This window comes from Heterocephalus glaber, unplaced genomic scaffold (assembly GCF_053883595.1).
Source record: "Heterocephalus glaber isolate CG9 unplaced genomic scaffold, H.glaber_assembly_v1.0 deba00001429, whole genome shotgun sequence".
Classification (NCBI taxonomy): Eukaryota; Metazoa; Chordata; class Mammalia; order Rodentia; family Bathyergidae; genus Heterocephalus; species Heterocephalus glaber.
In genome coordinates, this window is record NW_028258294.1 from 25,796,202 (window position 1) to 25,855,289 (window position 59,088).

At 37.6% G+C, this 59,088-nt stretch overlaps 1 long non-coding RNA gene and 1 pseudogene across 2 annotated transcripts; both read right to left on the reverse strand.

The window, feature by feature from the left end:
* Positions 1–5,898: 5,898 nt before the first annotated feature.
* Positions 5,899–51,264, reverse strand: LOC101712654 (uncharacterized). Of its 2 annotated transcripts, none has more exons than XR_015451653.1 (5): positions 51,033–51,264; positions 50,550–50,797; positions 50,390–50,468; positions 25,903–26,025; positions 5,899–6,098 (listed from the first exon to the last, which is right to left on the reverse strand). It is a non-coding gene; the product is annotated as an uncharacterized LOC101712654 (long non-coding RNA). The 2 variants fall into 2 exon arrangements; XR_015451654.1 differs by lacking the exon at positions 5,899–6,098 and adding an exon at positions 22,838–24,943.
* Positions 51,265–53,959: 2,695 nt separating this feature from the next.
* On the reverse strand, positions 53,960–55,190 carry LOC101720708 (uncharacterized; annotated as a pseudogene).
* Between the last annotated feature and the right edge of the window lie 3,898 nt (positions 55,191–59,088).

Consider the following 59,088-nt stretch of genomic DNA (forward strand, 5'->3'; position numbering starts at 1 on the left):
TGTCTTCAAGGGTTCTACCTAACCTCTGTTCCAACTGGTTCAGAGTTTCTATTTTAATATTTAGATCTTTAATCCATTTTGATTTTAGTTTAGTGCATGGTGAGAGATACAGGTCTAGTTTTAATCTTTGGCAAGATGAAGCCCAATTTTTCCAGCACCATTTATTAAAGAGGCTGTCGTTCCTCCAGTGAGGGTGTTTGGCTCCTTTGTCGAAGGTGAGATGGCTGAGTGTGTCTTGAGTTGTTTCTGCATCTTGTAATCTGTTCCACTGGTCCTCATGTCTGTTTCTTTGCCAGTACCATGCTGTTTTTATCACAATAGCTTTGTAGTATAGTTGCAGGTTGGGGGTTGTGATACCCCCTGCCATGTCTCTGTTACCTAGAATTGCTTTTGCTATTCTGGGTCTCTTCTTGCTCCAAATGAATTTTTGGATTGTTTTCTTGAGGTCCATGAAGTATGCTGCTGGGATCTCAATTGGAATTGCATTAAATCTATATAGCAGTTTTGAAAGTATGGCCATTTTCACTATGTTAATCCTTCCTACCCAGGAGCAGGGGATGTCTGTCCATTTTCTGATATCATCTTCAATCTCTCCTTTCAGAGTGCCATAGTTTTCAGAGAAGAGGTCTTGGATTTCTTTGGTTAGGATGATTCCTAGGTATTTCAGTTTTTTGGATGCTATTGTGAAAGGAATTATTTGCCCTATTTCTCTCTCAGTGAGTCTGTCATTGGTGTAGAGGAAAGCCATTGATTTTTGTGTGTTGACCTTGTAACCAGCTACTTGACTGAATTTGGTTATTAAGTCTAGAAGACTTTTGGTGGAGTTCTTGGGGTCTTCTATATAGAGTATCATGTCATCTGCAAATAAGGACAATTTGACTTCTTCATTACCTATCTTTATTCCTTTTATTTCTTTCTCTTGTCTAATTGCCGTGGCTAATGTTTCCAGAACTATATTGAACAAGAGTGGTGATAGTGGACATCCTTGTCTTGTTCCTGATTTTAGTGTGAAGGATTTCAGTTTTTGACCATTTAGTATGATATTGGCTGTTGGTTTTTCATAGATGGCTTCTATCAGTTTGAGGTAGAGACCATCTATTCCAATTTTTTGTAGGGTTTTTTTTATCCTAAATGCATGTTGGATTTTGTCAAATGCTTTTTCTGCATCTATGGAGATAATCATATGGTTTTTGTCCTTGGCTCTATTGATATAGTGGATTACATTGATTGATTTGCATATATTGAACCATCCGTGCATCCCTGAGATGAATCCCAATTGATCAGGGTGTATGATCTTCTTGATGATCTTCTGCATTCTGTTTGCCAGTATCTTATTAAGGATTTTTGCATCTATGTTCATTAGTGAGATTGGCCTATAGTTCTCTTTTTCAGTTGGGTTTTTCTCTGCTTTGTGGATCAAGGTGATGCTTGCTTCCAGGAATGAATTTGGGAGTATTGCTTCCCTTTCCATTTCATTGAAGAATTTAAACAGTAGTGGCAGTAGTTCCTCTCTAAATGTCTTGTAGAATTCAGTAGTGAAGCCATCAGGGCCCGGACTTTTCTTACTTGATAAGTTTTTAATTACATTTTCAATTTCATTGGTTGATATTGGGTTGTTCAGAATTTTTAGGTCTTCTTTGTTCAACTTTGGTAATTCATATGTATCTAGGAATCTGTCCATTTCTTCTGTGTTTTCCATCTTATTGGCCTATAGGTTCTGGAAGTAGGTATTGATGATCCTGTGGATTTCTGCTGGGTCTGTTGTCATTTCACCCTTTTCATTCCTAATTACATGGATTTGGGCCTTTTCTTTCCTTTTTCTGACAAGGTTGGCTAAAGGTTTGTCAATTTTGTTGATTGTTTTGAAGAACCAACTCTTGGCTTCATTGATTTTTTGTATCATTCTCTTAGTCTCCATTGCATTGATTTCTCCTCTGATCTTTATAATTTCCTCCCTTGTATGAGCTTTGGGGTTGTCCTGTTCTTCTTTTTCTAGAAGCTTGAGGTTCAGCATCAGGTTGTTTAATTGGGCTCATTCTGTTTTCCTAATATGTGTATTCACTGCTATGAATTTCCCTCGTAAGACTGCTTTCATCCTGTCCCATAGATTCTGATATGTTGTATTGTCATTGTCATTTAATTGAAGGAACTGTCTGATTTCTTATTTAATTTTCTCTGTGACCCATTGGTTATTCAGAAGTGTGTTGCTCAATTTCCACATGTTTATGAAATTTTTTGAGTTTCTTTTGCTATGGATCTCCAATTTCATTGCACTATGGTCTGATAATGTACAGGGGACAACTTCAATTCCTTTGCCCTTACTTAAACATGTTCTATGTGTGAGTATGTGGTCTATTTTGGAGAATGACCCATGTGCAGCTGAGAAGAATGTGTATTCTGATTTTGTGGGGTGGAAGACTCTGTAAACATCTGTTAAGTTCATTTGTTCAAGAGTTCAATTAAGTTCTAGTATTTCATTACTTATTTTTAGTCTAGTTGATCTATCTATTTGTGACAATGGGGTGTTGAGATCCCCCACTACAATTGTATTAGGGTATATATGACTTTTCATGTCTGTTAGTATTTGTTTTATATAGTTGGGTGCACTAGTGTTTGGTGCATAGATATTTATGATTGTCATCTCTTCCTCTTGGATTATTCACTTTACAAGGATGTAGTGTCCTTCTTCGTCTCTCTTAATCAGTGTTGGTTTGAAATCTACTTGATCTGCCAAGAGGATAGCTACTCCTGCTTTTATTCAGGTTCCCGTCACATGGAGCATTGTTTTCCACCCTTGAACTTTCAGTCTATGAGTTTCCTTTTGAATGAAGTGTGTTTCTTGTATGCAGCATATTGTTGGATTTTGCTTCTTAACCCATTCTGCCAGTCAATTTCTTTTGATTGGTGAATTGAGACCATTAATGTTGATGGTTATAACTGAAGCGTATTGACTTGTCATTGCCATGACTTTTTCTTTTTGTTGGGTTCTCCCCCTTTCCATTTAATTTCTTGTCATGCCAGATGGGTTTATTCTGCTTTTCTTCCTGGGGTTGTGATCCTCAATCTCCATTCCCAGGCTATTGTGTAAAATTCTTTGGAGTGCTGGTTTGGTATTCACGAAGTTCCTAAGGTGCTCTTTGTCATGAAAGTATCTTATTTCTCCATCCATTTTGAAAGATAGTTTTGCAGGGTCCATCAATCTGGGTTGGAGGCTGTTTTCTTTTAGGGTTTGGAATATGTCACTCCAAGCTCTTCTTGCCTTGATGGTTTGTGTTGAGAAGTCTGCTGTGATTCTGATGGGCTTTCCTTTGTATGTGATTTGTTTCTTTTCTCTGACTGCTTGGAGAACTTTGTTCTTCTGTTGTGTTTCTGGAATCTTAACAATTATATGCCTATGTGTATATTTTTTTGATCAAGGCTATTTGGAGTCCTATATGCCTCACTTATCTGTATGTCAAGCTCTTTTCCCCTGCTTGGGAAGTTTTCTGCCATTATTTCTGTGAAGAGGTGTTTTATGTCATCTGCACTCTCTCCTGTTTCTTCATTGAGCCCAATCAGTCTTATGTTATTCTTGTTTGCATCATCTAGCAGCTGCTGGATTGATTTCTCATGTTCCCTTATAATTTTGAAGCAATTTTTCTTTTCCTGGTCACTAATTGCAATCTTATCTTCTATATCTGAAATTCTGTCCTCACACTGGCTCATTCTGCTGTGTAGACTTTCAATGGAGTTTTTTCATGTCTTGGAAATCTATTTGCATCTGTTTTATGGATTCCATTTGTTTCTTATGTTGGGATTCCATCATGTTCCTGAGCTCCTCTCTAGATTTATTAATCATGTCTTGCACTAGGGGCACAATTTCTCCTGTTATCTGAGAAATTATTTCTGATTTCATTTTTTCCAGATCCCCCTTTGTTGCCAGTTCATTGGGTCCAGGTGGTTGAGTATGAGAGTGTTCCATTTCATTTCCCTTTGGGGTTGCTGTAGGTGATCTGGAAGTCTGGTTTTGAGACTTATTTACATGTTTTCTCATTTCGATTGGGGCGGGGGGCTATTAGCGCCTACCCAGATTACCTCCTCTAAGCTGGGTGAGGTGGGACAGGGGCCGGGAGCAGCTGTAGGGATGGTGACCCAAAAGCCCTTTCCTGTGTGCTGGGAGCAGCCAGAGGTATGGTGGCTGGGAAACCCCTTCTTCTGGACCAGGAGCAGTGGGATGGTGGCTCAGAAGCCCCTTCCTCTGGGCCAGGAGCAGCGGGACAGAAGGTGGCCCAAAAGCCCTTTCCTCTGGGCTGGGAGCAGCACGAGGGATGATGACCAGGAAGCCCCTTCCTCTGGACCAGGAGCAGTGAGACAATGGCTCAGAATCCCCTACCTCTGTGCCGGGAACAGTGGGACTCAGTACCTTGGTCTGGTGGTCTGGTGTCCTCTGCATCTTTGTAGTGTGGAATCAGGTGGCTGCCTGTCTGCAGCGGGGTGATTCGGTGTCTTCCATGTGACTCAGGACCTCAGTAGGACATGCACAGACCTGCCTGTCTGCAGCGGGCTAGTATTTCAATGTTAATTGCATTGAATCTATATGTTGCTTTGGGTAGTATGGCCTATTTAACAAATTTATTTTTCCAATCTATGTACATGGGTTACCTTTCCAGTTTTGTACATGTGTGTGTCCTGTATAATTTCTTTCATCAGTACTTTATTTTTTTTTTAACGAGCGTTATCTCTCAGAGGAAGGGAATATGGTCAGTTGAACTTTTCTTTTGGGTGCACTGAGTCACAATGCCGCTAAGGTTTTAAACAGCTGAGAGCTGCTGGGTTGGAGTGCTTTTGGGAGATACCACAGCTAGAGAAAATACCTTTACCATCCCTGGGCCACAGATCTGATCTACAAATTCCTGTCTGGAGCTGCCCCCCAACCCCGAGGCACCAATGATCTCAACTATGATCTAGACTGAAAATTTGTCAGAAGTTCAAGATCATCCTTCAGACCCTCCAGCTTCCCTGTCCCACCTCTGCTCTGGAGGTGGGTTGGCTTTGTCAAAGCCTGGCCCAGACAACAGCCCAGAGCTTCCCACTGAAATCTGGGCCACACTTTTCAGTTCCAGTGTCTCTGCATTCAGATGGTAATCCATGACAGTGATTCTGGATTGAGCAAGGACTGAATCTAGACATTTCCCAAGTTGTATCTCACTTGACCATCACGGCAATCCTATGAGGAATAGGTTCTATTATTCACCTTAATTTACAGAGCAGGGAATGAGGTAAGGGTGGTTGAAATCTCTTGGCTGTGTGTGTCAGCAATCTTAGCAATCCTTTGGTTGCAAGTGACAGAAACCCAATAGAATGCATTAATTCATGTAACTAAAAAGACCTGGGACATCTGGCTTCAGGCACTGTTGGATTAAGGAGCTCAAATGAAACAAGAAATCTGTTTCTGTTGCTTAGTGCTGCTTTCCTGGCTGGAGGTTTCATTCTCAAACAGGGTCTCCCCTGTGCTGGCCACAGTCCTAGGCACCTGGGGCTGGTATCTCAGAAATCTTCATACCTCTTTTGTCTTTTTCTTTTTGAGACAACATCCTACTGTGGAGTCCAGGTTGCCCTTGAACTTGTGATCTTCCTGCCTCTCCCTGCCAGGATTACAGGTGTGTGCCACCACACCCGGCTCTAGTACCTCTCCTTTTTTTTTTTTTTCTTTGGTACCAGGGATTCCAGTACCTCTTTTTTGATAGTAGTAATCAAAGTCTTTTCACTGTAATGGGCCAGGCAGGATTATATTTCAGGGGTGAGGGACATCCCTGACCCACGTGGGTTGATAGAATCATTCTTTCTCTCAGATTAGCCTTGCCACATAAAAACCACCCCAATGTTTAGAAACTTAGTAAGCATTTATTTAGCCCATGATTCTTCAAGTTGGGAATTTTGGCTGGGTGTGGGTAGAAAGTTCTGGTGTCTGCTGGGCCCTGGTGTGCATTCCAGGGTTCCCTGTAGCCTGCCTTTTCTCAGGGTTGGTGGCTATAGGCAGAGGAACTTCTGCTCTGCTCTGTGTGGGCTTTTTCTCTTCCAGCAAGCTGGCCTGGGCTTGCTCATGGTGCTCACAGGCCCTGGAGTGGGAGCAGAAGAACAGAGACCCGTAAGAATAAGGGGTCACTTGTGGCCAGTCCCAGGCAGCCCAGGTTCAGGGGGCAGGAATGGACAGTCCACTTCCTATTGAGAGGAGCTCCAAAGTCACACTGAAGAGGAACACAGATACAGGGAAGCTTGAAGGTGTGGGGCCATTTTCATAATTAATCAACCAGATCACAAGGCACTCGACCTGCAGCCTCCAGGCAGCATGCATCTTGGGAGGGATCTTTCTCAGGTGGCAGCTTGCTTCCCCAAGGATGAGCACTAGGAGAAGCAGGCGGAAGCTGCAACCCTGTCATGGCTTCATGCAGCACCTTTCATCAGTACTTTATAATTTTCATTGCAGAAATCTTTCACCTTCCTCCAAGCCTTCTCTGCAGAGATTCAGTTTTACATTTTTGAAGTCATATTGTTTGTCTCCATTTTTTAACTGACATCACACATGAATATGGTGCAGCAGATTGAATAATAGGTCACAATGCTTCACTCTCCTCTATTAGAATTATATACTCATATTCCTATCATTCTGGTGAAGAGTATCTCACTCCTCCTTCCTAGTGGAAATGCACCCTGTCTCTAAACAAACTAGTAAGGAGAGAATAATTCTCCACATCTAGACTTTTGGTTTTACCAAGTGACTTAAATTGGTCAAAGGGATATTAGTGAACAAATGTTTTATAATTTAGGTTTTATTACTTCATACATCAAGGCCAGTAGGAGACCACTGCCATTGCAAAGATAGTTTGTTACTACAGATCTCAAGAGAGAAAAGCATGTCATGCCATGGGACATGTGCAGAAGGGCACATAGGGAAGTACAGAGGTCAATCAGGAGATAGGAGCAAGGAGAAAATGGGCACAAGAGCCTTTATTGTGGTTTCAATGGGGAAGAATGGGTGAGGCAAGGCAAATAGGTTTAGGATTAGTTTCTTTGAATAATTTCACATGGGCTCTGTGGTGTAAGGGCTATTCCAAGTTTTCTGGACTTAATCTTAGGGATGGTTAAGGCAGGAAAATACTGGCCTCCCAGAATGTAAGCGCTTGGTAAGGAAAGTGGTTAAGGGTGGCTACAACTGGCTGGGTTGCATATGAAAGGTACACTCACAAGCTGTTTGTTTTGTTTCTCTAGGAATTTACTAACCTGGTATGAGCAGTTTCTCTGGCATTAGCAAAGCCCCAAGATGTCAATGCATCAAAAATACAAAATAAAATTTATGATTAATACAATAAAATCCAAGCAAAGTCTCAGAGTGAGCTGATGGGCCAGGCTGTTCTCTTGCAATGTGATTGTCCATACTGACAAGAGCTTATGTAGGAAGCAGTGCAGAATAACCACACATGGAGCAGACCTGAACCCAACTCAAAGCCAGTCCCTAAGTCTAGCTGATGTTCAGCAAAAGCTGAGCCAAACCCTAGCCAACGAATAAGAAACTAATGCTTACTACTGCACGTCTCTGAGATTTCATGTTCATTGAGACCTTTTGGTCATTTTGTTACATATCATTATTGTAATAGCTAACTATGATGAAAATTGGTACTAGACGTGAGGTACTGCCATAACAAGTCCCAATATATGTGTTATTAGTTTAGTGATTAGGGGGCAGGCAGTAAGGATGTTAATATAAAAGACTGGAAAAGGCTGGTCCATTTGTTATAAATGCTACTTTCAATAAACTAAAAGACAAAAAATGAGCAAGTTTCAAGGTGCAGTGTTAATGGATTCATAGAAAACCATGGCCTATTTGCAAACAATATTAAGAAATAATAAAAATAAGCCCTGGAATTGTAGAATTTGCAAAGATAAAAAGTTGACCAGTATTGCAAAAAGTTTTGTCAGCTCAAACTAAGAGTGATTTTGACACTTTGAGACATAAATTCACCTCTGGACTCCTCCCCTGCCTTTCTCAGGAGGCACACTGGTCCACCAACAAATAGGGCATATTCTCAAGCCCTCTTTAGAAGCACTCAAGGGAGATTGGTCAAAGAAGAACTCCTCAAAGAGCGGTACCAAAGTCATAGAGAAAACATGGGCTCAGATCTGGGGAGCAACACCTACAGAACAGGAATGGAGTCTGATTCAAGTACAGTCTCTTCCCCAAGGTAGGAGAACCTGGCAACATTTGCCTATCAAGATTTCCCAATGACTGTAACCCTGTGCCTGCTGTATGCATCTCACTCTTCCCCTATTACAATGAAGATGTTTGCTGTGGTTCTCTTGTTCCTGTTCCATCATTATATGTCAGGTATTAGAGAGTGGAAATTTTGTTTTATTTGTTTAAGGGTTTCCAGACTGAGAGGGAGTGTATCTGGAGTTGACATGGATTCTAAGATGCTGTCTTTTCTAGCCTGATGTTATCTGGGAATAAGATTTTTGAGAATCTTGGAATACAGGTGAACATCTGAAGGTTGGAGGGATATGAATAATAAAAATGGGAGCAGGCCATGGTACATTGAATCATTTGTTCTAGTTCTTTATTCCTGTTGAGTAATACACAAAACATTCTTGCCATGTTCTTATGGCAGGTATAGGGTATTTTTCCCACCACTAGAGTTAGGCTGGACCATGTGACTTGCTTTGGCCAGTGAGAACAAAGCAGACATGAGCTAAGCAGCTTACACAGTGCTGTGCAGTTTTACTTGCCTTTCTGCACACCAAGAGTCTGCCATGAAAGAACCTTACTCTTGTAGCAGATGTCCCTTAAACCTGGGCTGCAAAATGAATACAGTCTGCAACTTAAGATGGTTCACCTTAATGATTGTTTTAAAACTTTAGATGGTGCGGAAGCAATACACACTCAGGTGAAATACACCTTAAATTTTGAACATTGCTCTTCTCCTGGGCTTGAGATATGTGGTGAGACACTCTCACAAAAGGTTGAGCAATACCAGCAAGCTTCAGCTCCCAGTTAGCCACATGGTTGCAAGGGGAAATGACCAATTCTGTAATTAATGTACAATATTGGAAATGACTAATACTGTACATTAAGCCATGACATTAGATAGACGAGGTGTATTAAATACATTTTCAACTTATGATGAATTTATTGGGATATAACCCCGTCTTAAATCAAGGAGCGTCTATACATACAGCATACCTGATCCCAGACCTGCAACCAAAGCCAACATTCCTGAAAGTGAAAGCAGAGCTATATGCCAGCTAACCAGCAAACATATGCATGAAAAACAAACTTTTTAAAATCATATACCACCCAGATTTTGTGTGTGTTTATGTAGCTTTATTGAGGCAACAGCAGATTAAGACATGTGTTTTCTCTTGTCATTATATGTTCTTTAAAAAGCACTTTAGTAAACACCTCAATTCTGTTGATGTATTTTCATTTTAATTTGGGTTTTGTCTAAGTTTGAGGGTGATTCTATTTCTCACTTCTTTTAACAATAATATTAATAATATTGACACAAAATTTTTCCAAATTTTGGATTATCTTTGTAGTGTTAAAACTTGATTGTTATTCTTGCTTCTTGTGATAGAATCTTAGAAGTTGGAAAACAATTCAAAGCTCTTGACGTAGAATATGAAGTTGTTTTCCAAAAGAGTTATGCCAGTTTACACTGCCAACAGCACCTTGTGAGTTTTAGCATACTTTAAGCAACTAGAGAGCAGGATAACCTTACCTATTTTGACACATAAGTAGTATCTTAGTGATATTTTAATTTTTGTAGCTTTGATCACAGGTGAAATGGAAATTTTTTATTGAACTGTTTCAGATTTTCTGTTCTCAGAATTGAATTCTCAGTTAACAGTGATTTTATCCCATCATGATGTCGGTCTTCCTCTGATCTGATAAACTTAGCCAGTGCCAAGGCCTGGCTGATTTCTGTGCCATCCAGTATGGTAGCAACGTGTGGCTGCTACATAGTTGACATGCACATAATGCCACAGGTTGGTATAATGTTTTAGATATATATTCGATTCAATACAATATAAAATTATTAGGATTTATTATACTTGTTTCTTTTTTGTTTTACAAGTAGCTACTAGAAAATTTTAAACTATAGGTTTCTACTAGACAGCACTGCTTAGATCCTTCAGTTTCACTTGCTCCAAAATTCTCCGGTGTCAAGACTCTCCCTGCCCTCGTCCTCATGTTGGGCTCTCTTGCTATTGCACTGTCCATCACTTTTGGTCTGTGGTCAAAATGTCTAGATAATATGCTAAGTATAAGTCCACCTTTTCCAAGTCTCTACTTTATTTCACTCTCCAACTTTCATCTCCTAACTCATTTCCATTTTCCTGTGATTAATCCAGATTAAGGTCTGTCAACACGTGTCTTAGTTACTTTCTCATCAGTGAGACACACAATACCTGACATCTGTAAGTATAAGGAAGAAAGGTTTATTTTGCCTCACAGTTTGTAGAGGTTTCAGTCCAAAGTCTCAGCTGGCTCCAAAGCAGGGCAGCATGACAAAAGAGAGATAGCTTATGGCATGGCATCAGGAAGCAGAAAGAATATGAAGGGAGAAAGGGGTAAGATAGACCCTTCTAGGCCAGTGACCCACCTCCTTCTACTAGGCTTCACCTCCCAAGATCATATTTAGCTATCACACCCTCATCCAATCACCTTTAAAAAGCCCCACCTATGAGCACAGGAGGTTTTGAGGGGACATTCAGATATAAACCATAACATGTTCCGTTACACATTTCTGAATGAAATGGCAAACTTAATAAGGATTGTAAAGCTACATATGTTTCAAAAAGATTATATTCAGTATTAGCTATATGTTTATATTCTATGTATATATTCTATTTATATATTTATTATAATAGAGATTATATATTTGTTTATATTCTATTTATCATGTTATTGAAACATACGATTTTTACAATGCTGAGTTCTTTTTCTATTGTACTACTGAAAGGTCACAAACACAGAAGACTAATAAACAATTTTGTGTTCGGCAAATTCCCCTGCCTTTGCCTACACCTTCCAACACAACTCTGAATCCTCTCAAACCACTTTAGTTAAAACAGTCAAAGGTTATGTTTGTAGTCACCAGTGCTCAAAAGTTTCCCCAATAACTCCGATTACCCAAAATGTCACAGACATTTACTCATAATTCCTGGGGGGTTTTTGGGTTTGATGGTTTGTTGTTTGGTTTTTGTGTTTTTTTTTTTCAGCCTATTTGGTAGGATGGATATGGATTAACTTACCTGGCTAGAATAGAATTTTTGAAAGACATTTATAAATGATTCCAAAAAAAGCAGTCTGAATGCTAATACCAGATAGAATTCTTAATATATTAAAAGGATTAACATATATGACTTAGAAATACAGCCTCATTTTTTAGATTCACAGCTCTTTCCTTGTTGTCTGAATTCATGATTGTGGGACTAATTTGCCTTAGGGAAATATATATAGCATATCTTTAATGACAGACCCAGCTTCTTCTAGTGTTCCTGCCCCACTCGTATCCAGCATGCTTCTTGTCCACCTCCCCCAACATTCAGGGTGCCTAGGGAATTCAAGCCAATTTGAATATGTCAGCATGTATAATAATAAGCTCAAGTGAACTCTCAAGTGTACTCTCTGGCTGCTACTCAACTGCCTGTAACTGGTTTCCTAAGTAATGTTGAGAGATTCTGAGAACATCATGTTGGCTGTTAACCTGTTAACAGTTTAACCATTTTCTATTCACACTGGCTACAAGCCCAGCTCTGAAGGAAGTATAGGAAGAGGGTGAAGGAAGAATTTTCTTCCTTTAGGACTCAATGGGGATACACTCTGCATAGCTTGAGGGAGAACACTGGGCAAGCTTTGAATCGGGGTATTATCAAAACATTCATTATTCTGACAATAGAGTTCCATGAAACTAGCTTTTATTCCTTTTATACAAGGCAAATAGAGATTTCTTAAAACACATTATAGTGCAGGGAAGTAAATAACTATTGCCTTGTTTTATGCATATGAGAAATTTCTATGAAGATGCCTAAATATTTTGATTAATTTAAAAGTAGATGAGCTGATATGTAGGTATTTACAACATCAAAGTACTTTTCTGATTGAATTGGTTTAAAAATGCAACATAAAAGGTAAGACATTTGTGTTAAACTGCAATCTGAAAATGGATGCTTTAGTATTTTGAGGCTTTCAGAATCTGATTTAAATATCAGCATGATCAATTTAGTGGGTGTTGGGAAAGGGCCTCACTCTGAATTTAATAGTCATACCAAATATAAAAGCATTTGCTGTACCTCAAGTACATAATTATAATGAGTAATACCAGTAAATATCTAAATGGCAGTCAATGTTCTTTCACCTATATAGTCTCACTTAATCTTTCGTGCATGTCTAGGAGATAAATATCATTCATATTAATTGCTCTTCTTGTTAAGGATGAGACTTCCTTCATAGCTGCTTATAAAAGCCTAAGAAGAACTCACATTTCTTAAACTCAATCGTCTCCACTCAGGTCAGAATTTCTAAAATCTGAGCTTGAGCTATTTTTAGGTGGAGTTCTAAAAAGCAGCTGCAATTCAAGTGTCACAAGTATATACTTTTTAAACTCGGCAGCTGATAGTTCTGCTTCCTGGTATTCTCCATCTCCAAACTCCTAGGGCAATAGCATAGAGGTGCATTGCTTGGTACTTGGTACAGTATGGTAAAAATGTGGTCCCCAGGTCCTGTCAAGTCAAAGATTCTAAAATTCTGCCATTGATAGATGAAGCTAGTAGGTTTGTGCTGCAAACAAAGATGAAAAAAGCCATGTGGGCAGCTTTTGAAGCAGGTAGTAACGTGGTCAGACATAGAGATAAAGGAGCCCTGGTCTTCTAGCTTTGAGAATGGGAAGGAATCTTTAGAAATAATAGTGACCACAATTGAAAACTATTATCTGATGCCAAATAACTATATTTCTTCTCTTAAAACCTTGAGGCTTTCACCTCACTGCCTAGCTAGGCCTGACTGACCAATTCTCAACTCTCTGTTAATGGCTCAACAGGATATTTCAGTCATTAATGACACTCAGTCTCTTCCCTTTGTGTGAGAAGTGTAAGGTATCATGGGTGGTCTCTGAAATTTTACAGAACCCCATTATGAATAAATATTTATTATTGATAGTAGCTATTCTGAGACTTACAGTCACATATTATAAAACTCAAGGGACTTACAATCATGTTGGAAAGAAGGGTACGTACAAAATCCAGCATGGCATGTCTGTGTTGGTCAGCTTTCCATTACTATAGCAAATACGTGAGATAATCAACTTCTAGAGAGAAATGGTTTATTTTACTTTATAGTTTTGGAGTTTTAGCCCATGCTTGGTTGGCCCCATTGTTTGGGGGCTTTGAGAAAAGCAGCACATCATGGCAACAGCATGTGACTAGGGAAAACTTTTCACCTCCTGGCCAGACAGCAAAAGACAGAGACTATCCCTTAAAGGGCACATTCTCGATGATCTAATAACTCCCACTATGTCTTACCTCTAGTTTGAAATGACACTTCAATCTAAATATCTAAGCCAATAACTAATTTTCTAATTTTGTTGCCACAAGAATAAAGAATTTCATGTGGGTGTTGTAGAATAGTTATTTTAGCACATTTTTCTCCTGATCTTTCCCCTTTTCTAAGCTTATAGGCAATGCTTACTTAACTTGCTGCCTCAGGAAATCAATATAGCTGGTCAGAAAGCAGAATTACCCCATAAGTGCTTTTGTCTCATTGTTTTAAAAGAGTGAGGGGGTGGCATATAGACAAAATGTGTAGGAGAAACAGAAGTCAAAGAGCATTCATTCTCTCCACTCCCTGCCTAAAATAGGATTCTCTGAGGTTAGAGGAAAGGAGAATGAAGAGGAGACAATGAGAACAACTGTGGGTCCAGGAGCCATGGTTCCTTCTTTCTGGGTACTTCCCCTGGGGAGGTACCCGTTCCCCCAAAGGAAAGATGGCTTTATGCAGAGTCTAAGCAGGTTGACTCATTACCTTTTAAAGATTCCCTTCCCTAAGTGATGCAGCAAAACATGGGAGATCCTCCAGTCCTCAAGGGCCATGGTGCAGGGATAGACCTACACCACACAGAAAGCATTTGTAATTCACACATTTAAAAGTGCTAAAAATGTCAGCTATATTGATAATATTTTTAGTAAATTCAAAGCCAACTATAAAATCTGAAAGTTATTTTTTCATGCATGAATGTTATTTGACTTTCATGTGGTTATTTTATGTCCAGATGGAAAAATACTGGTACAGCGGTTTGCTCTTTAAAAAACAATCTGCTTGGAAAAAAAGTACAGTGTTAAATATTTATTGTCACTTTAGAAGAAAGAGAAAAAAAAAAGAGATACTTGGAGTATAAGTCTAGGTTCATTCCACAAGAATTACTCTTTGTCTCTATTTCACTCAGCACTTGGACAATTTCTTGGTGAAGTATACAAGTGTCCATGAATCCCCATTAAATTTTTCATTTTGCTATATATTATATTTACAACTATTCTACTTTGGAGTCTCAAGACAACCAAAATTGGGTTGCCCACCCAACATCATATTGTCTTATATTTAATCACTTTATAGATTTACTACTTTAGCAAATTTATTTTATTTTTATTTTCCTTGTTCTTCTCTTTTGCCGTGTCTGTAAACCTCTCATTTTTAGACCATCTGGTCTATCTCCCTTTTCCTCTTCTATATCTTGATAGCTGAGGACTGCTAAGAAAAATCATGCATCGGTGCTAATAGATGTCCCAATCAGAGCCTAGCTTCCAAATGCAACTGAAACCTCCCCTATGCAGCTGTTTCCTCCTAGGAGGTACCACATTCTTCTGATTTTCTCCTGCTTTCCTGACTTTTCTTTCTCAGTCTTTTTTGTAAGCTCCTTCTTTTTGCTCCCTGCATTATAGTCTTTGTTCCCATTAAACACACTACCCCTGAGAAATGTTAACATCTATGGTAATTTTTAACAACCGTGTAAGCTAATGATTCCCAGAGCCATGTCTCCAGCCCAGGAACTTCTGAGTCCCATGTCCATACATTAAGAGATATCCTCAACTATATCATTAACACATTTTAAGCACAAGTCCAAAAGTTAGCTCATTTCCTTTACCCTATCCAGCAAATCCTGTATTTCCAATTTTGATAAAGACTATCACTGTTCTGTTTTGTTCCTGGACAGATATCTGCTGCATTCTTTTTTTAAATGTTTGATTCTATCTCATGTCCTATCTTATCTACTTATCTATCTCATGTTGACCAGAATTACTTATACTGCTGCATTTTCAAGCTCCCCCCATATGCAAATCCACAACCCTATCTCTGTTCTCAATTTTTATAAAACCTCAAAGTTTTTGTCAGCTCCACAAAGACAGATCTTGAACTGTTCTGTGCTTCTCAGCACCACCATGTGGATTAAAGCTTCTTTTCTGCCCTTCACCACTGCTCATCACTTTGATGTATCGTGGGATGGGTGGCCTACACCTAGCCTATTGGGACCTCTGGAGCCAGGCCTTTGGCCTTAGAACTCCAGTAACATTATCAATAATCACATTGATTTAAAAAGTTATTAAGCATTTATAGTGTATTAAGGATATCACATTCAGTATTTTAATTCTATAATAACCCAATGGGATAAGTATCATCCCTTTGTTATAGATGAGGAATGAGACTTGAGGTTCAAAAGTCTCCTAGTGTCACAGAGCTGTTAAACAGCAGAGCCAGGGGCTGAAACCCAGGTCTGAATGCCTGAAAGTTAAAGCCCTATTGCCTGATTTTATTCTTTGTCTATGTGAAAAATACCACAGAACTGTGCTCCAGATTCAAAAATCTCCAGAAGCCATGTAGGAAGTGTACATAAGTGAAGAAGGCCAAATATTTCGATAATAAATATGTTGAAATATTCCTTGTTTTCTGGGGGTTTTTTTCCTTACTTTCAGGAGAGGTACGGAGGGGAAAATATTTCCCCATATATACCAAAAGTAACACTATAAGCATGGTAATAAATTGCACTGGATACCCAGACCAGAAGAATCCAAAGGGAAAGGAATAAATATGAGAATAGGAAAAAATGGAATCAAAGTCTTTGTAAATAGGGAGGGCTGGAATGGTTGAAGGGAGGGCAGGGGAATGGGGAAAATATAGCCAAGATATATCATGTAAAGGTACAAATTCCCAATGATGAATGTCATCATACTGTACACCTAAAATGTACCAATAAACTTAATGAATAGAAGAAGAAGAAGAAGAAGAAGAAGAAGAACAACAACAACAACAACAACAACAACAACTGTGGTGAGCTGGAAAGCACATTTCCAAACTTGGTGGTACTGAAAGTCTCAGGTATGGATTCTTGGGGAGCAGCATCAGCCTCACCCTGGGAACTTGATAAAAATGCAGATTTGCTGAATGAGAAACTTCCTGGGGGGGCAGCAATCTGTAGTTTAACAAGTCAAGAACAAACTCTAGTCCCCATTCAGCCTCAGCTGATTATTAACAAGTGGAGAATATGAATCTCAGGTTATCAGCACCTCCCAAGTATTAGGAAAATCCAAAAGTCCCAATTATTTTCATTCTCTCAATTTTTAAATATTGCCTCAAGTTGCTTTTAATACTGTATGGGTTAAACAAAACATCTATAGACTAGTTCTGGCCTACAGAATACCATTAGTGGCCTCTCAATAGAATCTAAATCATATTAGAGTAATTTTATTACTGTTTATTGAAATGTCAGTTAGTTGGCCAAATAAATTAGAGTCTCCTTTTCATTATAACAATTTGTTGGGGAGAGTGACCTGCCCATAATATTTCATGGAGTTTAAATATACTGACCAGTTTCTTTGCCCTGCTAAGAGTTATCAAGATATAATTCATATGTGAATTATAATTTGAACACAGGAAATAAAACATTAGCTCTAAGGATTAGACAATAGCTCACAAACATTTGCAAAATAACATTTTATGAAACTTTGTGTTGTTGTTAAATAATGGGTGTGTGTGTGTGTGTGTGTGTGTGTGTGTGTGTGTGTGTGTTTAGGACATGCTAAAGACTGTCAGGTCAAATAAATCTAGTTCTGTATTTTAATCAGCCTGTTAAAGGCCTTTATACAGCTATTGTATGATTTTGAGCTTTAATCATGATGCTCTGAGGACCTGCCAGGCAGAGTTGAGGGAAAAGTGTTCGGGAAAAGGAAACAACATGCATGAATGCTCCAACACACCTGGTAAGCAAGAATAGAAGTGAGGCAGGAGATTAGGGCATGGCAGAGTGACTGAGGAAGTAGGTGTGACCTGTTAATTACAAAATCCCAGGACAGATGCGCAGAACAGTTCCCAAAACCCTGAACATGGACATCTCCCCAGAACTTGAGCAGGTTTTCGACAGGACAGCCTAAATCTGACACCAGCCTGAGGAGTGGAAAATACAAGAGCAGTCCCCATTGAGCTGGCAGCTATTGTATTCTCTCACAGTAGCCCACCCCTGTCCTATAGAGTATATTTCCTTTCCTACTTTTTCTTGGCCCAAACTTGCTCTGCAGAACATATGTGTTTTCCTGCCTTTTATAAATATAAAACCCTGCTAGTGTTTGCATTTGTCTTGATGAATTATTTGTTCAGGATAGAAAGAATCTAGAAAACACTTCTAGAAAGAGACCCGGGTAACAGAAGTAAAACTGATATGCAGAATTGCCCAACATGAGGTTAGAAAAATGGAGACAGACAATATTATAGAGACCTTGGAGATCTCATTATGGATTTAGGATTATTGTAAGGATAATAAGAAATTATTGGCGGATTTCAATGTAGCTATGATTTCCTAAAAAAAAAAAAGGTTTCTTTAAAAGACCAAAGACTACTATAATATTAAGTGAAATAAATCAGACTCTCAAGTTTAAATATCACATGGTTTCTCTTATATAAAAAATATAAGGTTCTCTTATATAAAAAACACAAAATATAAACAAAGAGCAAAATAAAAGATAATATGAAATAAAGAGCTAGATCTTTTGCAAAAAGAAAAGGGACCAAGATATGGAGAGAAGGAGGAGGGAAGGAAGAGAAAGGGGATCAAAAATGAAAAAAAAGAATTAAGATGTGTTATGTATATGTACCAACTCCCTGAGAGAAATGTAATTATTAAGTACTGCAAACATATACCAATAAAAATAAAAATTGAAAAAAAATAAAAGACCAGAGTGATTATATTTTGGAAACACAATAGGAAAGAGTAGATGAAAAGCAGATCCATTACAAAGTTACCAGGAGTTGTAGCAGGGTGTGGTGCTGTAGTGGTAGTGGTGAAAATGAAAAGAATCACACAGATTTAACAAGTACACAGGAAGCCTGATGAACACGGCTTTGTGGTTGCTGATCAGACACCAATGAACTGAGAGGCCTCGGAGCCAGGGCCATTGCTGGAACAGCCTTACAGGGTTCATGTTCCAGGCTGCTCTTACTATACAGACTGGTGCCACATAAAGACTCAGTTTTCTCCCAGCTTCCTCAATCCTCTCCTGGACCAACCTCTGGATTCACAGACCTTGTACTCCATAATTGCATATGCATGTACTAGCCTGAGAATGCAGCACTTTTTTAGCATCAACCTTATGTGAAAATGTGCTGACTTCTAAACCAATCAACTTCTCTGGAAAAAGACCTATTTCAATGTTAAATATTCCCTTGCCCTTTGTTTACTATGATACTTCCAGATTTATAACTCCTGAAATGTAGCCTCAGTTGTCAGTTCTAAAATAAGATCCAAAGCCTTAAAATTATTTTTAAATATTTCTTTCCCTTATAAAAGCAATATTTATTCACATGATTCAGTCACATTGATCTGGTAAAGGTCTTTTTGCCTATCAGTCAAAATGTAAGATATACTGTTAACAGTATAACTCACACTGAAACACTGACTTTTCAGTTTAAAGTATATTTATTATTTAGGTCATTGTGTTTTCCTAGGGCAAAATTGAATTAAATCAGCATCTAATATTCTTGTACTTCATTACCATCTTAATGAAAACATAGTAGAAAAACTTCTATCATCTGCTCATTTCATTTACAAATGGGGAATTCAGGATCAAAAATACCTATCAAAGGAAGACAGCAGTACATCCAAATAAATACTAGGATCAGAAATATGGGCAAAATATATCCAAAACAATGCATAGGTGTCTTTTGAAATATGATAATCACTTGGAAATTCTTCATCAGTGAAAAAATACTTTTCAAGCCTAGGTGACTCTATTAGTTGGGTCAATACAATATATACTTATACAATTAAATTAACAGATGAAATGTAAATCAAAATTAAGAATTGTATAGCTGCATGGTCCTATATAATGATACATACTTTCCACTTATGCACTTATGCCCAGGCTCTTTCTCTTTGTCCTAGCTTCCTCTGATAGGTGAGGCTCAGATACACAATTTGGACGAATAGAAATAGAGACACCATGTAACTCAGCAGGAAATAGACACATCAGATTTAGGACAGGAAAACTGGTCCCATCAACATTTCTGAAGTACAAGCCCTCTCCCCTCCCAAAGAACTAGGAACTGAGGGAGACAGAAAGCCTGCACACTCAAGAAATATGAACAAAAAAAATTCAGGTGGACACTTCTGATTACATGGGATATTCATCATCATTGGCACTTCTGACTCAGGATTTAGTGTGAGGGAGTCCTGCCAAAGCATTCTGATGATGGCTACCTAGTGAGAAGAAATGTTGAGACATAAGAGAGGGACTTCTTATTTTCAAAAAGGATTTAAGATTTCATCTCTTCTTTGTTTGTAGGCTGCTTTTTGCTGTAACTCTAAGTGGAGTTATACCTGGTTTAGTGGGGTTGGAAGTGAAGTGAATGACAGTAGCAGCCACCAATTATTTCAAGGCAAAAAAAAAAGTGAGCAAACATTCTATTACTATTATATTTCTCGGGATTATTAAAACAAACAGAGGTAATATTTAGAATTAATGTTGGGAAGGTGTTATTCTTATGGTAGATATAGAAATTATGTAGTAATAAAGAAAACTATAGGTAAAAATCATTACTTCTCTGGAAACTGGTCTTTAAATAGACCATTCTTGGTTAATAATCAGTAACCATAGAAGCATATGGATTTGAATATATGCTGTTAAATTTTATATTACTGGAAAATTGTGGCGTGGAATTAGTGTTACTTTACGTGATTTCTTTTTCTGCTCAAGAGGGATAAGTTGGTCTGAAGTTGGACTAGCCTCCAAAGCAGAAATGGATATTTTTCTCATGCAAAGTTGCAGAGAAGCAAATTATGGCCATTGAATTTTAAATCTGAAAGAGATAGGTCTAATATGTATCAAGCATCTCTGTGACAGGTACTGTACCTAGGTTAAAATATTTAATCCTTGGGCCAGGGATTTAGCTCAGTGGTTCCGCCACCTGCCTCACAAGTGCAAGATCCCAAGTTCGATTCCCAGTACCAAAAAACAAAAAAACAAAAAAAAAAATTTAATCCTCCCCAAACTATCTGACGCATAGGTATTATTATTACTATTTTATAGATAAAGTAAGGATTAGAAATTTAATTGGCTACTATGTTGTACAACTAGTGAGTGGTGGATGCAGAATGCAAACAGGTATAGTTCATATGAGTAGTTCAGATTCCAAATCCTGCATTCCTTCCCAGGGCATCTTAGATATAATATGAGTCATTTTCCACATAAAAGAACCAATAATTAGTTTCCTCCAACCTTTAACATATAGGGAAACTGTTACTCAGCGTAGTTAACTATCTTCCCCCAAGTCACAGAATGATTTAATGCCACACAACTGAAACCCAAAACTTCTAAATCTTTTTCCTGTACTCTTTCCACTGTTCAGGTGACCGTGACATTCTATCAAGTCCAGTATATCATTTTTAGTAAGTTATTTGTAACTTTTGTTGACAGTTTATTGTTTAAACTCGGTAACGTCCAGGATCAAACTACCTCTAAAAACCTAGACAAGACTATTTCTCATCTCTGACACTACTGATGTTGAAAGTTCAATTCCTTCTCCAAGATTTTTTTAATGTTTCTTCAGGGCTTATGTTTTCCTGACACCTCTTCCTTCAGCTGACTCTTGTTCTCCGTGTGGCATTGTGCAACTTTTTCTTTATTGCCAACTATGTTCTTGAGCTGGTATTCAACCACCTTACCTATTTTCATTTATATACAAACAAATCTTGCACACAAAGACTGTCACAGATTTTACAGAAAGGTTAGACAAATTATGAAACAAATTGGTTTTATACTGTTGACCAATAAGCAAATAGAACTGAATAATAATCAACCATGTTATATGAAACCTTCTTTTAACAACAAAGTGAGTTGGATTATTCTTTATTAGTACACAATTGCAGTACATAATGATTGAATTCGTTATGAGTTGATGCAATAAATAACTGGTTGCTCAGTTACTCAGCCATTTTCCCCTTTTTTATTTCCTCTCCCCATTAGCACTTTTGTTTTAAATCCAAAGTAATTTTACCCTCCATTTGTTCTGCCCTCCACTCCACATCCTATTGTGAGACCTTTTGATCATTCCCAAAGGCTCCATCAAGAAATTTTCTTTGCTCAAACCCATTTATTTCCAAAGCAAATTCTACTTTTAACTTTAAAAGATAGGATTTTTTAACCACCCATCAACTATGTCACATGAAGTACACAGGGATAAAATCACTCTAAAAGAGTAGCTAATCTGATGAGGAAATATATGCATACAATTCATATTTCTCTTTAGCTTATGAGTTTGTCAAAACACAATGAGACCATGCAGCATTTAGCAGTGCAGTCTGTCAAGCAAGACCACCTACCCAGGAACCCTTGGGTTCATATATCCCGACAGATTTGAGAGGAAGGTCAATCTAATAAAATTTAGCTAACAGAACTATGAAAACTATATAACCCACACAACTGGAGAGAGGATAGATGTCTGAAGTCTGTCCAAGGGAGAATCACTAGATGACCATAGGCAAAAATGGCCATGAGGTTTCAACTAGCTTTGTAGATTTCTGAACTTGAGTCATCAGAGTTTAAAACCATAGTAACAGCTTCTAAGCATCTGTTTAATCTATTTTACCTGAAGGGGAGGAGGAAGGGAGGAAGGGAAGGAGGAAGGAAGGAAGGAAGAGGAAGGAAGGAAGGAAGGAAGGAAGGAAGGAAGGAGGGAGGGAGGGAAGAAGGAAGGAAGGAAGGAAAGAAAGAAAGAAAGAAAGAAAGAAAGAAAGAAAGAAAGAAAGAAAGAAAGAAAGAAAGAAAGAAAGAAAGAAAATTTAGGGTTTATTTATGGTTTCCTGAGGTTTCCATTTCTAACCAAATGGAAAGTAATTAACTCTCAGAAAATAGCTGACAATGGAAATCCATTAAACTTTGCATTATGTTTTTGTTATGAGCAAAGTCTGTGAAAAGACAGTTTACAAAGCAATTGTTAAGTGATGCTACCAAAAGTCCTCCATCCTATGTCCACAACCCAGTATGCAAACAGCCCTAACATTCTAGAGGTTCTGATTCATAGAGTTTCTAGCAATGCCATTCTGTGACAAAACTTGAACCAAGTAAGTGTGAGGCTACTTAAAGTCTTTATTCATCCCATCTTATAGAAGTAGTCATGTGTTTCCTGTAGAAACACAAAGATTTTATATGGCATACCTCCAACCCCTCTCAAGGAGGTATCTAAAACATGGAATGCAGATCATACCCTTCTGAAGTCTAAGACATCTTGAATTCCAAAGCACATCTAGCTTCAAAGGTTTCTTTCTTTCTTTCTTTCTTTCTTTTTTTTTTTTTTTTTTTTTTTTGGTACCAGGGATCAAACTTGGGATCTTGCATTTGCCAGGCAGGTGGCAGAACCACTGAGCTAAATCCCCGGCCCAAGCTTCAAAGGTTTCTGATTATGGATTATGAATCTACATAAACATCTGCTAGAGGAAAGGGGATAAACTAATATGGTTCCAAAGACCCTATTTTCAGAAGCACTAATTGGAACATGTGGTCTATCAGTGAGAATAGTCGATATAGTGCTGTGTTAAGGACACATAGGACTAAATAGATGTGGTAACTGAGAATATGAAGGAAACCCTGCCAAGTTCTCCAGCCAAAGCCAGATTTTCCATTTGAGGCCTACTGCCCAGCCACTCACTGTCCCCTGTGATGTAGGCTGATGGAGCCAGAACAATAAGATCACCAACACTGTTGATGAAAGTTTTCTAAGCTCCTCGTTTTATGTTAAAAAAAAAAAAAATCTGATCACTTGAGAAACTCAAATTATAAATAAAGAATAAAATAAAAGAGAGATAATAGGAAGCAGGGAGATAGATCGTTCTCAAATGGAAAGGGGAGCAAGACATGAAGGGAAGAGGGAGGGGAGGGAAAGTGGATGAAAAAGGAATTAAGATGTGCTATGTACAAACACCAACTCCACACAAGGAATGTAAACATTTATGTACTACACACATATACTAATAAAAAAAAAAACCTGATCATTTGAGCTCTTTAATGCTTCTTCAGTGGTCATTTAATGTTCAGGGAAAAAAATTTAGTTTAAAAAGGAAAAAAAGACAGAAGGTAAATAAACCCTTGTGAAGCATTCTCAAACTTGACTACACATCAGAATCACTTGAGAAGCCTTCCAAATGATTGCCCTCTAAGCCCACTACAGCACCACTGAACAAGAAGCTCCTGAGCTGGTTTTGAGGGATGTGGAGTTTTCAAAGCAAAATTACCCCCAGGTAATTTTGATGTGTCAATTCCATTAAGAACTACTATTCAGAAAATTTTTTAAATTTTAAAGAGACAGAAAGAAAAAGACTTTTTCCCTATTTCTATATAAGGAATGAAAGTGCCTAAGATTCAGGAAAGCCCAAATAGACGTGATGCGTGCCCTTCATAGTTCTTGTTTTAATCACATGGACTAACCACAAAAACGGAGTTTCATTTCTACCAAAAAAAAAACTATCAGTTTCTCTCTTTTACTTATTCTTTGCAATCATAGATTATCAAACAATTTTCAGCCAATAATTTCACCTTCTCCATTCCTGAGACCTGGAGGTACTCCACATCTGTGTACCACTAAGGATTTAGGGAGTGTCTCCTATATATCAGAAGGAAAACCTACTTCCCAGAAATTCTCTCAAGTGTTGAATGAAATTTAGCAGAATCAGTGTCCTGAGCAGGAAGTCTAGTTCTTTTCTCTTTTTTCTGCTGGGATATCCACATAATAAATTTCACATTCCTTATATATATGACTAAGCAACTTCTTCTCTTTTCCTCTGAATCACCTCCGTATGTTGTAAGCTAGTCTTCATCTGCTACTTGAAGGAAACTACCTGCCAAATAAAGCTCATATTCTTCATATGTTGTCCAATCAAACAAAATTTCCAAGTTATCCTTGCTTCTACTTTCATCATTTGAACTTTTTTTTTCTTTTTTGGTCTCTTTTTTTTTCCTTCAGGTCTCCTCCATTTGAGTTGTTATTGTTCTGAGAACATTCTGCCTTTGCTTCATAGCACTCACTACATTTTAATTAAATGCTTATCTGTGCTTATTTATTTGATGTCTATTTTCCTACTACATGATAAAATATTTAAGATCAAAGTCTGCTTTTTGTTGACACTTAGTTTTGGTTGAGTTTTTTTGGTTTTTGTTGTTTAGTTTTTGGTGGATCTCCTTGCGAGGAAAGGAGGCCTTTGCTTTTTTAATTACTATCCATCCAGCTAGCACAAAACTCTGACACCTATTAGATGGTAAATACATATCTATTTACTCAAATATTAAATATTCCAGAGATTCTAGTAGGCTGGGACCACTGGATTTGTTCATCAGAAGATCACTGGAGACTATGAAAAAATGGTGAAAGCAGAGATGGCTGAAAAGCAAAAGGCAGAGAAGAGGTATAGTGTACTGATCTTTACACAGCATGGCTTGAAATTATAATGGTAAAAACAAAAGTGCATGACTCTGACCAGTGAGTCATGCCAATCATGCACATTTATTTCAGAGTTGTGCATATCAACTTTATGTAATTGTGATTCAGAATAAATACCTTGGAGGTGCTTTATTTGGTATGGAAAATGCTCATTGCACCCTGTGTTGTTGGCATTTATTTAAATGTCAGTAAAACTCTCTCCCACAGATATTAAATTTTATAATTAATCATTCATGAAGCCTTCTTTAATCAACTTTTCCTTAAGTATTTCAAATGTTTGTCAGGTCCATTCATTTCCCCTGTGTTGAGCTAAGAATTGGTTTTAGGTAATAAATTGACTATGTTCTTCCAGGGCACATTATCCTTAAGAGTTTGAAAACATTTGTATACATTAATCTAGGTTATCATGCAGTGAATCCCAAGCCACAGTACACAGGGAATAATGAGTAGCATCTCTCAATCTTAATGGCAAGGAATGCCAAACATTCTCAAGCCCCTTGCATTTTTCTGACAAGTAAAATAAATTGATCCACACATTCAATGAGTCAGTCAATCAACACTTGTATGAGCTCCAACCATAAGTTACATCTGATAATGAAATGACACGTATCATACTGTGTCCATTTTCACAGAGTTTATAGTCCAAGTGGACAGGCAGACTTGAAAGCAAATAGCAACAAAAAGATTCAGCAGCCATGACAGAGACAAGTATAAAAAGCAGAAGGAAATGCTGGAGTTAGGGGCAATACGGGTGTGAGAATGACTTCCTGACTAGAGCTTTATCTTTGAAGGAAGGCTGGAGCAGGTTGAACAGGGAGAAAAGATGGTCCAGGCGTGATGAAGAAACAGACCAAAGGGTCCCCTTTACTATAATACAGTACCTGCGATAATTAACTTACCAAGGAGAGAAGTTTATTTTGATTTGCAGCTTTGGGGTATCAATCCATGCTCAGTTTGGCCCCATGTTTTTGGTCCTGTGGTGAGCTCTCACATTGTGTGTCATACAGCAAAGCAGTTCACTCCTTGGTCATGCAAAAGAAAAGAGGAAGAGGCTGAAGTCCCACTATCCTTTTCATGGGCATACCCACAAATGATCCTAAAGTAGGGTTACTAGGTCTTACCTCTTAAAGTTTCCTTTACCTCACAATAGTTCCAAAACGGGCACAAAGCTGACCCAAACTCTAGGACTGACTCAGAAGCATGAAACACCAGGCCACCTTGGACATGCTAGTTATTAGGCACCTGTGGGCCACTAGGCATGGAAGGGGCTTAGGGAAACTTGAGAGTTAAGTGGGGATCAGGTCACACGGGGTTTTGTGTGCCATGCTGAAACTTAGTTTATATTCTCTTGCACCTTGGAGGCTCTGAAGTATCTTAAGGGGGGAGTGACTTGGTAAAATGTATGTTTTAGACAGATTGCTCTGGCAGTTATTTAGTTTGGATAGAAAGTTTGAGCCTGGAGATATTTTATTCATTTATTCAAACATTTTTAAGTGTCATGTAAGTGTGAGACACTGTTTTAAATTCTAGCAATCAAGCTATGAACTGAAGACATGCTCTCAAAACAAGTTCTTGAAGAGGCAGATAGATGCTAACCAGATAAGTGAATAGATAAACAAGAGAATAAATGAACAGGAAAAACAGATAATAATATTAATTACTGTACAAAAATTCAAATAAGCTGATGTAAAAGTTGGTGTCCAGGGTCTACCTTAAACTGCACAGCTAATAGGATCTCTCTGAGCAGAATCTTAATGACAAGAACAAAATTTTTAAAATCTACCTTTGAGTGGAATTACAGATAAAATTGAAAGAAATGTCTGGCTTCCAGTAAAAAAAAAAGTGAGAGAATTAAATCTTGTAGCTTTTAGTGTTTAAAGATTTCCACTTATTAATTCATTTAAATTAAAAGGTAGCTAGTATTTGAAAGTTCTAACTGGTTCACACCTAAGCTGACATTTGTTCTTTTAAAAATTTTAACTTCATCTCCCTAATGAGTATATAATTCAATCTTGTTATTGCACTGATTAGTATTTTTCTGATTCTAGTGTTGCACACCTTTCCTTGTGCTGTACTGGCTATTTATCATCTTCCTGTGTCTACTTTTTAATTGGGTTGTCTATTAATGAGCTGTAAGTGTTCTTTATATATTCTGCTCATAGGTGATATGCATTATAAACATGGTCTGTTTAAGGACTACTTTTCATTTCCTTAACCATGTCATTTGAAGTTCTAAATTTTCATGAAATCTCATTTATCAGTTTTTTTCTTTTGTACATCATGTTTTTTATATCCTAAGAAATTCCTTTAAAAGAATCATACCACAGTGATATATGTGCACCCATGTTCATATCAGCGCAGTTTGTAATAGCTAAAACTTGGAAACACCCCAAATGCCCATCAACTGGAGACTGGATAAAGGAAATGTGGTTTTTTTTAAAATAAAATGGAGTACTACTCAGCCATAAAAAATGAGAAATTAGAGACATTTATAGCTAAGTGCATGCACATTGAAGCAATACTCTTAAGTGAAATAAATAGGACACACATGTGTAAATACCAAATAGTTTCTCTGGTGTGAGAAACTGAAAGTGTAAATAAGGACTAAAATGTATAATAGGTAATGTGAAATAGGAAGAAAAGGGGCAAAGGGGAAGGAAGTGGGAGGGCTAGGGGAAAGGATAGAAGGGGATGGGATTAATATGAGAAAATGGAAAAATAGGAACAAAATCTTTGTAAATAGGGAGGACTGGAGGAGTTGAAGGGAGGGCTGGGCAAGGGTGAAAAATAAGAACCAAGAGAGACTATGTAAAGGTGCAAATTTCCAATGATGAATGTCATTATATTGTATACTTAAAATGTACCAATTATTAGAATGAATAATTGATAATGTAAAATAGGAAGAAAAGGTCCAAAGGGGTAGGGGTATTGGGAGGCACAGGGGAAAGGAAAGAAGGAAAAGGAAAAAATGATGAGAAATGGAAAAAATGGAAATAAAGTCTTTGTAAATAGGGAAGGGTGGAGGGCGTGAAGGGAGGGCTAGGAATGGGGAAAAAATAAGAACCAAGATGCATTATATAAAGGTACAATTCCCAATGAGAAATGTAATTGTGTTGTATACCTACAATGTACCAATAAAAGAATTTAATACAAAAAAAAAAGAAATTCTTGCCTACACTAAATTCATAAACATTTTCCCTTATAATTTCTTAAAGTTTTATAGTTTTGGCTTTCATATTTAGGTTCATAGATCCTTTCAAGTTATTTTTATGTATGGAAATAAAGGGTTGAGGTTAATTTTTTACATATGGATACCAGGTGTTCTAGTGCCATTTGCCGAAAACACTCTTTTCCTCTGCTCTTGAATTGAGTTTATGTTCTATAAAATGTTAATGTTAAATAATCTTTCAAAATTCAATGGACTATATAGTGTGGTTCTATTTCTAGATTCTGTGTTTTATTCCAATTATCTATATGTCTTTCTTTACACCAACACTGCCTTGATTACTGTAGCTTTAGAGGAAGTTTTAAAATTAGGTAGTAAATGTCTTCCAAAACTGTTTTCTTTTTCTTTTTACTTTTCTAGGTCCTTTCTACTCCTACATAACTTTTAAATTTCAATATCCAATTCTTCATTTACAGCAAGTATACATAGACCTGAATTTTTATATATACCTTGTGTCTTCTAATCCTGCTAAACTCAAATACAAGTTCTAGGTGCTCCTAGAGATTTCTAAGTATTGTCTCTGTAGATGATCATTTCATCTACATATAAAGATTTTACCTCTACCTTGCCAATCCTATCCTAATTGTGTCATTTTATTGCCAGACTATTTTGGTTTAGGCCTATGTTTCAAAGTTTAATGGACAAATGAAGAGTAGACATATCTGCCCTTGTTCCCCACCTTAGGGAGAAAGCATTTTATCTTCTCCTTTCATATAAGGCATTTTTGCTGGAAGTATGGAGTACATGGCTTATCTGTTGAGAAGTTTCTCTTCTACTTCTAGTCTCCTGATAGCTTTTACCATGAACAGCTGTAGAATTTGGTCTAATACTTTTTCTCCAACTAGTGACAGGATCATATGGCTTTTTCCTTTCCTCTGTTAAAATGATTACTTTTGGGGGTGGATCTTCCAATGCTGAACCAACACTGCCATCCCTATAATAAATCCACTTTCTACATACTGCCAGATCTGACTTCTAATAGTTTATTCTGTTAAACAAATTTTTACCTATGTTCATACTTTTTTCTTCTATTATCTTTATCCAGTTTTAGGATTAGCATAATGTTGATTTCCTAAAATGAGGGGAGAAGTGTTCCTTCTTTTCTCTGCTTTAAATGTTTGATAAAGTTTATCAGTTAAAATGTGTATGAGCCTGTTGTCATACAGGTAGGTTTTCAAGCTAGGAATATACTTTCTTTAATAGGTGCTATTCAAATTTTTATTTCCTCCAGAATCAGTTTCATTAATTTGTCTTCCAAGGTACTTCTTAGAAGTTGTCAAATTTATTTCAAAAAAGATTTTTGAAATATGCTTTCTATATCCTTTTAAATTCTGTAAAATCTGTGGTAACGTCTTCTAGATCTTGATACTGTAATTTTAAAAATGTATAATTGATATTGTGTAACAGGAATAAAAGGTCTAAGGGAGTAGGGGAAATGGGAGGGGTAGGGGAAAGGAAGAAAGGGAAAAGAAAAAATATGAGAAAAGGAAAAAAATGGAAACAAAGTCTTTGCAAATAGGGAAGGATGGAGGGGGTGAAGGGAGGCTCAGGGGAAGGGGAAAAAAATAAGAACCAAGATACTCATGTAAAAGTACAAGATCCCAATGATGAATGTAACTGTATTTTATACCTAAATTGTACCAATAAACTTAATGGAAAAAATTAATTAATTAATTAATTAAAAGCTAGCTGGCAGGGTCCTGATCTCTAAGTGAAATAGCTAGAAGATTAAATAATTATCAATAGAAAAAATAAATGACCAAACATTAAGGGTATTAAGAGGCAAATGACTATTGTGAGAAACAGGGAATGGCTGCCTGGAGGCTACCTGATGTATTTTATTTATTTTTTAAATTAATTTTATTGATACAGTTTAAATACACATAGTGATCATATTCATCAGAGGGAATTCGTACCTGTACATGATATATCTTGATTCCTCTTTTTCTCCCAATCCCCTCCCTTCCCTTCAAATCCTCCCCCTCTTATTTACAAAAGCTTTGTTTCTATTTTTTTCCATCTTTTCTCACTTATCTCCTCCCTCCTTTCATGTGTTTTAAATGGACAATACAAACTCAGGTCTCTCTTAGCAAAATGTCATAGGTGTATCAGGGCAAGACTAATGTACAAAAAGTTGGGGGATACTGCTGATATCTTATGAAGAATTCTAGTTCCTAGAATTTAGTAATCTCCCTCTTCTTCCCCCCGCTCCCCCCATCTCCCTGGCTGGAACCCTGATAAACAGCATTCTCAGAGGGCTTTCTTGTGGAGTCACAGTATGAAGTAGGTTTGCATCAAGAACAAATACAAGACTGAGAGTGGAGGTTCCTATCTATGATGGCTCATAAAGACCTGTTTTTCTTACAAAGATTTGGCAGTGAGGACCAACTACATATGACAGCAGCAAGATGAGAAAAAGAATGTTAAATTAATCAAGCTCTATGGTTTAGAGCTTGTGGTCTGATTCACAAGTGTAATTAAATTGCCTAGAAATTATTCTAGGAATATTCCCTTCTCTATCTTACACTTTTCCTCTTCTATTAGTTGGGTCATTTCCAGTGATATATAAACATAATTTGATCTTTATTATTTTATTAAAATGCCCCTCCTGGATTCCACATTCTTTTCTTTGTACAAAACTTCTTCTTTTTTTGTATTAAATTCTTTTATTGGTACATTGTAGGTATACAACACAATTACATTTCCCATTGGGAATTGTACCTTTATATAATGCATCTTGGTTCTTATTTTTTCCCCATTCCTAGCCCTCCCTTCACGCCCTCCACCCTTCCCTATTTACAAAGACTTTATTTCCATTTTTTCCATTTCTCATCATTTTTTCCTTTTCCTTCTTTCCTTTCCCCTGTGCCTCCCAATACCCCTACCCCTTTGGACCTTTTCTTCCTATTTTACATTATCGATTATTCATTCTAATAATTGGTACATTTTAAGTATACAATATAATGACATTCATCATTGGAAATTTGCACCTTTACATAATCCCTCGTGGTTCTTATTTTTCACCCTTGCCCAGCCCTCCCTTCAACTCCTCCAGTCCTCCCTATTTACAAAGATTTTGTTCCTATTTTTCCATTTTCTCATATTAATCCCATTCCCTTCTATCCTTTCCCCTAGCCCTCCCACTTCCTTCCCCTTTGCCCCTTTTCTTCCTATTTCACATTACCTATTATACATTTTAATCCTTATTTCCACTTTCAGTTTCTCACACCAGAGAAACTATTTGGTATTTACACATGTGTGTCCTATTTATTTCACTGAAGAGTATTGCTTCAATGTGCATCCACTTAGCTATAAATGTCTTTAATTTCTCATTTTTTATGGCTGAGTAGTACTCCATTTTATTTTTTTTAAAAAAACGCATTTTCTTTATCCAGTCTCCAGTTGATGGGCATTTGGGGTGTTTCCAAGTTTTAGCTATTACAAATTGCGCTGATATGAACATGGGTGCATATATATCACTGTGGTATGATTCTTTTAATTCTTTGGGGAAGATGCCCAGCAGGGGAATAGCAGGGTCAAATGGGACTTCCAGTCCTAGTTCTTTGAGCTACCTCCATACTGATTTCCACAGTGGTTGCACCAGTCTACACTCCCAGCAGCAGTGGAGCAGGGTTCCTCTTTCCCCACAGCCCCACCAGCATTTGTTATTGGTTGATTTCATGATAGCAGCCATTCTTTCTGGAGTGAAGTGGAATCTCAGCATTGTTTTCATTGACATCTCTCGAATGACCAGTGATGTTGAACATTTCTTCATGTATTTATTTGCTATTTCTACTTCTTTATGTGAGAAATATCTGCTCATTTCAGATGCCCATTTTTGGATTGGGTCTTTAAATTTGGGAGGTCTGATCTTTTTAAGTTCTTTATAGATTCGAGATAGTAGACCTTTGTCTGCGGAAGAGCAGGTGAAGACTTTTTCCCACATTGTGGGTTGTCTCTTCACACTGCTGGTGGTTTCTCTTGCTGTGCAGAAGCCTTTTAATAAGAGGAGATCCCACTTGTTGATTGTTTGTGCTAGTTCACAGGCAACTGACCTTTTGTTCATAAAATCTTTTCCTACACCGATGTCTTCAAGGGTTCTACATAACCTCTGTTCCAACTGGTTCAGAGTTTCTATTTTAATATTTAGATCTTTAATCCATTTTGATTTTAGTTTAGTGCATGGTGAGAGATACAGGTCTAGTTTTAATCTTTGGCAAGATGAAGCCCAATTTTTCCAGCACCATTTCTTAAAGAGGCTATCTTTCCTCCAGTGAGGGTATTTGGCTCCTTTGTCAAAGATGAGATGGCTGAGTGTGTCTGGCATTGTTTCTGCATCTTCTAATCTGTTCCACTGGTCCTTGGGTCTGTTTCTTTGCCAGTACCATGCTGTTTTTATCACAGTAGCTTTGTAGTATAGTTGCAGGTTGGGGATTGTGATACCCCCTGCCATGTCTCTGTTACCTAGAATTGCTTTTGCTATTCTGGGTCTCTTCTTGCTCCAAATGAATTTTTGGATTGTTTTCTCAAGGTCTATGAAGTGTGCTGGTGGAATCTCAATTGGAATTGCATTAAAACTATATAGCAGTTTTGAAAGTATGGCCATTGTCACTATATTAATCCTTCCTACCCAGGAGCAGGGGATGTCTGTCCATTTTCTGATATCATCTTCAATCTCTCTTTTCAGAGTGCTATAGTTTTCAGAGAAGAGGTCTTGGATTTCTTTGGTTAGGATGATTCCTAGGTATTTCAGTTTTTTGGATGCTATTGTGAAAGGAATTATTTGCCCTATTTCTCTCTCAGTGAGTCTGTCATTGGTGTAGAGGAAAGCTATTGATTTTTGTGTGTTGACCTTGTAACCAGCTACTTGACTAAATTTGGTTATTAAGTCTAGAAGACTTTTGGTGGAGTTCTTGGGATCTTCTATATAGAGTATTATGTCATCTGCAAATAATGACAATTTGACTTCTTCATTTCCTATCTTTATTCCTTTTATTTCTTTCTCTTGTCTAATTGCCGTGGCTAATGTTTCCAGAACTATATTGAACAAGAGTGGTGATAGTGGACATCCTTGTCTTGTTCCTGATTTTAGTGTGAAGGATTTCAGTTTTTGACCATTTAGTATGATATTGGCTGTTGGTTTTTCATAGATGGCTTCCTATCAGTTTGAGGTAGAGGCCATCTATTCCAATTTTTTGTAGGGTTTTTATCATAAATGTGTGTTGGACTTAGTCAAATGCTTTTTCTGCATCTATGGAGATAATCATATGGTTTTTGTCCTTGGCTCTATTGATATAGTGGATTACATTGATTGATTTGCGTATATTGAACCATCCCTGCATCCCTGGGATGAATCCCACTTGATCAGGGTGTATGATCTTCCTGATGATCTTCTGCATTCTGTTTGACAGTACCTTATTAAGGATTTTGGCATCTATGTTCATGAGTGAGATTGGCCTATAGTTCTCTTTTTCAATTGGGTCTTTCTCTGCTTTGGGGATCAAGGTGATGCTTGCTTCCAGGAATGAATTAGGGAGTATTGCTTCCCTTTCCATTTCATTGAAGAGTTTAAACAGTAGTGGCAGCAGTTCCTCTCTAAATGTCTTGTAGAATTCAGCAGTGAAGCCATCAGGGCCTGGGCTTTTCTTAGTTGATAAGTTTTTAATTACATTTTCAATTTCATTGGTTGATATTGGGTTGTTCAGAATTTTTAGGTCTTCTTCGTCTGGATTTCTGCTGGGTCTGTTGTCATTTCACCCTTTTCATTCCTAATTGCATGGATTTGGGCCTTTTCTTTCCTTTTTCTGACAAGGTTGGTTAAAGGTTTGTCAATTTTGTTGATTCTTTTGAAGAACCAACTCTTGCCTTCATTGATTTTTTGTATCGTTCTCTTAGTCTCCATTGCATTGATTTCTCCTCGATCTTTATAATTTCCTCCCTTGTATGAGCTTTGGGGTTGTCCTGTTCTTCTTTTTCTAGAAGCTTGAGGTTCAGCATCAGGTTGTTTAATTGGGCTCATTCTGTTTTCCTAATATGTGTATGCACTGCTATGAATTTCTTTCATAAGACTGCTTTCATTGTGTCCCATAGATTCCGATATGGTGTATTGTCATTGTCATTTAATTGAAGGAACTGTCTGATTTCTTCTTTAATTTCCTCTGTGACCCATTGGTTATTCAGAAGTGTGTTGTTCAATTTCCACATGTTTATGAAATTTTTTGAGTTTCTTTTGCTATGGATCTCCAATTTCATTGCACTATGGTCTGATAATATACAGGGGATAACTTCAATTCCTTTGCACTTACTTAAACATGTTCCACGTGTGAGTATGTGGTCTATTTTGGAGAATGACCCATGTGCAGCTGAGAAGAATGTGTATTCTGATTTTGTGGGGTGGAAGACTCTGTAAACATCTGTTAAGTTCATTTGTTCAAGAGTTCAATTGAGTTCTAGTATTTCATTACTTATTTTTTGTCTAGTTGATCTATCTATTTGTGACAGTGGGGTGTTGAGGTCCCCCACTACAATTGTATTAGGGTATATATGACTTTTCATGTCCGTTAGTATTTGTTTTATATAGTTGGTTGCACTAGTGTTTGGTGCATAGATATTTATGATTGTCATCTCTTCCTCTTGGATTCTTCCCTTTACAAGGATGTAATGTCCTTCTTCATCTCTCTTAATCAGTGTTGGTTTGAAATCTACTTGATCTGCCAAGAGAATAGCTACTCCTGCTTTTTTTCAGGTTCCCATCCCATGGAGTATTGTGTTCCACCCTTTAACTTTCAGTCTATGAGTTTCCTTTTGAATTAAGTGTTTTTCTTGTATGCAGCATATTGTTGGATTTTGCTTCTTGACCCATTCTGCCCGTCTGTTTCTTTTGATTGGTGAATTGAGACCTTTAACGTTGATGGTTATAACTGAAACGTATTGACTTGTCATTGCCATGACTTTTTCTTTTTGTTGGGTTCTCCCCCTTTCTATTTAATTTCTTGTCATGCCAGATGGGTTCATTCTGCTTTGCTTCCTGGGGTTGTGATCCTCAATCTCCGTTCCCAGGCTACTGTGTAAAATTCTTTGGAGTGCTGGTTTGGTATTCACGAAGTTCCTAAGGTGGTCTTTGTCATGAAAGTAACTTATTTCTCCACCCATTTTGAAAGATAGTTTTGCAGGGTCCATCAATCTGGGTTGGAGGCTGTTTTCTTTTAGAGCTTGGAATATGTCACTCCAAGCTCTTCTTGCCTTGATGGTTTGTGTTGAGAAGTCTGCTGTGATTCTGATAGGCTTTCCTTTGTATGTGATTTGTTTCTTTTCTCTGACTGCTTGGAGAACTTTGTTCTTCTGTTGTGTTTCTGGAATCTTAACAATTATATGCCTATGTGTATATTTTTTTTTTGATCAAGGCTATTTGGAGTCCTATATGCCTCACTTATCTGTATGTCGAGCTCTTTTCCCCTGCTTGGGAAGTTTTCTGCCATTATTTCTGTGAAGAGGTGTTTTATGTCATCTGCACTCTCTCCTGTTTCTTCATTGAGCCCAATCAGTCTTATGTTATTCTTTTTTGCATCATCTAGCAGCTGCTGAATTGATTTCTCATGTTCCCTTATAATTTTGAAGCAACTTTTCTTTTCCTGGTCATTAATTGCAATCTTATCTTCTATATCTGAAATTCTGTCCTCACATCAGCTCATTCTGCTGTGTAGACTTTCAATGGAGTTTTTCATGTCTTGGAAATCTATTTGCATCTGTTTTATGGATTCCATTTGTTTCTTATGTTGGGATTCCATCATGTTCCTGAGCTCCTCTCTAGATTTATTAATCATGTCTTGCACTAGGGGCACAATTTCTCCTGTTATCTGAGAAATTATTTCTGATTTCATTTTTTCCAGATCCCCTTTTGTTGCCAGTTCAGTGGGTCCAGGTGGTTGAGTGTCAGAGTGTTCCATCTCATTTCCCTTTGGGGTTGCTGTAGGTGATCTGGAAGTCTGGTTTTGAGACTTATTTATATGTTTTCTCATTTCAACTGGGGTCGGCGGCTGTTAGCACCTGCCCGGATTACCTCCTCTGAGGTGGGTAAGGTGGGACAGGGGCCGTGAGCAGCGGTAGGGATGGTGACCCAAAAGCCCTTTCCTGTGTGCTGGGAGCAGCCAGAGGGATGGTGGCCAGGAAACTCCTTCCTCTGGACCAGGAGCAGTAGGATGGTGGCTCAGAAGCCCCTCCATCTGGGCCGGGAGCGGTGGGAGGGATGGTGACCCGGAAGCCCCTTCCTCTGGGCCAGGAGCAGTGGGACAGAAGGTGGCCCAAAAGCCCTTTCCTCTGGGCTGGGAGCAGCGGGAAGGATGTTGACCGGGAAGCCCCTCCTCTGGACCAGGAGCAGTGGGACGACGGCTCAGAAGCCCCTACCTCTGGACCAGGAACAGTGGGACTCAGTACCTTGGTCTGGTGGTCTGGTGTCCTCTGTGCCTTTGTAATGTGGAATCAGGTGGCTGCCTGTCTGCAGCAGGCTGATTCGGCGTCTTCCGCGTGACTCAGGACCTCAGTAGAGCATGCACAGACCTGCCTGTCTAAAGCGGGCTGATTCGGTATGTGTCTGTGCAAAACTTCTTAAAAGAGTTCTCTATTCACTCTCTCTAATCTCCTCCCCCAGGTTTCTGTTACCACACTCTAATTAGGCTTTTGCCACCACTTCCTCAAATTGCTTTTCCAAAGTCATTGATGACTCTATTTTGTGAAATCAAGTGGTCGCTTCTCAGTACTCATCTCACTTGATGTATTGGCAGTATTCGGTACAGTTGATCACATGCAGATTCTTGGAAATATTTTATTGGTCTGAAGTTCATTATAGCATGTTAGTTGTCTGCATTGCTTGTTTATCTTTTTCTCCAGGGCCGACCTCTTACCCTTCAATTTCCCCACAAACTCTCCTCTTACGACCTGCTGGCTTTAAGTACTATGTATGTTGGCATTGGCTAGATTTACATGTCCAGAAATTTTGATTCATGTACTCACCAACACCATGAGGTTGTCCAAAAGATGTCTCAAAATTAAAATGCCCCAAACTGAGCTCTAATTCTTCTGCCACTCAGATTTTGATCACTCACAGTTTTCCTATCAGTATTATCTATCCTTCCACCTGCTCAAATAAAAAATTTCACAATTAGTGTCTAATTTCCTCAAAGTTGGAATTTTTTTCTTTACTCAAGTGGACCCTAGCAAAATGTCATAGATCCCTTAGAGGAGGAACTTGATGCCACAAGTGCCATAAATCTTCCTCCCAGCCTTCTCCAAGTGGAATGTGTCTGCTTACCAGGATGACTGTGCTCTATGGAACTGGAAATACCCAAACTTTCTGGGACTACTGAAAATTGATTCTAAGTTGACACTCATTCCTGAGAATGCAAAATGCCAGTGTGGCCTATCAGACCAAGTAGGGACTTATAGAAGTCAGGTGATAAATGGAATTTTGGCCTAAGTCTCACAATGGGTCCAGAATCCTACCCTGTGACTATTTTCCTAGTGCCTTAAAGCTTAATTGGTTTGACACTTTCAACAACTAGCATAATCTTCACTTAAAGGGTTGGTGAAGATTATGGACTCTTAGAGTTAGCTTGCCTAGGTTCAAGTTTTAGATATGACGCTAGCTGTGTCAACTTGAGAAAACAACTTTTCTCTGTCCCTGTTTCCTAATCTTAAAATGGGGTAATAATACCCCATAAGAATGATACAAGGATTAAATAAGTGAGTATTTGTTAAATGTTTAGAATAGTGCCTGCACACCATAAGTGCTAAATAAGTGTTGCTTAAGTAAATAAAATCCTTAATTTTTTTCTTTATTACATACTTTCCCTCAGATCAGTCTGTAAATTCCTTTGACTTTACTCATTTTTATTTTGTTTTGTCATTGCTTCTTTTTTTTTTTTTTTAAACTTTTCAGAGTCCAAAGATGAACTAGAGGGGCCATTAGTCTCTACTGGAGACTGGATATAAGTCTGTAAGAGCAAGTAAACAAGATCTCAAATCAGTAAAAATACAAAGGAATGGAAATTATGACATGGGTTTTTAAGGGCTTGGAGGACAAATGCTGAGACTGAAACTGTGAATAATAGAACTTCCAAATGAGGGAAAAGAACAGATGTAGGAATGCATTAATTACGGAAATAATAGATGAAATTCTTCTTGGTTTGAATAAAGACTCAATTCTGCAAATTTAAAGTGCTCACTGAGTTTCAGGTGGATTTATGGAAGAAATTTTTAAAAATAAAAGACACTTTGACATATTCTGGCCGAGTTCCTAAATTCAAATACAAAAATATTTTCAGGCTGCCAGACATAAAAACTACATTACATACCCAAGGAAAGAACCAACATGACTTAGACTGGCACATGAAACAGAAGATAACCAAAGAATTATACCCACAGAACACTCAGGAACCAGTCTCAGTGCCTACCTCCTGCTGAGAGAGCCACAGTTCACCTCTTGGGGTGAAAGACATGTGTGTGTATGCATGGAAAATTTTGGAGCTACTCACTCACATATTCCATCTATTGAAGTACTTCAGAGAGGGCTATAAGACAATAAAACATGAATCAGAAGAGTCCCCAGTGGGATAGAAGGTGGAGAGAAAACAGCTATGAGGGGGTGAGTCTCTCTGTCTCTGCCTGCCTTCATCTCTCTGTTTCTGTGTGTGTGTGTGTGTGTGCATATGCATGCACCTGTAATATTTGTGTAATTTTCCACTTAGGTGTATATATATATTGTACACATAGAAGTATAAATGTTTATATACATAGAAGGAACATCATACAAACTTCAGACATTCACAAAACTTTTAGGAAGGACTACATAAAGGAGGGAAGTAAAAATTTCTTAAGGTTTTACCTAAATTAATATAGGGAAACAAAAACATTATAGAAGTGCAAGAGGAGTAGCACCACTCCCAACACAAGGAGGAGGCTTCTGGGCCACCTTAGCACAGCTCCCACTGCAGAGGAAGAAGCTTCTGGGCCACCTTACCACACTACCAGCACAGAGGAGGTGAGCCGCACGGGTACTAGCAACACACCCACCCCGAGAGAAATGAGAAGACACATGAACAAGCCTCAAAACCGGACTTCCAGATCACCTACAGAAACCCCAAAGGAAAACAAGATGGAACAATCTCTGATACTCAACCACCTGGACTCCCTGAACTGGCAATGAAAGGGGTCATGGAAACAGTGAAATCAGAAATAATTTCTCAGATAAGAGCAGAGATTGTGCCCATAGTGCAAGATATGATTAATAAATCTAGAGAGGAAACAGATTAAAAAAATAGAGGAACATGATAGAATCCCAACATAGGAAACAAATGGAATCCATAAAACAGATGCAAAAAGATTTCCAGGAGATTAAAAACGCCATTGAAAGTTTATGCAGCAGAATGAGCCAATGTGAGGACAGAATTTCAAATATAGAAGATAAGATTGCAATTAGTTACAAGGAAAAGAAAAATTTCTTTAAAATTTTAAGAGACCACAAGAAATCAGTCCAGCAGCTGCTAGATGATGCAAAGAAGAATAACATAAGACTGATCAGAGTCAATGAAGAAACAGGAGAGAGTGCAGGTGACATAAAAAACTGTTCACAGAAGTGATGGCAGAAAACTGCCCAAGCAAGGGAAAAGAACTTGACATACAGATAAGTGAGGCAATAGGTCTCCAACTAGCCTTGATCAAAAAAAAAATGTACACATAGGCATATAATTGTTAAGATTCCAGAAAACCAACAGAAGAACAAAGTTCTACAAGCAGCGAGAGAAAAGAAACAAATCACATACAAAGGAAAGCCTATCAGAATCACAGAAGACTTCTCAATGCAAACCCTCAAGGAAAGAAGAGCTTGCAGTGAAGTATTCCAAAAACTAAAGGAAAGCAAGCTCCAACTCAGACTGATGTACCCTGCAAAACTATCTTTCAAAATTGATGGAGAAATAAGATACTTTCATGACAAAGAGCACCTGAGGAATTTCATGAATACCAAACAAGCACTCCAAAAACTTTTAACCAATATCCTAGGAAAAGACAATGAGGATCACAACCCCAGGAAGCCCAGCAGAATGAATCCATCAGGCACAACAAGAAATTAAATGCAAAGGGGGAGAATCCAACAAAAAGAAAAAGTCAGGACAATGATAAGTCAATATGTATCAGTAATAACTATCAATGTTAATGGTCTCAATTCATAAATCAAAAGAAAAAGACTGGCAGAATGGGTCAAGAAGCAAGATCCAACAATATGCTGCATACAAAAAACACACTGTTTTTTTCCTTAAATTCTTTTATTGGTACATTTTAGGAATACAATACATTTATATTTATCATTGGGTACTTGTACCTGTACCTGATGTATCTTGGTTCTTATTTTTTCCCTAGTCCCTGTCCTTCCTTCACCCCCTCCACCTTTCCCTAGTTACAAAGACTTTGTTTCCATTTTTTCCTTTTCTCATAATTTTTCATTTCCTTTCTTTTCTTTCCCCTTCCCTTCCCACTTCCCCTACCCTTTTGAAACTTTTCTTTCTATTTCAAATTATCAGTTCTTCATTTTAATCATTTTAATACTTATTTACACTTTCAATTTCTCACATCAGAGAAACTATTCGGTTTTTATACATGTGTGTCCTATTTATTTCACTTAAGACTATGGCCTCAATATGCATCCATTTAGCTCTAAATGTCTCTAGTTTCTCATTATTTATGGCTGAGTCATACTCCATTTTGTAAAACAAAACCACATCTTCTTTATCCAGTTTCCAGTTGATGGGCACTTGAGCTGTTTCCAAGCTTTCGCTATAATGAACTGTGCTGATATAAACATGGGTGCAAATATATCGCTGTGGTATGATTCTTTCAATTCTTTTGGGAAGATACCCAGCAGGGGAATAGCTTGGTCAAATGGGACGTCTAGCCCTAGTTCTTTGTGGTATCACCATACTAATTTCCACAGTGGTTCCACCAGTCTGCATTCCCACCAACAATGGAGAAGGGTTCCTTCCTCCCCACAGCCCTGCCAACATTTGTTATTGGTTGAATTCTTGATAGCAGTCATTCTTTCTGGGGTGAGGTAGAATCTCAGCATTGTTTTCATCTGCATCTCTTGAATGATCAGTAATGCTGAACATTTTTTCATATGTTTATTTGTTGCTTTTACTTCTTTCTCTGAGAAATGTCTGTTCATTTCAGATGCCCATTTTTAATTTGTTCTTTGAACTTGGGGGCTCTGATTTTTTAAAGTTCTTTATATATTCTAGATAGTAGTCATTTGTCTGAGGTACAGCTGCTGAAAATTTTTTCCCACATTGTAGGCTGTCTCTCAGTTCTGTTGGTGGTTGCTCTTGCAGTGCAGAAGCTTTTTAACAAGATGAGATCACAGTTGTTGATTCTTTGTGCTAGTTCCCATGCTACTGAGGTTTTGTTCATAAAGTCTTTTCCTATGCCAATGTCTTCAAGAGTTCTACCTAACTCATCTTCCAGCAAGTTTAGTGTTTCTGTTTTAACATTTAGCTCTTTAATCCACTTCTATCTTAGTTTAGTGCATGGTGATAGGTATGGGTGTAGTTTTAATCTTTGGCAGGTTGAAACCCAGTTTTTCCAACACCATTTACTAAATAGTCTATCTTTCCTCCAGTGAAGGTGGTTGTGTCAAAGATGAGGTGGCTGAGTATGTCTGGAGTTGTTTCTGCATCTTCTAATCTATTCCACTGATCCTTGGGTCTGTCTCTTTGCCAGTACCATAGTGTTTTTATCACAGATGAATTAGCTTTTCAATATTAAAGTCTGAAAGAAAATATCATTCATGACTTTGAAATACATACTTAGTTCTTTAAGTGTTCAGCTTCAGGCGTCTGCTCTGGCATCTTCTTCCTCAGTACTTGCTGGGCACCTGGGTCCATGGGTGAGTTCATGGCCACAGCCCTGCACTCCCCAGCTCGCCCCCTAGGAGCCCATGAGACAGCACATTCAACTGATGCCAGGGGAGTGCCCTCCTCACAGGAGGGAACTGCAGATAGTCACAGGGTTAGAGCTCAAAACAAACAGCCCTTTGCAATGCCCACCCAGGGCCTCAGCCCATGTGCCACTGGCCAAAAAGAAGCCCACACAGGGCCAAGACACACACTTAATTCAAAATGAAACTCATAGACTGAAAGTTACAGGGTGGAAAACAATACTCCATGCAATAGGAACCCCCAAAAGAGCAGGAGTAGCTACCCTCTTTGCAGATCAAGTGGATTTCAAACACTGATTAAGAGAGACCAAGAAGAACACTACATCCTTGTAAAGGGAAAATTCAGAGGAAGAGATGACAATCATAAATATATATGCACCAAACCCTAGTCTGCCAAACTATATAAAACAAATACAGACATGAAAAATCAAACAAGCACTAATACAATAGTAGTGGGGGAACTCAATACCCCACTATCACAAATAAATAGATCAACTAGACAAAAAATAAGCAACAAAATACTAGAACTCAACAAAACTCATGAACAAATGAACTTAACAGCTATTTACAGAGTCTTCCACCCCACAAAATCAGAATACACATTCTTTTCAGCTGCACACGGGTTGCTCTCCAAAATAGACCACATACTCACTCATAAAACATGTTTAAGTAAGCACAAAGGAATTGAAGTTATCCCCTGTATATTATCAGACCATAGTGTGACAAAATTGGAGATCAACAGCAAAAAAAACTGCAAAAACTTCATAAACACATGGAAATTGAACAACACACTTCTGAATAACCAATGGGTCACAGAGGAAATTAAAGAGGAAATCAGACAGTTCCTTCCATTAAATGACAATGACAATACAACATTTGAGAATCTATGGGACACAATGAAAGCAGTCTTATGAGGAAAATTCATAGCAGTGAATACACATATTAGGAAAACAGAGCGAGTCCTATTAAACAACCTGATGCTGAACCTCAAGATGCTAGAAAAAGAATAGCAGGACAAACCCAAAGCTCATACAAGGGAGGAAATTGTAAAGATCAGAGCAGAAATCAATGCAATGGAGACTAAGAGTATGATACAAAAACATCAATGAAGGCAAGAGTTGGTTCTTCAAAAGAATAAACAAAATTGACAAACCCTTAACCAACCATATCAGAAAAAGGAGCGAAAAGGCCCAAATCCAAGCAATTAGGAATGAAAACGATGGACTCAGCAGAAATCCAGAGGGTCATCAATACCTACTTCAAGAAACTATATGCCAATAAGATGGAAAACACAGAAGAAATGGTCAGATTCCTAGATACATATGAATTACCAAAGCTGAACAAAGAAAACCTAAAAATTCTAAACAACCCAATATCAATCGATGAAACTGAAAACATAATTAAAAACTTACCAACTAAGAAAAGTTCAGGTCCTGATGGTTTCACCACTGAGTTCTACAAGACATTTAAAGAGGAAATACTGCCACTACTGGTTAAACTCTTCAATGAAATTGAAAAGGAAGCAATACTCCCGAATTCATTCCTGGAAGCCAGCATTACCTTGATCCCCAAAGCAGAGAAAAACCCAACCCAAAAAGAAAACTATAGGCCAATCTCACAAATGAACATAGATGCAAAAATCCTTAATAAGATACTAGCAAATAGAATGCAGAAGATCATCAAGAAGATCATACACCCGGACCAAGTGGGACTCATCCCAGGGATGCAGGGATGGTAAAACATACGCAAATCAATCAACGTAATGCACTATATCAGTAGAGCCAAGGACAAAAACCATATGATGATCTCAATAGATGCAGAGAAAGCATTTGACAAAGTCCAACATGCATTTATGATAAAAACTCCACAAAAAATTGGAATAGACAGTCTCCATCTCAATCTGATAAAAGCCATCTATGAAAAACCAACAGCCAATATCATACTAAGTGGTCAAAAACTGAAATCCTTCACACTAAAATCAGGAACAAGACAAGGATGTCCACTATCACCACTCTTGTTCAATATAGTTCTGGAAACATTAGCCACGGCAATTAGACAAGAGAAAGAAATAAAAGGAATAAAGATAGGTAATGAAGAAGTCAAATTGTCCTTATTTGCAGATGACATAATACTCTATATAGAAGATCCCAAGAACTCCACCAAAAGTCTTCTAGACTTAATAACCAAATTCAGCCAAGTAGCTGGTTACAAGGTCAACACACAAAAATCAATAGCTTTCCTCTACACCAATGACAGACTCACTGAGAGAGAAATAGGGCAAATAATTTCTTTCACAATAGCATCCAAAAAACTGAAATACCTAGGAATCAACCTAACAAATGAAATCAAAGACCTCTTCTCTGAAAACTATAGCACTCTGAAAAAAGAGATTGAAGACAATATAGGAAAATGGAAAGGCATCCCTTGCTCCTGGGTAGGAAGAATCAACATAGTGACAATGGCCATACTTCCAAAACTGCTATATAGATTCAATGCAATCCCAATTGAAATCCCAGCAGCATACTTCACAAAGTGAATCCAAAAATTCATTTGGAACAAGAAGAGACCCAGAATAGCAAAAGCAACTCTAGGAGAATGAGAGATATGAGGGAGAGACATGCCAGGGAATATTACAACCCCCAATTTGAAACTATACTATAAAGCTACTGTGATAAAAACAGCATGGTACCTGAAAAGAAACAGACCTGAGGACCAGTGGAACAGATTAGAAGATGCAGAAACAACTCCAGACACACTCATCCACCTCAACTTTCACAAAGGAGCCAAACACTCTCACTGGAGGAAAGATAGCCTCTTTAATAAATGGTGCTGGAAAAATTGGGTTTCAAATTGCCAAAGATTAAAACTAGAGCTATATCTTTCACCATGCACTAAATTAAAATCAAAATGCATTAAAGATCTAAATATTAAAATAGAAACACCAAATTGGCTGGAACAGAGGTTAGGTAGAACTCTTGAAGACATTGATGTAGGAAAAGATTTTATGAACAAAACCTCAGTTATCCATGAACTAGCACAAACAATCAACAAGTGGGATCTCTTCTAATTAAAAAGCTTCTGCACAGCAAGAGAAACCACCAACAGTGTAAAGAGACAACCCACAATGCTGGAAAAAATCTTCACTTGCTGTTCCTCAGACAAAGGTCTACTATCTAGAATCTATAAAAAACTTTAAAAAAAAATCAGATCTCCCAAATTTAAAGACCTAATCCAAAAATGGGCATCTGAAATGAACAGACATTTCTCAGACAAAGAAGTAGAAATAGCAGAGAAACATATGAAAAAATGTTCAACATCACTGGTCATTTGAGAGATGCAAATGAAAACAATGCTGAGATTGCACCTCACCCCAGAAAGAATGGCTGCTATCATGTAATCAACCAATAACAAATGCTGGCGGAGCTGTGGGGAAAGAGGAACCCTGCTACCCTGCTGGTGGGAGTGCAGACTGGTGCAACCACTGTGGAAATCAATATGGAGATACCTCAAAGACCTAGGACTGGAAGTCCCATTTGACCCAGCTATTCCCCTGCTGGGTATCTTCCCAAAGAATTCAAAGAATCATACCTCAGTGATATATGTGCATACATGTTCATTGCAGTACAGTTTGTAATAGCTAAATCTTGGAAACACCCCAAATGCCCATCAACTGGAGACTGGATAAAGAAAATGTGTTTTTTTTTATAAAATGGAGTACTACTCAGCCATAAAAATGAGAAATTAGAAATATGTCTATAAATATTTCTAGAAATAGCTAAATGGATGCACATTGAGGCGATACTCTTAAGTGAAATAAATAGGACCCACATGTGTAAATACCAAATAGTTTCTCTAGTGTGAGAAACTGAAAGTGTAAATAAGGACTAAAAGCTATAATGGGGCCGGGGATTTAGCTCAGTGGTTCCAGTGCCTGCCTGGAAAGTGCAAGGTCCTGAGTTTGATCCCTGGTACCAAAAAATTAAAATAAAATTTAAAAATAATAGCTATAATGGATAATGTGAAATGGGAAGAAAAGGGGCAAAGGGGAAGGGGAAGTGGGAGGGGTAGGGGAAAGGAAAGAAAGGAATGAAATTAATATGAGAAAATGGAAACAAAGTCTTTGTAAATAGGGAGGGATGGAGGGGTTGAAGGGAGGGCAAGGGAAGGGGGAAAAATTAAAACCAAGAGGGATTAGGTAAAGGTGCAAATTTCCAATGATGAATGTCATTATATTGTATACATAAATGTAGCAATAAAATTAAATTTAAAAAAAGAAAAAGAAGTGGAAAAGGGCAATGAGAAAATAAAACATTTCATGGGAGCTAGAATTGGTATCTTTTTTTCGTATTATGTAGTAGCAGAAAAATAAGTGGTACCACAGGAGTGAAGAGAATAGAAGAGGAATCCCTAGAAGAGTGAGAAAGTAAGATAAAATCTTTAAATTTAATGAAGAAATGGAGAGAATTAATAGTACCAATATTAAGAAAAGACTAAAAATAAAAGCAATGTGATATATATGAGATAAGATGGACAAAATAAAAGCAAACACATTAGATATTCAATTAAATGTGAAAGGACTGGATTCATCTTTTAAAAACAAAGATTTTCAGACTGGACTTAAAAATCAAATGTATCTATTTTCGAAACACAATTAAAGTGCTTTTTAATGTTGGGAATAATATATAATAATAATAATAATTATTATTATTATTATTATTATTATATAATAAATATATCAGGAAAACATTTTTTTAAAGAGGGAAGGAATAAGGTGAGGAAAGCAGCAATTACTATCTTTATTAGTCAATACAGCTTTTAAGATTAAGAGCATTAAACAGGACAAAGAAAGTCATAAAATATGAAGATACTATTTATGCAACAGGTATAATAGTCACATATCTACACATATCACATATTTTTAAAACTATATATATGAAGCAAAACCTACTAGAAATCTTTTCTAAATTAAGACACAGACCTTGATTATATAGTGGGCTACTGAGTAGTTATTTATAATATAGCTTTTATATTTTATTTCTCCCTGTGTTCAGTGTGGTCGGCAAAGTTTATGCTTGGATAGACTCTAAGGTGCAATTAATCTTAAGAGAAGAGCACCTTTATGTGTTAATTCTAGTTTTAAGGACTGCAAACTGGTCTTCTTGTCTTGAAAGTTGCTGATCTCCTCACCACACTGCACTACGTCCATGGGCTCCAATGAACCCATCTAGAGGATCACAGGGCCCACTGAGGCAGGGAATCATGGAGGACACTTGGGGACCTCACTATGGGCTGTGCCGACACTGCTGGTACAGTGCCTAGGCTGGCCTTTCCAATATGGACTCCACAGAGACTTCTAGTTCTGGAGGAGAGGGCTTCCAACCCTCAGCCTGTAGCACCCTTACCCAATGCTTTACCTCATGGGATAAGGAGTTTTGTGGTCCTGAAGGGGGACCTGGGTTATCTCTTGGTCTCCTCTTCAGGCCACTCCCTAGATTCAACCCCAGCACTTGGCAAACACTCATCTCTCTTCAGTTTCAACAGCATGTTTTAAGCATACATTATGGATATGACCTTGTTCTTGACTGCTTTTTTAAGGGCAACTTTTCCAAGATTTCTCTCAGATCTGAGAGTGAACCAAAGCTTCAGAGTGTTCCACATGCAGGAATGCAGAGTTTGTCAGGAGTAGTCCACAGACAACTCTGACCCCTGACATTGTTCCATCAGGCTGAGGTGAAAAATGTGAGATTAAGTGAAGAAGAGTGAGTTTTTAATGATATTAAATTATTTCATCTTAAAGGTTATCTCCCCACCACCACCACCTAGGGATTGATCATGGGATCTTTGTACTGAGCTACATCTCTATCTGTTTTTGTTTTATTTTGTTTTGTTTTGACAGAATCTCATTACGTTGCTAAGTTGCCCTGGCTAGAACTTGTGATCCTTCTGTCTCACCCTTCCAGAGTGGTGGGGTTACAGGTGTGCACCACTGCGCCTGGCTTTAAAGGTCAATCTTTATCTTGATATAATGGCCTTCCTCTTTTTAGCTTTAAAGTGGCATTTCTTTTATAAGAGTAGATAGAAGAGGGTTTTTTAATATGTTCTTACTAGAATAAATAAAAAGTTGACAACTCTATGATTCCCAAATACTGTTATGTATGATCATGTAATATATTGCTCTTTGAACTCCAGCACATGGTGGCCCCTTCTCCCTATGGTTTCCTTTCTGTAGTTCTAAGGGCTTTAAAAGGGTATGATGCAGTATTGCCTCAGTCACCTCTCTCTCTTTGTTAGTATTCCTTGGCCAGCAGTTGAAATGGTTCTGTTATACAAGGAGCTGGATTTGCTGTGGAGGCATATGGGGCTGCACTATGCTGAGTCCCACCCTGGGAAGTGGACAGAGGGTGCCTTGCAAAGTGTTGCTCAGCCTGGTACTTCCTGACCCTTTCTAAAATTCCCAAAGCAGTCTGTCCCCACTGGATAGAATAAGCCCCAAATCTTGATCCCTAGCATAACAGTAATCCCCCATTATTCTGAAGGAAAGGTTCTCAAATACATGTTTAGCAGTCATCATATATATGACAAATTTGACCTGAATCTGTCCTCAAAATTCAAAAGAAAATGGAAAATTGGCAATTATGATCATACCAATACCACACTAAAGATAGACAAGTTTTATCTTCATCCTCCAAAATTCTAAAATGGTTTCTAATGTTATTTCTATCATTTAGCAATTAAAATTGTAGGGAGTTTACTTTAAACCCAAATTGGGTTTGGAAGTTTGGCTCATTTGAAGTGGTCTAGTTATGACTGACAATTTACTGTACTTCATTCTATCACAGGAAGCACCATGGGGTAGGGAACTTGGGTCTAACAACAAAGATCTGAGTTAGAATCTTGACTAAAAATTGCTTGGCAGTTGTGTTACTTTCAGCAGTCTTTTAACTTCTGTAAGTCTCAGTCCATCATTTGTAAAATAAGTATTATAAGATCAATAGCAGGCAGTTGCAATCCATTGTTATAAAGTACAAAAAAATGCTAGTGTTTTTCCAAAAAATCTTAAAGGCCATCAAATTTTACTTTCAAATGAACTTGTGATGTCTTTTTCTGCTTTTAATATTTTTAAAAAATTGGGAAGGAGAATTGGGGAAGGCAGTTTACTTCTCAAGTTTGTGAGAGTTACACAAATGATTCTAGAGTAAAAGGGTCTTTTGCCAAATGTTTTGAATGCCAAATATCCAACATGTCAAACAAGAACCCCAAATGGTCTCAGCTTCAATTTCACACTATTGTTGCTTTAGCCAAACGGTCTCCTGAGCCTGGTGCTTCAGTGCTGAGTCATTACTGACTCAGAGATTTATAAATACCACTACTTGAATCACTTGGAGTTTTCTTTAGTGGTTCCCTATCTCTCTTTCAAAGTTTCAATTAAGCTTGACCCCAGGAAGGGAATAATATCTGACAAGTTCACTTCCCACATTTGTGAGGCTGCTAAGACTATGACGTGCATGATACATTTATAAGAAAGAACATTCTAAAAATAAGTATAATGTATTCTCATTCAACTCACTAAATAACTGATGTAACTTGAAGACAGTAAGCTACACTCATCAGTTTTCTCTTAACATCTTACTAAATGTCAGAAAGAAATGGAAATGTTCTAAATAAGGATACCACTCTAATTCCTTACAAGGTAAATTAAAATGCATAATTTTTATCAGAAAAAATGCTTTAAAAATGATATAAATAACATTCAAAATCTAATTCTCATTTGGTGGGAAAAGTTTAAAAATAGCACTCAGCTAAGGTGTTATGTTGAAACCAGCTGAAATGTAACTGCTGGTACATAAAATAATTGTAGTAAGAGATTTACTTATGGAATAAGGGACAAGAAATTACAGACTAATGGACAAGTATTCTACAATATTAGGGTCAACTCATCAGCTATGCTAACAAAAATGTACAGTAGCTTCTGGCCTACCTCAAAAGTGCAAGGTCTCAAGTTCGATCCCTGGTACAAAAAAAAAAAAAAATATATATATATATATATACACACACACACACACACACACATACAGCAGCAACCAAAATCCTTCATATTTGCTTTTGTATAACAATTTGCAGTAGGTTTATCTTTCCAATTGTATTTAAAACCTGTTAGCTTTTTGTGGGTACTTATTACCTGATAGTTGGGGAAAGATATCCAGTAGCTCCTCGAGGGCACAGAGAAGTCCAGGAGAGGAAATTTTGCCAGAGATAATCTACAAAACAAATTGTGTCTGTAAGAGAGCAAGAGGTAAGTCGGGAACACTAACTGAGGAGGAGGGAGGCCAGTCACATACTTTATGGCTTCATATTCATCAGCCACCAGATGAGCAGCCCAATGGTTGCAAGCACTCCTGCTCACTTCAATTGCTTTCTGTGCCTTCTGTCAGGCACACATCCCATCCCTCTAGAGCTGTTGTGGTTACAGTTTTCAGGACAACAGGCCTCATGAAAGGAGCATTTTTAGGCCTGGGAGACAAGTCCAAAGGAAGCTTATATGAATCAGTCAAAGAATGAGTGAGCTGAACCTTATGCTGAGAGCAATCTGAAAAGCAAATTTGCAAAGAAATCTTATTAGGGAACTAGAGTGTTTCTGATTCTTAAGAAGAAAATGAAATGTAAAATTTTCAATTTATGCAGAATTCTCTATAGTCTTTTGAATTACAAAGAAGTGACAGGTCTATTTCAAATCCTCTTCCCAGAAAGAGATAAAATCATAAAAGTAAAATACTGGAACAAATTCTCAGTACTAAAAATAAACCGTATTGCCAACACCTTACCAATTGAGCAGATAATATCGGTAAAGTAAAGACGAAACAAGATTAGAAGATCTCACTGAAGCCAACATAGTCCTACTGCCCTGGAAATTGTGCAGTGCTGTGAGTTGTTAAGCAGATCTTGAGAAATTTCACTTGCAATTCCTAATGAGGATGAGAAAAAGTGGTAAGTAAAAGTAACAGTTGGACAGAACCACAGATTCAGAGGCTATCTGGCTGGGCAGAAAACGCCAGCCTGTGGGGATATCAGAAAAGTTGGCAGCCCGTTCAGCTTGCTACTTGCCCAGGTTCACAGGGGTATGGTGACACTGGAGAGCACTTTCCTAAAATGGAAGAGGAAATAGGGCCTTAAATTACACTTTCATTCCAATTTTAGGATATATGCTGCTGAAGTGAGTACCTAAATTGCACTTTCAAACAACAAGAAAAAGACATGAAAAAGACAAAAATCTCTCCTTAAAGAAGCACTTTTCTACTAGAACTAACTGGAGCATGTATTGGAGTAGGGCCACCATGAAACTCTGCTGGCTCCAAGAGTTTTATCTAAAATTTTATCTACTTGGCTCCTGTTATATTAAAATATGCACCCACATTAGAAGCACAGCCCTCCAAAATGCCAGGACACACCTCCCATCTAGGCAAGTGAAAGCTCCAGGGAAGAAGGTCCCAGAGAAAGCTATACCCGTCCTGTGTATGTGGAGTATAGGCTAAGGTGAACAGAAAACCAAACATGAAAAATCTGGCCTCTGATACAATCATTTCAACAAAACACAATCTCTGTGACAAATTTATAGACTCTCCCCTTCCTGTCTGACCCACATATGACCCCTCCATACACATTCCTGTTCTACTCTATTCCAGAGGTTGAACAGTCAACTGGATATTTTCCAACAACATCCAACTTCCAGAGTACCTGGGAGGGAACATATATACACATGTGCACACACACACAACAGGCTGGAGTAGACATTTTCTCCTCAGTCCATTAAATGCCAAAGGTGATGGAATCACATTAATTTTTAAGGAGAATAGTTACGATTCAAGAGTTCTGTGTCTCAGTAAAGTGTCCTTTTCATATTGAAATAAAAGATCTAATCAAATATGAAAACTCTCAGAAAATGCAACCCATATAGTCTCTCTAGAAAAATGACTTCAAGAGAGGTAGTGATGACAAAAAGGAAATATGATTAAAGGAGTCACAGATGGAGATGACTGAGTGGGCCCATCTGAAAATAAAAAATAAAATAAACTTGGAGAATCTAGAGTTCTTTTTTTTTAATTCTTTAATGCAAACAATATTTAATTTTGAAAGGCTGCATCCTTGTTCCAAAGCAACATGGTCAGAAGTGTTCTCATTTCATGAGGTAAGGCCTTTCATTTTACTGATGCCTTTTTAGATAGCAACATGAGAAGCCTGTAAGAAAAGCATTATCAAAACCTTTCAAAGTTGAGGTTAAAATTCAAATATAGGTTTCCTTTCCAAAAAAAATCACAAAGAACAGAGTATTTTATAACCTGAAAGTATCTGCCCATTTACAAATGTCCTTGCATCTTTGACATATATCATGAATGTTAACATAGTTTAACTTGTAGTTACAGTATTCTGCAGTATGTAAGACACAGGTTTCACATTGGATAGACTGACTTATTCTTCATATAAATTCCATGAAATGGAATACACTGTGAGATTTGGTTAATTTACCACAGATTTACATTTGTAAGAGTTCTTTGCAATAGTAATTGTTTGGTGAATCCTGAGGACACAACTTATAAGAAGATTTTTTGGTGTCTGAGACAGGGGCATTTCAGACTGGCTTTTAATTCTGTAGCCCAGGCAAGCCTTGAACTTGTGGCTATCCTCCTGACTTAGCTTCCAAAGTGCTGGTGTTAGAGGAATGTACCACCATGCCTGGTAAAAATGAACTTCCTAAGCTCACTGCATTTGTCTAGTTTCACCCCAGAACAAATCCTTTTATAAGAACAAAATTAACACTTGACAAAAACTCAGTATATTCACTACATATGTAAGGTTCTCCAGTTCAACTATTCTATTCCAGTTTTGAAGCTTGGAAAAAAAGCCTTAGCATGCCCATTAACTTTGTATGGCTTCCACAAAGAGAAGTTTGATGTCTAGTGAATTTTCAGCCTTGCAAGTGTCTGTTGTACTTGCATTATGTTTTTTATAACTGTTCCTCTTTAGTCTGGATTGGGATGTTGATTATTGCTTGACTTCATTGGAAGGTCTTGTCACCCTCCCTATATCTTACCAGTCATATATAAATTCTCCAGTGTTATGCATGGTGTGAATTTGCGCATTCATCTCATTTCTACGGTTTTTCTCCAGTATGGGTTATCTAATATGTGCTAAAGTGTGAGCACTGAAGATAGGATTTGCCAAACTACTTATATTTATCTAAGGTTCTCTCGAGGATATATTTTGATGTGTTCTGAGCCCTGAGTGTATATTAAAAGATTTGCAACTCTCACTCCATTTGTGAGGTTTTTTTGCAGTTTGAATTTTTCAGTGAATACTAATGCCATATTTTCCCCTTCAGGCATTGTATTGGAAAAGTTTCTCTCTACTATGCATTAGCTTATGGTTACTTGTTAAATGATAACTCAAGGGTTCTCTCATTTATCCTACATGAAAATTATCTTCCCAGTTGGAATTGTCCAATGTTTTGTATGGCTTGAACACTGCTTGAAGTCTTCTTCCCCATTCATCAGCTTTCTCTCCAGGATGAAATTTCCAAGGAATTCCAAGATAGGAATTGTCATGAAGCCCTTGCCATATTTTTTCTAGTATGTATTACATGCTTAGTACACTCACTGAATCTGTAAGATTTCTCACCTCTATGAGTTCTCTGGTGCATAAAGTGTCAAATTTAACTCAAGATCTTGGCACATTCATTATATTAGTAAGGTTTCTCTCAAGTATGAACTCTCAGATGACATACTAGGAATGAGTTTAGACTGAACACTTTGCCACATTCATTGTATTTGTAAGGTTTCTCTCCAGTGTGAATGCTACGATGATGTGCAAGGTGGGAATTGCTATTGAACACCTCATTGCATTTGTTAAGGTTTCTCTACAGTGTGAATTATCAGATGTTTTGCAAGGTATGAATTACAACTGAACACTTTCTGACATTTATTGTACTTGTAAAGTTTCTCTCCAGTGTGGATGGTTTGATGCTTTGCTAGAAATGACCTGAGTGAACACTTTACCACATTCACTGAATTTGTAAGGTTTCTCTCCAGTATGGATTCTCTGATGACTTGCTAGGTATGACTTGTGTCTGAAGACCTTGCCACATTCATTACATTTATAAGGTTTTTCTCTAGCATGAATTATCAGATGTTGTACAAGGTAGCAATTGTGACTAAAGACCTTACCACATTTATTACTTTGAAAGAATCCAGAATGGATTCTTTGATGATTTGCTGGGTATGACTTCTGTCTAAACACCTTGCCACATTCATTATATTTGTAAGATTTCTCACCAGAATAGTCTGATGACATATAAAGTTTGATTTCTGATTGAAGACCTTGCCACATTCATTACATTTGAAAGGTTTCTCTCCAGTATGGATTCTTTGATGGTTTGCTAAGTATGACATTTTACTGAAGACTTTTCCACAGTCATTACATTTGTAGAGTTTCTCTCCAGAATGCATTCTCTGATGATTTGCTAGGTTTGACTTTTGACTGAAGACCTTGCCACATTCGTTACATTTGTAAGCTTTCTCTTCAGAATGGATTCTCTGATGATTTGCTAGGTATGAATTGAGACTGAAGACCTTGCCACATTCATTACATTTGTGAGGTTTCTCACTAGTGTGAATAGTCTGATGACGTATAAAGTTTGAATTCTGATTGAAGTCCTTGCCACATTCATTACATTTGAAAAGTTTCTCTCCAGTATGGATTCTTTGATGATTTGCTAAGTATGACTTTTTACTGAAGACTTTTCCAAATTCATTACATTTGTAAGGTTTCTCTCCAGTATGCATTCCCTGATGACTTCTAAGGTTTGATTTCTTATTGAAGACCTTGCCACCTATAACACATAGAAACTGTTTCTCTTGAGCATAGATTATCTGATGCATAGTAAAGCATGCATTGTCTTCTAACCTGTCTACTGTGACACTCAAAGTCATTTTTCTGGATTTCTTTGAAGCACGATTCTTGAATGTCATGGATTTTATGTCTTTCCAACACTGCTGTCTGGAACATTTCTCCAGTATGACTCTTCCTTTTTGGTGGAAATTCTTTGATGGCACATTTAGGAGAGGTATCTATGTTCACATTTTTTGACACTTTCCCTCCCATTTGAGTTCCTTGATACTTTCACTTGCCCATGCACACTCCAGGGTTCTCCCCCTTGCTCCAACATGAAGAAAACACTCAGGTCAAAAGGAGAGATTCCCAGGGAGACCAGGTTCCTGTAGTTCTCCAACATCACGTTCCTGTATAAAGTCCTCTGCACAGGGGCCAGATATTCCCACTCCTCCTGGGAAAATTCTATGGCCACATCCCTAAATGTCAACAGATCCTGAATAACAGCCATTTTCGACTCATTTTCTTTCCTCTTCCTCCTCTTCCAGGATTCTTATGTGGAAAGATGGGTCCTTTGGTGCCGACTGCACCATTTCCCCATTTCCCATTTCTGACTGCACCAAGCTCCCCCATTTCCTTCCTAATGAATGGTTGGCTTTGAAAGAAAACAGGTATTTGTTTTGATGAATGTAATAAGAGGTACTAAGCCTCATGGAGCACTCATTGTGTGCCAAGGACTATTCTAAGTACTTATCATAGATTAATTCATTTGATCCTCACAATACACTAGGATGCAACACCCAATTTTAGAATATTAGCATCTTTTCAAGTATTCACACTTGATCTTAGCCAAAAGGCCAAGAAGCGATTCAAGTATTCAATTTATTTAGTACTGAAAGTTTAATTTTCTGTCCTTGGGCCACCATTCCAGCGCTCCTAGGACAGAGGAGGTGAGCCAATCTCAGCACCCAGGAGAAGGCTCCCTGCCGCCATTCCACCCTTCCTAGGGCAGAGGAGATGAGCCACATGGGTGCCAGCAGCACCCCCCCACACCTATGGAAATGAGAAGACATGTAAACAAGGCTCAGAAATAGACTTCCAGATCACCTACAGCAACCCCAGAGTGAAACAAGATGGAACAATCTCTGATACTCAACAACCTGGACTCCCTGAACTGGCAACAAAAGAGGATCTAGAAAAAATGAAAGCAGAAATAATTTCTCAGATAACAGCAGAGATTGTGCCCATAGTGCAAGATATGACTAATAAATCTAAAGAGGACACAGATAAAAAAATAGAGGATCTAAGGAACATGATGGAATCCCAACATAGGAAATAAATGGAATCCATAAAACAGATGCAAACAGATTTCCAAGAGATTAAAAACTCCACTGAAAGTCTACACAGCAGAATAAACCAATGTGAGGATAAAATTTCAGGTATAGAAGATAAGATTGCAATTAGCAAGCAGGAAAAGAAAAATTTCTTTAAAATAGTAAGGGACCACAACAAAGCAATCCAGCAGCTGCTAGACGATGGAAAGAAGAATAACATAAGACTGATTGGAGTCAATGAAGAAACAGGAGAGAGTGCAGATGACATTAAAAAAACTGTTCACAGAAGTGATGGCAGAAAACTTCCCAAGTAGGGGAAAAGAACTTGACATACAGATAAGTGAGGCATATAGGACTCCAAATAGCCTTGATCAAAAAAAATCTACACATAGGCATATAATAGGATTCCAGAAACCCAACAGAATAACAACATTCTACAAGCAGTGAGAGAAAAGAAACAAATCACATACAAAGGAAAGCCCATCAGAATCACAGCAGACTTCTCAATGCAAACACTCAAGGCAAGAAGAGCTTGCAGTGATGTATTTCAAGCCCTAAAGGAAAACAGCCTCCAACTCAGATTGATGTACCCTGCAAAACTATCTTTCAAAACTGATGGAGAAATAAGATACTTTCATGATAAAGAGAACCTTAGGAACTTCGTGAATACCAAACCAGCACTCCAAAAAATTTTAAACAATATTCTAGGAAAAGACAATGAGGATCACACCCCCAGGAAGCCCAGCAGAATGAATCCTTTGGGCATGACAAATTAAATGCCAAGGGGGAGAATCCAACAAAAAGAAAAAGTCATGACAAGGCTTTTAAAACTTTTAACTTCATCCACCTAATGAGTGTGTGATTCATTCTTGTTATTGTACTGATTAGTATTTTTCTGATTCTAGTGTTGCACACTTTTCCTTGTGCTGTACTGGCTATTTATCATCTTCTTATGTCTGCTTTTTAATTGGGTTGTCTATTAATGAGCTGTAAGAGTTCTTTATATATTCTGGTCATAGGTTATATGCATTGTAAATATGATGTGTTTAAGGACTACTTTTCATTTTAACAATGTCATTTAAAGTTCTAAATTTTGATGGAATCTCATTTATCAATTTTTTTCTTTTATACATCATGTTTTTTTGTGTCCTAGGAAGTTCTTGCCTACTCTAAATTCATAAACATTTTCCCTTAAAATTTCTTCTTAAAGTTTTATAGTTTTAGCCTTTCATATTTAGGTTCATAGATCCTTTCAAGTTATTTTTATGTATGGAAATAAAGGGTTGAGGTTAATTTTTTATATGCAGATACCAGGTATTCTAGTCCCATTTGCTGAAAACACTATCTTTTTCTCAGCTCTTGAATTGAGTTTATATTCTGTATAGTGCTAATGTTAAATAATCTTTCAAAACTCAGTGGACCATATATGTGTGGTTCTATTTTTAGATTATGTGTTTTATTGCAATTATCTATATGTCTTTCTTACACTAACACTGCCTTGATTACTGTAGCTTTAGAAGAAGTCTTAAAATTAGTACTAAATGTCTTCCAAAACTGTTTTTTTTCCTTTTACTTTTCTAGGTCCTTAGTACTCCTACATAACTTTTAAATTTCAAAATCCAATTGTTCATTTATAGCAAGTATACATAGACATGAATTTTTATATATACCTTGTGTTTTCTAATCCCGCTGAATTCAAATACAAGTTCTAGGGGCTCCTGGAGATTTCTTAGTATTTTCTCTGTAGATAATCATTCCATCTAAATACAAAGATTTTGCTTCTCCCTTGCCAATCCTATCCTAATTGTGTCATTTTATTGCCAGACTATTTTGGTTTAGGCCTATGTTTCAAAGTTTAATGGACAGATGAAGAGTAGGCATATCTGCCCTTGTTCCCCACCTTAGGGAGAAAGCATTTTATCTTCTCCATTCATATAAGGCATTTTTGCTGGAAGTATGGAGTATATGTCTTTAATCTGTTGAGAAGTTTCTGTTCTACTTCTAGTCTCCTGATAGCTTTTACCATGAACAGCTGTAGAATTTAGTCCAATACTTTTTCTCCAACTACTGATGAGATCATATGGCTTTTTCCTTTTCTCTGTTAAAATGATGACTTATTGGGGTAGATCTTCCAATGCTGAACCAACACTGCCATCCCTATAATAAAACCACTTTCTACATACTGCCAGATCTGACTTCTAATAGTTTGTTTTGTTAGACAAATTTCTATCTATGTTCATACATTTTTCCTCTATTATCTTTATCCAGTTTTAGGATTAGTACAATGGTGATTTCCTAAAATGAGGGGAGAAGTGTTCCTTCTTTTTTCTACTTTAATTGTTTGATATAATTTATCAGTTAAAATGTGTATGAGCCTGCTGTTGTCATATAGGTAGTTTTTCAAGGTATGAATATACTTTCTTTAATAGGTGCTATTAAAATTTTATATTTCCTCCAGAGTTAGTTTCAGTAATTTGTCTTCCAAGGTACTTCTTAGAAGTTGTCAAATTTATTTCAAAACAGATTTTTGTAATATGCTTTCTATATGCTTTTAAATTCTGTAAAATCTGTGGTAATGTCTCCTAGATCTTGATATTATAATTTTTAAAACGTATAATTGATATTGTGTAATAGGAAGTAAAGGTCTAAAGGAGCAAGGGAAGTG